This window comes from Clarias gariepinus, chromosome 7, assembly GCF_024256425.1.
Source record: "Clarias gariepinus isolate MV-2021 ecotype Netherlands chromosome 7, CGAR_prim_01v2, whole genome shotgun sequence".
Lineage (NCBI taxonomy): Eukaryota > Metazoa > Chordata > Actinopteri > Siluriformes > Clariidae > Clarias > Clarias gariepinus.
In genome coordinates this window covers 17,511,933-17,582,389 of record NC_071106.1, presented here as the reverse complement: position 1 = coordinate 17,582,389, position 70,457 = coordinate 17,511,933, and the positions used below count along the sequence as shown (strand labels likewise).

The following is a 70,457-nucleotide window of genomic DNA, read 5'->3' as shown; positions in this document are numbered from 1 at the left end:
GCCTAACAGACAGCCCACCATGACAAAAAACAGTATATTACCAATGATGGAAAATATCATAGCGGTGTCAGAGAGAGAGTAGATAAAGGTGATTACTGCCATTATAATGGTAAGAAACCAGATGATGGCAGAGCATGCAGCACGATACTCCCACTTCCCCAGCCTGATGTAGAGCACAGGGTGTGCCACAGCCACATAGCGCTCCAAGCACATACTGGTCAGCAGGAGTGGGCAGCCGAAGTAACTGAGGGTGTCAAAGGTGTGTGAGATGCGCAAGGGAAGTCCTGCGCGAACCGTTGTTGAAATGTATATATCATATGGAAGGCTGAGGCAAAATAGCACACTGAGAACGGCCATGTTAAGACCTAAAACCTCAGAAGGTGACAGAGTCTTTCTGTTCTTTAACAACATCCAGAGCAGTAACATATTTGCTGGAAAGGCAGGTACAAGGATTAGGACAAGGAAGACCACACGCACAGGAGGAGTCCCATCTTTGTTACAATCATCTATAATTTCGCCAAGAGAGGCTAGATGTCCTGAGCCCAAGGAAACATTGGTTTGAAAAAAATCTTTGGAAAGTGATATGGATGTTTCGTTGCTTTCATCAGGTGTCGTGTATTCCATTATGAGCAGTCTGGATGTAGAAACTGAATATAGTTATCATGAACCAATGTAGATCATATTTATAGGTATTAACAGGTACACAGGTATACATTATATGCATCAGAAAAAATCTTTCAATTACCTTTGTCCTGTTTAGGCTTTAACGGAATGGTAGGCAAAATAAGTTTTAAAACAATACTTACATGTTTTAAGGTACAAGTGATGAGTCTATGTTGCAGTGGCCAGTAATTTGTATCTCCTTCTGTTTTTATTTCATGTACAGAATTAAATATATCTTTGTCATAAACTCTCTCTGAAAGGTATTTGACTACTTGCATTGGATGAATGAAAAAACCTATTTATCAAATGTCATCCAGAGATTCTATGTAAAATTCCGGGCACCTACCAGATTAAATACAGATAAGCTCTGGATTTTCCCATAGTGTGAATATTGTTTGTGACTAATATTTTGCATTATAAATACATTAAACAACTATTATCTGTAAAGAAATTAATGCAGGAATAAATATGGCATAATCTGGGCAGTTTATGATGAAGGAAGGGCACCAGTAAATAAAACATAAACAAACCTATTAGTTGTATAAACAAAATAATTGTAGTAATTAGATTAGATTGTTAGAATTGTTTAGATGTCTTAAAAAAATGGCATAATTATTAAAAAGATGCCTTAATAAAAATATGGCATAATACACTGAGCACTAAATCTATAGCAGGGAATAAGTATAACAAAATACTGAACATAATGACAAGCTCCAGTTTATTAGACTATAGGAAACCCAACACCCGGATTTCAACTTTAAAATAATCAAATAATAATATGTGCTTCAAAAAGCACAATTAACTGACAGGTACTCAGTTTTTATACTAATATTTTTAGTACTCTTTAAAAGTAATGCATGACCAACTAGGATGAATCTGCACATTCTATGCTAATTATTGTTAGTCAGCTATAAAGTATGTTTGCATGCCAAATTTTAACCTCAGACATTAGGTGTCATAGTAAATATATTTTTGTCATGAGATTATTGACAGAGCACAAGAGATAATTGACAATTAAACTACCCTGATAATAAAATGTGTTCAGCTTGCCAAATAGTTAGACTATACTCAAGATTCAGATGTTAATAATAATAATTTCTGTAAAACTAAGAGCTTGTACAAATTTCGTCAAGCTCTTGATTAATCAGCTATAAGCCACAGAATCTGTTTTTATATTTTTTTCTTTAGGTTAATGTAAAGGAACAATTATATATATATATATATATATATATATATATATATATATATATATATATATATATATATATATATATTTCAGATGTTTCAACGCTAGTTGGAGGTCTTATAGGTGTGAGCAGCTGCACATGCAAAAGTCATCATGAATGTAATAGGGTTCAATGATGCACTGAGTGCATGAGAAACTCTCACACTCTATTCACGCATAACCAACGCCAACAGACATCTCATTCTTAACAATTTTCTTTAAGACACTATTTAGGGCCATAACACAAAAATACTTTTTACAAACTACATTAGCAGATAAGCATATTAGAATTTTCAACATGCAACATAAATCCAAGGCTAGAGTGTTCCCATATTCAAGTAAACTGGACAACTGAAAATTGGATAAAGGATATTTGTCCTACATACTAAGCTCTAGAGACTGCTGTGTGTGTGTAAAAACCCAATGAGATCCATAAATAATATATCCCAAGAGGTTTTTTTTCTCCAACTTCACTACTTCTGTAATCTATTAGGGCACAAATTTATATGCAATACCATTTTAGACTCAACTAACTCTTTGTCTTTATGGTAACTGTGCTGTTACTGGAAGTGTTTCTTATGATCAGCGAGGTCATTAATGTTGCAGGTAGTGGCCAGATACAGTAGTATAATCTCTTTAGCTCCCAGCACTTTAAAACAGCAAATGTTTTTTTATTCCTTTTGGTTTTACCTAAATATGTGCCTCTACAGTCAAATATTTTGCTGATGCTATGTAGATAACACACAACTTATTTTCCTTTTCTCCCTCAGAAACTCACATTTCCACCTGGATCTCAGTGTGTCCGGTTGAAATCTCATCCTGAATCAGCAGAAGCTCAATCTGAGTAAGATCAAACTGTTGTTCATAACTGGTGATTCATCCCTCTGGTCAGGACCTTGTGATCTTTCTTGACAACAATCAGGTCACTCCTTCAGTTACTAAATGACCGCTGCATTCTTTACCTTTATTATGTAGGGTTTTAGCTATGGGTTAGTGGTGAATCAAATGTTTAACGATTCAGGTTAATTTGATTAACTGCTTTACAATTGATAGCATAAACTTTATATACTGTCTGTCCACTGTATAGCACAGTTTAGTGTATCTTACCAATCCTGTTTATCCTGTGGCCAACAAGGATAATACTAAATCTGGTATTTATCAATTACCAGCAAGGTCAGCAAGGTGACACCTTTAGTGTCAGTCTGTCTCACGGGTGATTGGTCCAATCAGATGTGGTTGCGGCACAGTATCAGTAGATCTTGCACAGTATCATGATGTGGCATTCTTGTAGTTTGTTCAATACATATCGCTTACCCTACAGTAAAATGCCAAAACTTGGTATAATAGAAAGTATATCTACTTACTATCACCTAATGGTGTATTAGATCTTTTTATTAACTCCAGCTCCAGCTCAGAACTTGTATTTGCGGTGTATGTCCTGCAGGCCTCATTTACCTTTATTATACTGTACCACTCGTTCTTTTAGGGAAATTAACATGATTTAGATATAATTTTGACTATTACAAATAGCAAGATGAAACCTATTGTACTGTTTATTACAGAGTACGTCACTGATGTGTTTATCAAAGTCACTTTTTTGAAACAAGTTTTTTTTCAAATTGTGGCACAAAATAACAACTTTTGTGTTACCGGTCAAAACTGCCCAGTATGATCTATTGAAAACAAAAGCCCAAATGTACACAGGGAAAAAACCTGTAACAGGATGTGGAAGGTCAGCAAAGACACTGTAGGTGAAAAATTGCGTGACCATAGTTGCATCCGATAAACTGGACACAAATTTGTTGCAGGATCTGTAGACACCACACAAAAACCTCACACCCAAATAGACTTCAATTTTATCTAATCTACCTCTTTCCAGGTGTTTCCATAAACCCTGCTCTCCTCTAGGTTTGTCATGTTCATGACAATGGTTACAAGGAAGTCTCTAAGGAAAAGTTGAAAACAGGACTTGATATCATCCACTCGGGATACAGCATATCGGGATAGTGTAAGGAGACCACAACTTAAGCTCCAGAACTTCTTCCTCATCCGTGTCAGAATCTTCCTCCTTGGGTTATACTCTGAATCTTCCTCCTCTAAACCCTCCTCACAGTCAACCTGGCTTCTCTTCTTATCACTGTCATTGTCAAATATAATTCCACAGCTTCAGAGGCAGTATATCTCTTGGCCATCAGGCTGCTAATGGCTTAACTGTGAGTCAGGCCTCAAAAAGCTTTATATACCAGAGCTGCAAAAAAGTTGTATAAGTGAAACAATGTTTGCTTGCAGTTTGGTTTGTGGTAAAAATTATGTTGTCGATAGTTTCCCATGAAAGTTGCCATGAAAGCCAAAAAGAAGCATGAGAAGGGTGTGTGTGTGTGTGTGTGTATGTTTGCTTAAAGGCCCCTACATGTTTAAGTGTGGGAGAGGAGTGTAAAAATGTGCTTGAACTTTGTTTTTTTTACATTAATTATAGTCTTACTCATTCATTTCCAATGACCAATCATTTTTGACCGGGAACACCATAAGTGTATAAAGGTTCCATAAAACATGCAAATTTTGATAAAAGTATTTCTAATTTATTTTGTGTGTTCAAATGCCATGTGCAAACAAAGTCATTGAACCTCACGAGAAATAGATAAAATTTAATGCACTTTTTAAAGAGGAAACATGTAAATTAGTCAGATTTGACCGGAACAGAGCATAAGGGGTAAAATCAATATATACAATGAAAGGCAAAGAGCATGGTGAGCATGGGCGTCACTAGGCCATTTTTAGGAGGTCTTAACATTTTTACTTACCCCCAAAAATTCGCCATAAATTTAAACTTAAACACAAATTGATGATCGCCCACGTCCCCTTTAAATTTAATATGAAAACGGCGGCAGACCTTGTCTCCGCCCCGTTTTTCAGCGCGGTCTTCAACTGAAGCATTACAGACTGCGGCATCACAGAGTGAGGATTAAGCCAAGGTGTGTGTTTTTCGATAAATTTTTATATCTGCATTAGTGCAGACTTTTTTCATAAATACAGTTTGCAAAAATGTTTTTGCTGTGTTATGTCATCACACTAGCTGTTTTCTCTAGCGAAAATGAAGCCCTTAATACATACTCTATGAACCTATAGTCTACTTTATAAAACAACCATGCTGTTGCTGTTTTAATTGGAAAAACTAACTGTCTATATAAAACATTACACAGTGAATTGCATTAACTGCCACAGAGTTTGCACATAAATGATTTAAAATAGTGACAGACAGCATTCAGTGCACTCGTTTTAACTGCATAGCAGTGTTATTTACAGAGATAGAAAAAAGCTTTCTTTTTTGTAATAAATATTGTATTGTATTAAATAATGTCCCAAATTGTAAAAAACATTTATTAGCCTTAGAGTAGGGTTTTTTGTCACTTTGATTTGGAAAAGGTTACTTTTTTAATGAAAAGAAACAAAACAAGAATGATTTAAAGAAGATGCTTTGTTTAATTACATTAAAACAATGTTTGTCTATATTAATGAATTAGAATAAATAGCCTAGTCGCTATAAAGTTTTAAGGGGTTGATATTTTTTTGGTTCTACCGGTTAAGTGGGACGGCACGGATGGCAAATATAGTGTTTTTCTAACCGCGCTGGATCTTGTGTTTGAGTTTAATTCCACCAGATACTCCACAGAATGGCTGCGCATTGCCCTACTCGTCTTGTTGCTGTCAGGGCAGGCAGCTAAATGGGCCATGGCGGTTCTTCGTTTGGATTCAGACACTGCCCATTCCTACAACGAATTCACTCACCAGCTAAGGCTCACCTTTGAACATCCTGCCGGTGAGGTGGAGACCGACTCCAGGCTTTATCATCTGCGGCAGGGAGGGTTGTCCGTGAGCCACTACACTGCTGACTTTCAGACCCTTGACGTCCAGACAACCTGGGGAGATTCCGCCCTCCGGACGGCCTACTATGACGGACTAGCCTCGAGGACGAGCTCGCCGGACGAGAGCTTTCTGCTACACTGGAGGCCAGCTCCCCGGCCCCTGCCGTCAGCCACGCCATCACTATCTCATACCAAGCCCTGATCTTCAACTTTCTTCTCCCACACCCCGGTTCCTGAAGCTCGTCCTTTCTTTACCACTACTGCAACCGGACCTGTCGGATTTCCACCTCCCGCCCTGGTTGACACTGGAGCCAGGGAACCCATGCAACTAGGATGCGCCTCCTTGACCACTGCAGAGAGAGAACGTCACTTCAGAGAAGGGCGCAGCGCGTATTGTGGATCAGCCACTCACCATAGAGCCATCCGCCCATCTCATCCAATTATTCTCAGGCATCCTTGGTTGCTTCAGCACTACCCCCTCATTTCTACAGTGGGGCCTGACCTGCACCGAACTCTGCCTGCATGCTCCAGCTGGGACGTGTTCTAGGAAGTCCAAGGCTCCCGAACTCTACATCAATGCCATCCCTGCCGTTTATCGGAATCTGGCTGTAAAAAGCGTGCTACACACCTTCCTCCCTATCGCCCCAAGACCTGGCTATCAACCTCCAGCCATGCGCCATTCCTCCCCGCAGCCGTCTACGTCCGTGTGTCGACTCTCCGGGGCTCAACAACATCACCATTAAAAACCGTCATCCGTTACCTCTTACCAGCTTGGCCCTGGATGCCCTCTCTGGTGCCACCATTTTCACTAAGTTGGACCTCCGGAGTGCAACAACTTGGTGCGTATCATAAAGTGGAATGAGCGGAAGACAGCCTTAATCACCCAAACTGGACATTACAAAAGTTTGGACTCTGTAATGCCCCCGCGGCCTTTCACCAATTCATCAATGAGGTTCTCAGAGATATGTTAGGCCGCTGGGCATTCGTCTATCTCGACAACATCCCGATCTACTCACGTACAGTTGATGAGCACATCCAGCACGTCACTGGCTCCAGGGCATTAGGGAACCGTTCATTATCTGGACCGATCATCAAAATCTGATCACCATCCGCAACCTAAAACAGCCCAACCCGAGACAGGCGCGGTGGGCACTATTCCTTGAACATTATAATTTCCATCTCTCGTACCGCCCGGGGTCCATGAACACCAAGGCAGATGCCCTCTCCCGACAGCACGAGGAAGACGTTCCCCGGGCGGACCCCGCGCCTGACCTCCCACCAACCAAGATCATCGCACCCCTCCATTGGGACTTGGAAATGAGGGTACGCCAGGCACAAGACGCGGAGACCGGCACTCGTCACACCCTCCAGTACATTCAACGCACCTTCTGGTGGACGTCCATGGCGAAGGACATCGATGAGTTCATCCAGGCGTGCCTATCCAGGGCTAAGGATACCAATCAACCGATGCTGAGGGAACTTTAGCCACTTCCTGTCCCCCACTGGCCCTGGATGCACATTGCCATTGACTTCATCACGGGCCTGCCGGTCTCCGAGGGAAAGAACACCATCCTAACTATTGTTGATCGGTTCTCTAAAGCTGTGCACCTGGTGGCCCTCCCCGGGCTCCCATCAGCCAAGAACACAGCCAAATTGATATTAGAACACTTAGTCTGCCTGCATGGGTTCCCAAAGGACATCATCTCGGACAGGGGGCCCCAGTACACAGCCCGGTTCTGGTGTGCCTTCTGCTGTATGATCAACGCCACCTGTATTCTATTATCCAGATACCATCCTCAGACTAATGGTCAGATGGAACGGACCAATCAACAACTGTAGCGCTACCTGAGATGCTTCGTCGCTGATCGGCAGCGCTCCTGGGCCCGCTACCTCATTTGGGCTGAACTGTTACACAATCTTCACGTGTCATCTGCCACCAACTTAAGCCTATTTGAGGTATGCAACGGTTTACAACCTTCAGTGTTCGACCATCAAGAACCGGAGGTTGATGTACTATTGACAGTTGGTCCACAGGTGTCGGCAGCTGTGGGACCAAGCCAACGCAACTATCCATCACGCCAACACACGTGATGCTGCGCAGCATCTCCGTCGACACCCTCTGGCATGATTGTACAATGTAGGTGACAAGGTGTGGCTGTTAACAAGAAATCTGCACCTCCATACTAAATCCCGAAAGCTTTCACCCAGGTTCATTGGTCCCTACCGTATCACTCTCTAGATCAATCCTGTCACCTACCGGCTCCAGCTGCCTGCGGTGCTCTGGATCCATCCAGTATTCCACACTTCCCAGCTCAGCCCTTCACCACTTTCCATATGGTGCAATAAAATTACACTGCTGCTGGATTATGACTTAACTTATGGCAATAATGATATTCCTATGCATAATACTACTAATAATAAACCACAACACCACAGTTCTCATTCATATTTTACTACAATATGAAAAATTCCATTATAATATGACCTGCTCTAAGCCAGGCAAACATCTTAGTAATGTTCATGTATTCAGAATCTTTTTTGTCAATGTTTACCACCATCCACCCAGCATTCCTACCCCATCTAATGTAAATATACCAAATATGCTCAAAAAACGTTGACACATCAGAAAGCACTGAACCAATCTATAATTTGAAAAGCATAGCACAAATTCTATTATAGCAAACTAAAAGAAAGTATTCTAAAATCACACACAATAAGCAAGTGTTCAAAATAAAATATTATAAATAAAAGTACACAAGAAAAGGCACAATTAGAAGACTGACAATTGTGCTAGACAAATTTTAATGCAAATGTTTTACACTTCTTTGAAAGTATTCCACCAGGATGAATCTGCAAATTACATCGTTGTCAATCATTCTTAATGTTGTATTTTTGCATGTCAAATGTTAACCTCAGACATTAGGAGTCATAGTAAAATTTTTTGGATTATCAAATGAATTACTACTGCAAAGCAAAATAAATAAATGTCCATTATATAAATTAATAATACAATTAGTAAATATTATAAGCTAACTGGCCGCAATTTTTCTAGGCTATTTTCATTAAGATTGGGCTGCTACTAATATGAAAAATACCTAAGGTATTTTAAAGTTTGAATAATGGCTGAAAAGCATGTTTCGCAAATCTATTAATGCATCACTAATATAAAGATTTACAGATTTGGATGCCACACGAGTGGGCAACCAAAGGTTACACTTTAGCTCTAAAACATAAGCTGTAATTCAAAATTAGTCAGTTGATCTGGATGAAGTTAGCTGGAGTTTATTTCTGCAACAAAGCCCAATTGGGTCAACTCAATGCCAGTTCAAGAACAGGAAAAGAGCTGACTGAAAAGCAGTTCAATGCACACTCCATATATACTAGGGACTGTCTGCTTCCTAGGTTTTTCCATTTTTTCTTACTTTCTATTAACAAATTTGGTTTTACTTTATATATATATATATATATATATATATATATATATATATATATATATATAGTAATGTGTATGTATGTTATATAAAATATAGTAATGTATATATTATATAAAATATAGTAATGTATATATTATATAAAATATATATGTCTTCCAATATATATGTATATATTTTTATATGTATTACATTATTGATGGTATACATAATTTATATTACATTATTATATTTTCCCAGTATACAAATTTTTTATTTTTATGTTATATTTCTATTATCTTTTAACCATTTTCATTGAATTTTTATTTTAAAAAAATGTTGGGAGGTGTTAATTTCTTCCAACAGGTCCCAGTTTCTGGAGTCACAGTAGTCACTCAGAAACAGATCATGGGGGAGCATCTTCCTTTTTATTAAACTTTTATAATTTCAGGATTTTTAACTTGGTTAAATCTCTTATCTAATCTTGTTTCTTTCCTGCCTTTTTTTAGCTAAGCCCACCTGCAAGGTTGCATGGCTAGTGTGAATTCCCCTTCGCCCAACCAAAAATTGCTGAGTATTCTGAATTCTATTTAGAGGGCAGTGAACTGTACTTTGCACCAGCCAAGGGTTTTTGTTGTTGTTTAACTGAGTCTTCACCTGATAAAAGATAATGAGTGCTGCTCACGCAAAACATAGCCTACAAAAACCATTCATGCTTTGTGTCTTTCCCCCTCACCCCACTATGCTTCAGCATAGCTTCTCTCTTTAAAATCAAACCATAGTTTAGAAGTTTATATGATTGTATTTAGTATTTGATTAATGTGAATATACACTCAGCAAAAAAAGAAACTTTCAACTGTTTTTACTTTCAGTAAACTTAACGTGTAAATATTTGTATGAACACTAAAAGAGTCAACACCATAAGACATAAACTAAAAATGTTTCACAATGTGTCCCTGAATGAAGGGAGGCTCAAAATCAAAAGTACCAGTCAGTATCTGGTGTGGCCACCAGGTGCTTGAAGTACTGCAGTGCATCTCCTCCTCATGGACTGCCTATTGCGGACAGTCTGAGCACTGATGGAGGGATTGTGTGTTCCTGGTGTGACTCGGGCAGTTGTTGTGGCCATCCTGTACCCGTCACGCAGGTGTGATATTCGGATGTACCGATCCTGTGCAGGTGTTGTTACACGTGGTCTTCCACTGCGAGGATGTTTAGCTGTCCTTCCTGTCTTCCTGTAGCGCTGTCTTAGGTGTCTCACAGTGCGGACATGGCAATTTATTGCCCTAGCCACATCAGCAGTCTTCATGCCTCCCTGCAGCATGCCTAATGCACGTTCACACAGATGAGCAGGGACCCTGGGCATCTTTCTTTGGGTGTTTTTCACAGTCGGTAGACAAGTCTCTTTAGTGTCCTGCGTTTTTAGAACTGTGACCTTAAATGCCTACTTTCTGTAAGCTGTTAAGGTCTTAACGACCATTCCACAGGTGCATGTTAATTAATTGATTATGGTTAATTGAACATGCATGGAAAACATTGTTTAAACCCTTTACAATGAAGATCTGTAAAGTTATTTGGATTTTTACAACATTATTGTTGAAATGCAAAGTCCAAAAAAAGGGACGTTTCTTTTTTTGCTGAGTATATTTGATTAAATGTTAAAAAAATAAATGTTTTACCTAAAATTGCATTAAAACAAGCTTATATAGTTCCTCATCTGCATACCAACATACCTGATTCTCACTAGTGATATATGTTATACAGTCTGCGTTCTAAAATGTACTATAATGTAGCATAAATTAACAACATAATAGTAACATTAGTTTATATGTCACTATCATGTTGTTAATTTATGCTACTACTTTACCACACACACTTCTCTTCTAAACTACCTTACTAGTCCATTCAAAATAAACACACATGATGCCATCCCCAAACATTACCATAGTTGTATTCTAACATGCTCCCATCCAAACATTGTCAAATACAACTTTAATTAAATTTTATTTGTTTACCGCTATTAGCAGTAAAGCAGCTTTTTTCTTCTTCTCTGTCTTTCGGCTGTTCCCTTTCAGGGGTCGCCACAGCAAATAATTTGCCTCCATCTAACCCTATCCTCTACATCCTCTTCTCTCACACCAACTAACTTCATGTCCTCTCTCACTGCATCCATAAATCTCCTCTTTGGTTTTCCTCTAGACCTCCTGCCTGGCAGTTCAAACCCCAGCATCCTTCTACTGATATATTCACAATCTCTCCTCTGAACATTATCTGAACATTATAAGGCCTCTCTGACCTTATCTCCAAAACATCTAACGTGGGTTGTCCCTCTGATAAACTCATTCTTGATCCTATCCATCCTTGTCACTCCCAAAGAGAACCTCAACATCTTCAGCTCTGCTACCTCCAACTCTGCCTTCTGTCTTTTCTTCAGCGCGACTGTCTCTAAGCCGTAGAGCATTGCTGGTCTCACCACTGTCCTGTACACTTTTCCTTTCATTCTCGGTGATACTCTTTTAACGCACAACACACCTGACACTTTTCTCCACCCATTCCAACCTGCCTGTACCCGCCTCTTCACCTCCTTTGTACTTAAAATCCTGCAAATTCTTTACCTCTGCTCCCTGTAGCCTCGCCGATCCTCTTAGGTCCCTCTCATTTACACACATGTATTCTGTCTTGCTGCGGCTAACCTTCATTCCTCTGCTTTCCAGAGCATACCTCCACCTCTCCAAATTTTCCTCCACCTGTTCCCTGCTCTCGCTACAAAGCACAATGTCATCTGCAAACATCATAGTCCATGGAGACTCCTGTCTTACCTCATCTGTCATCCTGTCCATCACCAGAGCAAACAAAAAGGGGCTTATAGCCGATCCTTGATGCAGACCCACCTCCACCTTAAACTCTTCTGTCACACCTACAGCACATCTCACCACTGTCTTACAGCTCTCATACATGTCCTGCATCACTCTAACATACTTCTCTGCCACTCCAGACCTTCTCATACAATACCACAGGTCCTCTCTTGGCACTCTGTCATACTGTACGCTTTTTTAAAATCTACAAAGACACAATGCAACTCCCTGTTACCTTCTCTGTACTTCTCCGCCAGCATCCTCAAAGCAAATACTGCATCTGATGTACTCTTTCTAGGCATTGCGAGACTCTTTCTCGCAAAGCAGCTTTACACAATCAAATAATTATTTAAGTCTGTATGAAATGTAAATGTGTATGAATCAAAATGATAAGAATGTCCCTGATGAGCAAGCCAAGGACGACGGCGACAATACCAAGGAAAAACTCCCTAAGATGATAATAGGAAGAAACCTTGAGAGGAACCAGACTCAACAGGGAACCCATCCTCATTTGAGTGAAGACGGATAGCAGGGATTGTGCAGGGAAAATTATGTGAGAATGGAAGTTCAGTATAACAGGAGATGTGTTAAATTGTCCAGTTTGTTCCTGGAGGCTCAGGTAGACTGTAGGAAATTCCAGTCCCGAAATATTGAGCGACTGAAGTCACAGGTCCTCAGAGAACAGAGGACCTGTGACGAGGACCAGCAGAGGACCATGTCTGCATCAGTCGAGGACAGGACCGTCTTCGTGGAAAAGTGAAACCATCCGCAGTCACCACATGCATTCCAGGCAGACCACACGGGGCATCCATGCGACGAGATCTCCAACCAGAGGCAGGACTCCAGGACGAGTTAGACAGGTCCTGAGGGCAGAGTAGGTCTGAATCACTGGCAGCTCAGAAGCGACATGTATAGCTCGACAGAGAGATAGGTAGAGGAAAAAGGAGAAAGGGAGAGAGAGCAGAAAAGGAGAGTGCAAAAAAGATGGACAGATGGCAGTTAGGTATGGTCACAGTCGAACAATGTATAAGGTGAATGTACTGTATATTTAGTGCAGAGTGCAAGCAGGGACTCTGGCAGGACTAACTGTGACAGCATAACTAAAAGGAAGAGCCAGAAGAAAACACAGACATAAGGGCTCCCTGAGATGTAAAGCAACCAATCACCTTAACGTCAACACACCTGAGTGATCAATGAGAGTGAGGAAGACAGCATCTAAACATACCAGTTCACCGTAATACTCTACGTCCATGAGTCCCCCAGATCTGCTCCTTTACCTAAGGCAAATCAATTCACAAAAATGCTTGGCTAAATAAATAGGGTTTTAGCCTAGACTTAAACACTGAGACTGTGTCTAGGTCCCGAACACTATATGGAAGGCTATTCCATAACTTTGGGGCTTAGTAAGAAAAAGCTCTGCCACCGGTTTCATTTCCCCGCTCTCTGCCTCCCCACTAGCAGTACACCTGGTTGGTGTAAGAAAGTCTGGGGTTTGGGTGTGCGCACCGTTTAACCATGTACTAAGAGCCTCTCTTAGTTGCACTACAACAGTAGAGTGGGTCCCAACAAGTCCTTTGTGGGCTTGCAGATCTGCATTTGCCAGATAAAAAAAATTATAAATGTGCCAAATATTTAACTCAAATAAGTAACAGATTAATGAAATTAGAGAGTAAAAACTGTGGACAAGTAGTAGTCTGTATGATAAGTTTTTTGCTCTTTTTTGTGACATTGTCGTTCTCCTCGCCTGACTCCTGCAATTACAGTAAAACACCAACTCCATTGAAAGTGACCAGGTAGGTTATGTTAGTATTTGTTTCGTATAAAATCAAAAATTTTACATTGATCTGACATCAAATAAAATGTATTATACAATTTTTATTTTTAAATTGCTGCACTTTAGTGCATTGAAGAAATGCTGCACGATGATGATGAATGGTCTGCTAAACAGATTCAAAATGAGCTTCAGATCCGACTGCAATTGAAATGATCAATTCGCACCATTAGAAGATCAATAAAGAAGCTTGAATGACCTTTTGGCAAATCCTGGTAAGCATCTATAATAATTTTAGCGACTATACATAATATTTTAGATTTAACACATTTATCTATATATTTATTTGTTTGGGTTTTTTTTGTTTGTTTGTTTGTTTAGCACAGACCCTATGATTCGGGACACCAACAAAGTCTTGCATCTTAGCCAAGCGCAGCAGTGGATGGCTGTCAAAGAGACAAACTGTAAACAGCTTCAAAATAATTGTTTTATAGTACATGTTCCAAAAATATAGTATTGGAAAATATACTTCAAGTGAAAGGTTGGTCTAATTTCCAAAGCATACTTATTTAAACTTTTTTTTACAATGTATTTTTGGTATATATTTAAAAAATATGCTCGAAATAATCATAAAGTATACATTCGAATACAAATTTTTATATAGAGTAGTCTCAGTATATTTTCAGTTAAATTTAAATGTACTTATTTATGCTTATATATATATGTATATATATATGTACTTATTTAGTGCACTACTCTCTCGTGCGCTCTCTCTCAAACTTGTTTTTGCGTACTGAAAATCACTTTTGGTTGTTTGTAATCTCTTACTCTTCTGTGCGCTTACTATCATGAAGCTACACTTGCACAAACTGCAGCAGCGTTATAACCCTGCAACTATTCAAGCCAACCAGAAACTAGAATCGGCAAAACAACAGCCAATCAGAAACTGGAGGCGGGCAGATTTGGACTGTCTGTTTTCTGATTGGCTCCAGTTATTATTTTATTTTCATCGGCATAGGTTTTTTAAGGTAGTTTAAAATTAAGTACATAGTTTAACCAAAAGGATGCATTGTCTAAGGTGTTATTGTTAAATCTTATGTACTTTGCTTGTGATATAATGCTCTGTAGCTCTCTGCCTGTTTTTAGACTCTGTGTAACAGCTAGAATCAACCCACCAGGTTGGAACTAATACTGTACCTGTATATTCTAATATTAATGTCTGTCATTGTTCAGACAACTGTTTATATTTTAGTTTGTGTGTTTGTAAGAGGTGGCACAGTGGTGTAGTGGTTAGCGCTGTCGCTTTGCACCCCTTCAGGGTCCAGGTTCGATTCCTGGCCAGGCTCGATACCCGTCTTTGTGTGCATGAAGTTTGCATGTTGTCACCGTGCTTGGTGGGTTTCTTCCCACAGTCCAAAGACATGTAGATTAGGCCAATTGGTGTTTTTAAAATGCCCATAGTGTGTGAATGAGTGTGTGTATGTCTGTGTGCCCTGTGATGGATTGGCACCCTGTCCAGGGTGTACCCCGCCTCGTGCCCTAAGTCTCCTAGTATAGGCTCCAGGCCCCCTGTGACCCTGAATACAGGATTAAGCGGTACAGAAGAGTAGTGTTAGTGTACAAAATGCATTTAGCGTTCGTAAATTAACCAAAACACCTTAAGTGTACTGGTAACAAATTTGCAATACAGTATTACTGTATAGAAGACCATGTGTACTATATTATACAGTTTAATAAAGTATAATTGTATTAACTACAAAGTGTACTTTTTTAGTATTTGGAATTGGCCAGAAGTATAACAGCAAGCTACTGCTGCAACAAGAATATATTCATAGTATATTAATCATGTATTTGTAACACAGTAAGAATTGCTGTAATGTTCTTATAATACATTAAATATATACTTAAGTTTGATTAATTAATGTCAGGTATGTACGCTAGTACACACACAGTCATTTAATTTAAGTGCACTAAGTATGTAAAGTTGTTCCACTTTAGCACACAAAAATGAACCTAATACACTTAGAATTGTGCTTTTGAACAATTTAATTTCAACTAAAATACACTTAGTACAAAATTAGTTTTTCCAAAATAGCAAACTTTAAGTATACTAGTCATTAGACTGGAGCAAGTACACTTAAGTATGCTTTGGCATTCTAGGATTTAATATACTTATCAAACTTTTTTTTTAAGTCCGGAATAATGACAAATAAAGGTTGTCTTCTCCTTATCTGCCTCTGACATTTTTACCTGATAGTACCCACTTTTTATGGCTAAGACATAGAACCATTTGCTCCTTGTCAGGCAGTCGAGTGCGTCATCTATGGGTGGCATAGTATACTGGTCTGGAATGGTTCTGGAGTTAAGTACACAATAATCCATGCATATCCTCACCTTGCCATTCTTTGTCCTTATTACTACAACAGGGGAGGCATATGGACTTCTAGACTCTTTGATTTTTCCGGGCTGCCAGAAGTTCCTGGAGATGACTCCAGACATCTTCAGTGTCTGCTGGGGAGATTCTGTGAGATCTCTCCCTGAAGGGACGAGAATCCTATAGCCTTATGAGGTGGGTCATCTCTCTTGCCAGCCCCACATCGCACTTATCCAGTGCCTGTTCGTGAAGCTGTCTCCTTTCAGGACTCATTTCTATGCATGAGAGTAAACTTGTTAACATCTACGGCTGAAAATGTAAATATAACTAGTGGAACCAGTACAGAAACAAGAAGATCAGTAGTGTCATCAGCCTCTACCATCAGGATACTTTGGGAGAGATAACGTGAATACCAGCTCTCAAATATGATTGTGACTCTGAAGCCGGTCTGCACCATTGTCCTCAATTTTTATATCTGCCATCATGGAGGGGCCTATCAGTCCTTTTGGAAGAACACCTGGATGAGGCTTGTGGACTACACTTGATTGACGGAGCCCACCTTTTCAGATTGAGCTGCATTTTTTATTGCGATATTTATATTTTACTTTTGCGTGGAACACCAAGTAAATTTCCAAATACCTTTAACAGAATTCTTGCGGGCAGTACAGTTGGTGGCAATATGGCCACATCTGGAGCTCCACATCTGTAGCAGAAGTATCTTTCTGAGTGTTTTACAGCATGTGGTTTTTCTGCCTTGTCTTTATCTCTTCATTTTTTTTTCAAGGACATCACAGTTAACTGTTGTTACAACTTTTGTACCTGCTGCTTTAAAATCTGCACTTCACTCTCTCCTTCAATGTCAGTCTGCTTTGTGGTTAGTTTAAATAGCTGGGAGCACAAATTTTTTATATCTGCCTTTAATTCTTGAACATCTGTTTCTTTAGGCTTTAGTCTGTCATTAACTGTTTTTTTTTTTACTTCCTGATGTTCTCTCCAATTTCTTCTCGTCACTAGGGGGCTCCCACATTAAGGCTACTACTGCCACTCGGGCGGGAGGGCCGAAGGCTGTCATGTGTTTCCTCCGAAATCATCTTTTCGTACGCACACACCGTTGGCATAACACACTTACAGTAACACACCGGGTGATGCTGTAACACACTCAGAGAACAGCGCTATCCGCTCCAACCACTTGATTGAGCTCACAGACGCCCCTGATTCTCTGTAGAGCTGTAATTGCTATGTCCATGATTGTCCGGTCTACAGTGTGTAGGGGTGTGTGCACAGATGAATACACTCATGTCCATTTCTGTGCAATGTGGCAAAAACGCGGAGATGATTAGTCTTGTGTGTTAATCTGGTTGAGAGACCCTATCGCCTGCACGAAGAAGCTCCTCCTCAGTCTCTCTGTGTTGGCCTTCAGGAAGCAGAAGCGCTTTCCTGACTGCAACAGTCCATTGAGAACAGTCCATTGTTAGGATGGCTAAGGTCCTTCACGATCTTCCTGGCCTTGGTCCAGCACTGCTTGCTGTAGATCGAGTGCAGATCAGGGAGCTCGGTGTGGATGGTGCGCTCAGCTGAACGCATGACCCTCTGTAGAGCTTGTCGGTCCTGCATGGTGCTGTTCCCAAACCAGGTTAACATGTTTCCCGTCAGGATACTCTCTATGATGCAGGAGTAAAAGTTCCTGAGCACCTTGAAGGGGAGTCTAAAGTCTCTCAAGCACCTGAGGTTGTAGAGACGGCGCCTGGCCTTTTTCACCATGGTGTTGATGTGGCAGGACCATGTCAGGTCCTGCGTGATGTGAATACTGAGGTGTCGAAAGTTGTCCACTCTCTCCACTGGGCATCTGTTGATGACGGGGGTCTGGTAGTTTCTCTCCTGCTTTGTGCTAAAGTCCACGATCAACTCCTTTGTCTTGCTGACGTTCGGGAGGAAATTGTTATTCTGGTACCAGTTCTCCAGATTTCAGGTAGGCTGTCTCGTGGTTGTCAGAGATCAGGCCCACCATGACGGTGTCGTCAGCAAACTTAATGATGGTGGTGGAGTTCGTAGTGACTATGCAGTCATAGGTGTACAATGAATACAGCAGGGGCCTCAGAACACAACCCTGAGGGGCTCCAGTGCTGACAGTGAGGGAGGCTGAGACATGTCCGACCATCCTTACTGCCTGTTGTCTGCCAGTTAGGAAGTTGGAGATCCACTGACACAGTGATGGGCTGAGTCCCAGGTGCTCCAGCTTGGTGGTAAGTGTGGAGGGAATTATGGTATTAAATGCAGAGCTGTAGTCGATAAGGAGCATTTTAACATAATTCCCTTTTTGAGTGTCCAGGTGAATTAGTGATGTGTGAAGGAGATGAGAGATTGCATCATCTGTGGAACGGTTCGGGCGGTATGCAAACTGTAGAGGGTCGGGTAGTGAAGAGATGATGAAGTCTGTGACCAGGCGCTCAAAGCACTTCATCACTACTGAGGTGAGGGCTACAGGGCGATAATCGTTGAGGGAAGCAGGATGAGGTTTCTTCGGAACAGGAACAATGATGGACTCTTTGAAGCATGTAGAGATCACCGACTGAAATAAAGAGATGTTGGATATTTCAGTGAACACAGGTGCTAGCTGGTCTGCGCAGGCTCTGAGGATATGACCCGAGATGCTGTCTGGTCCTGTTGCTTTCCTAATGTTCACTCTCTTGAAGGCTCTCCTCACGTAACGCTCGGTGATGATGAATGCTGGCAGTGTTTTCTTGTCTGTAGTCGTTAGCATCGCTAGCGTCTTCTGCTGTAGCCTCAAAGCGAGTGTAGAAACATCAGTGTTACTGATGTTTATCATCAGTGTTGGGCAAGTTACTCAAAGAAGTAATCTACTACTTTAAAATTGTAATTTAATAAACCTCTTATAAAATAACCCCTTTTTCCGTAAGACCTCGCCTTATGTCTCTGTCTGTGGTGCCACTCATGCAAAACGTGATTTTTAAATGCATTTTGATTAATTTTTAAACACATTTGTAACACTAATAACTTTGATAACACTGGTAACTGTTATCAAATTACATGCATTTAAAATGTAATGTGTTACATTACTGTGTTATCAGGAAAAGTAGATTTATATTATAGTATGTTACACCCAATTCTGTAAATCTCCTCAAGAAGTCCAACAGCGTTTTGCTGGACTGTTGGTGTTAACTCAGAAAAGCGACGTACAAATCTTCACCAGACTCAGGAGTTCCAAAAGCACTGTCTAATGCATCTACGTAGTCATCTGGGCCAGCATCGATGAGCCTGTTCAAGCCACTGCTTAATGTTCTCCTTACCTGCAGGGGTCGGCTGGTTTCTAGAAAACATACGCAGGCGCTAAAAGGCATTGTTCTCATAGGTAGGTCTCATTGTCTTTCCAAGTACCACTGCATGGCTGATGGAGGTGAACTCGCCTGTGGGATATCTATAGACAGCAGAGCCTGTAAATCCCTTTACGAGATTTATGATATTTACATAAGTGCCTAAGATATTAGTCTAGGAGCTACATAAGAATAATTAATACAAAATGAAAAGTAAAAATAAAACAAATTAATCTATTAACCTGCACATTACCCTTGTAAAGAATCCAGACAGAGCAGTGTTTCCGTAAAATCCCAACAGAGCGGAGTGTGTGTATGTGTGTGCGAAGATAAAATGAGGAAGGTGTGGGCTACTGTGTAAGATGACTTACACAAACATAAACAGACACACATACGCTCTGTAGGGAAACTTCTTTAACAAAGACCCTCTTTAATGGCACGTGTGTGCACACTAATGGAATTACTGCTTTTTGAGAGAGACAGACTGGATCTTTAACAAGTAACCTCTCTAATGATGCTTGCTTTAACTTTACGTGCATGCACACATGGTCATAATGTCATAATAAACAGTACACATGCGCATGGATGTTAACTATATGAGTGGCGCATACACACCGAGACATAGGAGACAATTACCCATAGTCCCATAGCGCGAGACAGAAGAACCATTTATCGTATATATCAAGACCTCACTCGTTTATTAAGTTAAATCTTTTTGTCTTGCAAAATGTTTGAAGACCAAAGTACTAGCAATCCAAGGTTCCACTGTAATAGTATAACTAAATATCTGTCAGTTAATTGTTCCCAGTGCTTTAATATAATATTTTAAAGTGTAAATCCTGTTGCTGGGTTTCCGATATTCTAAGATACTGGAGCTTGCTATCATGTAAAGCTCTGGATAAGAGCGTCTGCCAAATGCCTAAATGTAAATGTAAATGTAAAGTATTTGGTGCTATTTATTCTCTGCTATAGATTCAGTGCTCAGTGTAAAAATGCCTTAAAAATTATGCCATGTTTTGATAACTGATAACTGATAAACCCCATGCTTTTCTTCTAACAATCTAAGTACTACATTGATTATTAAGTACAAAAACAAAGAGCTGTCTCCAATCTATTTTAACTTGCACACACACTCCATGCTGCCTTGCCTATATAATTCAAATGCATGCAAATTTTACTGCGTTTCCTGCTGTCACTCATTTTCACACGTTTTCCAGCAGCTAGTCTTTGTCACGCCTATTCTCTTGTGTCCCTCACTCTTGTTTCTCTGTCTCTCTGTGTGCTGTGTCTGTAACCCCGCCCCTACCCTCCACAGTGCAGACACATGGAGAAAACCAGAGTACCCAGGGGAAACCCACTAAGCACAAGGGTAACATTTAAACTTCATGCACAATCACCCCAGGCAGGAATCCAACCACTGACCCTGAAGGTGCAAGGCAAGATTTCCGGGTGCATGGCTTCCCTGACACAACCCTCCCATTTTATCTAGGCTTCTGACTGGCTAAGTAACACAATTACAAACCCAAAATAAGGAGTCATATATACCCATGGTGCAGGTCTAAAATATTTACTGTCTTATTTAAAGCTGGTCCACAAGTATTTATTTTTTTTTTTTATAATGCTAAAATGTATATAAATTGATGTCAGGAAAGCTCCAGAGACAACTACTATTTAAAAGGGGAGGTGCATTTTAATGTATGTAGAATCTGTGGATTGTATTTGCTAGGTAAGTTTGTTCAGTCATCCATTGCCAATATTCAAAACGCCTTGCAGTGAGAATATGTAACACAGAAAGAACTCTATACATAAAATAAAAACAGAAGGAGACACAAGAGAAGCAGAACAGACAGTTCTACACAGCAACAAAAGGTCAGTATAGATTACTTATATAAGTAAGTATTATTTTTTATTATATATTTATTATATATATATATATTTTTTTAAGCGTTATTTTTTTTGTCTATGATTCTTTCAAATGTGAAAATAGGAAAAAAATAATTAAAACACTACAGCTTTTAATACTAATGTAGATGATCTACATCGGTATATAATAACTAAAATCTGCTATCTCCATGCAGGACAATTGTAATGGCATACACCACAGCAAATGGAAGTAATACAACAACCATATTTCCTTCCCAATATTCCTTGCAAAACAATACTCAGTTGAACTTGAGGAATCTGACCACTCTGAATGATCTTGTAGCTAATTGTGGCGAAATTGGACTAATGCTTTTACTGGCACCTATCCAGATAGTTGTGCTTATACTTGCTCTCCCAGCAAACACATTACTGCTGTGGCTGTTGGTAAAGAACAGAAAGGCTCTGTCACCCTCTGAGGTTTTAGGTCTCAACTTTGCCCTGCTCGGTGTGCTATATTGCCTCAGTCTGCCACTGGGGATCGGTATTACGACTGCTAACGCCCGCTCAGGACTTCTCCTAAGCATTTCAAATGCCTTCGCCAACCTCAGTTACTTCGGCTGCCCACTCCTGTTGACCAGTATGTGCTTGGAACGTTATGTGGCTGTGGCACACCCTGTGCTCTTCATAAAGCTGGGGAAGTGGGAGTATCGTGCTGCATGTTCTGCCATCATCTGGTTTCTCACGTGTATTATGTCAGGATTCATATTTGTCTACACCCTGCCTAACATGGCTCTGCTGCTGTCCATCATTATTAATGTCATGTTTTTTATCATGGTGAGCTGTCTGTTTGGAATTATGTGCGTATTGTGTAAAAAGGGACCAGGTGAAGGGGACCAAAATAATTCAGTTGTAAAGAAGCGAGCTCTGAAGTATGTTGTAGCAATATTGGTGCCCTCAGCCATAATCTATTTGCCAATGCTGGCTCTGGCCCCATTTATTCTAATAATCAAAATACTCGCTGATAAAAGCACAAATTACCTTCTATGTATTTTTTTGGTAATGTTCACGGCTCTCCCGAATTTTGGAGTCTGCATTGGGCCCTTATTCTATATGGCCCGGCTGAAGCAAGTGTTCTGTCACAGAAGTAGGAAATCAGGAGACACAAGAGAGACAACTACAGCCCAGAGAACCTAAACTTTATTTTAGATGCAGTCAAGTATGATCTGAATGTTTTCATAGCCATTTACATAAGTCGTCATTGTTATAAGAGTAATGAAAAAAACACGTATATACCTCCTGTTATTCAATAAAGGTAAAGCATAAAATACAATCATATTACTATATACTGTACAGTAGACTACATGGCCAAAACTATGTAGCCATCTGATGATCACCTTTTTATGTGTTTAATGAATGTCCCATTCCAAAATTAGAGTGATGATTGTGTAGTCTGTTCTCCTTTGTTGTAGTAACAACCTCCACTGTTCTGGGAAAGCTTTCTACTAGATTCTGGAGTGTGACTGTGTAACCTTTAGTCCAATCAGCTCCAGGAGCATTAGGAGGGCCAGACACTGATGTTGAGCTAGAAGGTCTGGTATGCAATTGGGTTTTTATTGGGTTGTCCTCTCTAATGTTGTAATACTTGCAACTGTGTGGCAAAATATGTTGAAGGCCCACATATTGAAATTTTGAAACTTTAGAAGTTTCCACACTTTTGGATAAATAAGGTTATATCTTATCTTATAGGTAAGAAGGCCAGGCGTCTAGTATCTTTTTATACATATTAAGTAGAAAGCAATATTTACACCTTATGAACCATGAGTAAAATTATGTAAGCTATCAACTATTCAAACAGTAATTGGGAAAAATCTAAATATTAGCTGGATATGTATTATATACACTATATCTGTTTGCTTAAAAAAAATTAAATATCTGTAATCACCCTATTGTTCTTATTTGTAACTAACTTTAACATATAAATAAAACATTTACAACTGTTGGACAGCTACTTCTATTGCATAATATTAAAGCATACAGTACATATTACTTTGTGCATTTGTTAGTTATTGCTTATTTAACCACACAAATAAAACTTGTACAAGCTGTGGAAAAGAAAGATATTTATATATATATATTAACTATTATAAATAAACTGTCATCAGTGTGAATATTTCAGCAAACCATCAGGTAAGATTTGGCATTCCCTAAGGGAATATGACTGAATTGCATTTTACAATTGTACTGTAAACTGAGCAATGCCCCAGAACTTCAACCAACTTCACCATTACACAGCCACATGAATCAAATCTTTACCTCATGGAAGCAGAAGGTATGATAAGGTATTTTATATCTTATGATATATGTTTTTTTCCAGGTAATGCTGTACTGTAAATACATGAAGGTTTGCTGGTGGCAGGGTGTGAGTAAGAAGAGGACGGAATGAATTTTAAAAGATGTCACTGAATGTATTTTAACAAGCAGATTAATCCTCCTTTTTTTTAATTGTAACTCAGTTTATTTAAATTTTCTGCTTGTTACAGTATTGTTAGGTTTAAATGGTTTCTCCAATATACACATTCCGAATCCTGTCCATTCTTATCACTCTTAAAGCAAATTGCACCATCTTTAGCTCTGCCCCATAAGCTCTGTTTATCTTCTTTTTATAAGCAGCAATGTCTCCAAACCATACAACACTGCTGGTCTCATAACAATTCTATAAACTTTTCTTTTTTTACTTGCTTATACCTTGCTGGCACAGATAATTCCTGCTACTCTTCTCTGCTTGGACTCTCATCTTCACACAAAACTGCTCCCAATATTTGTTAAATTTAGGCATTTCAGATTGTAATACTCCAAACAAGTGACAACATTGCACAACATTAGCTAGGCCAAGTAACGATTGCAAGTAATGCGGTTTGCGAGTCTTTCGCAACATGAGCAAAGAATCACTTTCAAATCACTTTCAAATTAATAAACATCCTTAATAATCCTTAAAGACATGGTAACATCTGTAATTTATCTATACCGATCGTTGTAGGTACGGAATACAAATGCAGGCTATGCATTTTATCTATTTCTGTTAAATACGCTGGTAGATAATATTTTGCTGCAAAGTAAAGCTCAAAATGTAACTTCTGCTTGGGTTTGTTTTCGGCGCATAATATCTGGAACAAATATCTGCCCATACGGATAAGTATTTCTTTAGTTATTTAACCATGCATAACGTTCCTCCATCAAAGATCTGATAGGGCATTAATCACTTATCACAACTGTGAATAGATGCGGCAGCAGAGACAGATAAAACCCCCATAAACAGTCACACCTGAAAGCAATACCAAAAAAACTAAACCGTTCCAGAGGGTTAGTGCCTGTTATCGCAGGACAGGGATCACCTACAGGATACTACTGTGTTTTTCACAGCTTACCTTTTTTTGCCCATTTCATTTGGTTTTATGCAATTTCATGTGTTATTTGTGTGTGCGCAGTGGCGGTTCTACACTGAATTTCTCCCTGGTGCGAGACTCCCTCCTGGCGCCCCAAGCCACCCATTAAAATAAAAAAAACTGACAAAACTTTACATTTTGTACACACCACACATTTTATTGTAGTAATACTACGTCGTTCCGTAACAGACCAATTTTGGCAAAAAATAAATAAACTACTCATAACTTAAATAAATATATTCTATACAAACAAATATTATTTAAGAAAAAATATTTTAAATTATTAAGAATAATACAGTGGAACCTCGGATTACGAGTAACGTGGTTTACGAGTGTTTCGCAAGACGAGCAACAATTTTTAATAATTTTTGACTTGAAAACCGAGCATTGTCTTAGTTTACGAGCATCGAGTATCATGTTTCACGCATGCGCTTCTTTTTTTAACAACGAGCGTTACACCATCACAAGTAAGCCAACGGTTTATCTCTCTCTTGCAGCAGAATTGTAGGTAATCGTCTCTCCTGCTGGGTGAATACACACAGACACACACACACACACACACACACATTAACATAGAGACCATTTTTAAAACCGTTTAAAAACTAGCAAGGAACATTCCTAGTCACACTCACGTGAGCGCATACTAACAGGATCACTGTTGTAAGTAAAACAAACAAAAAAAAAAATAATTAAACAGCTCCTCACCTTTGAAAACAATCGCGACAGAGAGAAGTTTGTGTGTTTGTTTGGCAACCTGAGAGAAGGGGAGCTGTAAAGCCGAGACCTATTGTCTCCCCTGCTGGGTCTTAGTGCTTGCAGTGTTTTTGAGTGTGCTTGTGTGTTTGTGTCTGTGTAAGGCAGAGAGTTTGTGTGTTTGTTTGGCAACCTGAGAGAAGGGGGTGTAATTGCGAGCGAGCCCCTCTTCAGCCCCCCTCCTCTCAGGTTGCCAAATAAACACACAAACTCTTCTCTGTCGCGATTGTTTTCAAAGGTGAGGAGCTGTTTAATTATTTTTTTTTGTTTTGTTGTTGTTGTTTTACTTTACAGCAGTGATCCTGTTAGTATGCGCTCACGTGAGTGTGACTAGGAATGTTCCTTGCTAATTTTTAAACGGTTTTAAAAACGGTCTATCTGTTAATGTGTGTGTGTGTGTGTGTGTGTGTGTGTGTGCGCGCTCGCACATTTTACACCCTGCGTGCACAAATGAAAACCCTTATCTGTCGGGATTTACTTTTAAATTTTTTAAAGGTAAAGTACAGGTTAATTTGTTTTATTTTTACTTTATATTTTGTATTAATTATATTTATGTATTTATTTTTTGGGCTGTAGAACGAATAATTTAAGTTTCCATTATTTCCTATGGGTAAATTAAATTTGGTTTAAGAGTGTTTTGGAATACGAGCCCGCTTCCGGAACGAATTAAGCTCGTAATCAGAGGTTCCACTGTATACATATATAAAAATCTTTTAGAAGTCTCTGAAAGAGGACGCAGTTGAAATTGTCATCAAAAGACTGTTGTCTACGATATTACTCTTAAAAATTGCAAATTTAAATAAACATGCCCTAACATGCTTATTAATCTAATCTAATATAATGTAATCTAATCTAAGGGAGGAACAATCAGCTCCTTGGTTAATTTACTGCCTCAAATTATATGCTTTGCCACATAACAGAGTTATAGCAAATGGAAAATGTCTTTTAAACTATCCACACAGATGTAAATTACACTGGCTATGTACAGTATACTGTAAATATATTGTAAATACATTGGCTATAGCCAACATTAACATAATGGAATGGAAATAAATAACTGTACTTGCAACAGTTTTGTTGCAAAGCATAATTTTGTGGTTAAATTTAATTAGATCTCATGCTGTATACACGGCTGAAAAAACAATAGAACCCTGCCCAAAAATAATAGAAATTGTATTGGTCTTATAGGTTATAATGGGAATGTATTGGTTTTAATGGTAAGTATAACACTGTCTGCTGGTATATGATGGATTCTATTGGTGGGTGGAATAAGGAATTTTGTAATAGTTTAACTGGAAAAAGTTAATGGTTCATAATGGTATTTAATAAAAACCATTAGAATTTCTGTGATGGTTTGTATATTAGGCTTTTATTGTGTTATTTTTTTTAGCATGGTAAGCATAGCAAGCATCATAAGCAAGAAGGCGTTAGAGTTAACGTTATACCACTAATTAACACAATACCTTAATCATACAGAGAGAACATTGTTGCATACCTTTTCTCTTTTGTCCGTTTCTCCCCATCTTCTTTTCTTTTTTTCCCTAAATTGGGCACCTGACAGCTTTTGCCTTTTCCTCTCCATCGCTGTGTTTACTTTGTAACTGACAATTCAACAATCAACAGATTTCCCCCAACGCTGTCACTCACGACCAGAAGTCAAGACTAAACCAATTCACCTCCACATCATAATCGTTTTTATTATCTATTTTTATTAGCCATTTTACACAATTATATGAAAAATTGTAAATATAATTGTAATTATAAAAGAAATTTATGAAAAAAGTGCAAATTATTGGTCTGTGTTTATAATATTTTATATTTATTATATATCTCCAAGGTCCTTTCTAGCGGTGAAAAAACGCTACATTGGTGTCAGAAGTGGGATAGAGGATACAGAGTTAGAGCGCACTATAGAGGACCTACAGAAGATCCAAGTGGCCCGGCGAGTAGCAGAGCAGCTGAGGAAGATGAAAATAACCTTTCCTGACAGAATAAAAAAAAAAAGCAAAACGCGGCGAGATGAAGATCCCGGCACTGGACCTCGGGGCGGAGCCCTACGTTGATGCTGCGCAAGTGCCGGAGCAAGCTACAGCTCCATGCACCGTCAGCCGGTAGCAGACCAAGCGAGTATACTGGGTGAGCTTATGCAGCGTAGCAGTGCGTGGTTGAGTCAGACACAGACCGACACTTTGAAGTCCTTTCTACACGAATTCGCGGATTTTTTCATTGAGCCAGCATCCGGACAGTGGTCTTCACCAGTTGTGCTAGTGCGTAAAAAGGACGATTTTTGGCGGTTTTGTGTTGATTACCGGCGGTTAAACCAGGTAACGCACAAGGATTCTTATCTGTTGCCGCGGATAGATGATGCGCTGGAACATGTTGTGGGCTCAGCTTGGTTTAGCTCGTTGGATCTGCGTAGCGGGTACAAAACCGCGTTTTCGATCGGGCAAGGGCTATGGCAATATCGGCGCATGCCTTTTGGCCTATGTAACCCTCCAGCTACTTTTGAACGGTTGATGGAGAAAGTGCTGGCAGATATTTCTCGCAACCGTTGTGTGGTCTACCTGGATGATTTGTTGGTGCACGGGAAGGAGTTTAAGGGCGCACTGGCTAACCTACGCGAGGTGTTTCTGGCTATCCGGCGGGCGAACCTACGGCTTGATCCCAAGAAGAGCCAGCTGTTGCGGCAAGAGACCGTATTTCTGGATCACATAATTAGTGCCCAAGGGATTGCTACCGATCCTGAGCAGGAAAATTACACGCTAACGCTGATGCTTTATCCCGCCGGCCGTGCAGCAAAGAGCATTGTGGTACTGCGAGCGGGTTAAAGAGCGCATGGGTAATTGCGACGTAGAACACTCTCCGAAAACCTTATCTCAGAACATCCCCCCGTGCAGTTTTCCGGACTCTCCAGTGGTAATCAGCCATCCGAGCCGGCGTGCAGCCGAGTTACTGCGTCGTCTAAGGCATCACCCTTAGAGTAGTAGTAGCTTCGCCTCTGCCACAAATGGACCGGGATCAGTTTGTTGCCGAGCAGGAAAAGGATCCGGTCCTGCATAAGCTACTGGGTTGGGTTAAAGTGGGCCTGAGACCGGATTACACCGCAATTGCTCATCTAGGACTAGAAGTAAAAGCTCTCCACTCCCAGTTTACGCACCTGGCGTTGCACGAAGGTTTACTCTACCGCCGGTGGGGACGGCCATGCGGCCCCTGGGTGGGCCCCTGTACGGTAATTGCCCAGCTCTCCGGGTGCGGTTGGCGGGGCGAGCGCGAGTGGTCATGCTCCACCGAGTCCCTATCAGCCGCACGCCAGCGAAATATCGAACTCAGTGGAGGCCGGCCTGCCTCAGGGAAATGGTTGCGCTCCTCCCTCCCCCGCGAAAGGACTCACAACACCAGCGCCGACCACCATCACGCCTCAGAGACTGAGTTCGTCATGGTGACCGGGGACGGTCACAGCTCGGGTGGGGTCAGTGTGGCATAGGCGGGGTTTCGGCTGGCGACCATCATGCCTTGCGGGAGGGGTTGCTGTGTGTTCACCCTGTTGGGGAAATGTGTTTGGGTTAGTGGCGTCGGCCATATTGTGTGTGTATGTGTGTGTCCTGTTGAATGTGCTCCGGTTCATGTTTAGGCTGAATTGGTGGTTCTATCGTGTTAATGTGCTGTTCATGCTGTACATGCTGTGTGCTGAATAAAGTACTCCCAGCCATTTGCATTGGGCAGCAAACAAGCTCACTCGTATCTCCAAGTTCCCTTCTAGCGGTGAAAAACGCTACAATATATACAAAAAACATAAATATAAAAACAATCAACTATTATTGTTAAAGCCAGCCCGTGGCTGTTCAGGATAAAGTTTACGGGGGCTTCTCAGTCTTTTGTTAATTAATAATAAATAAACACTCTGTCTATGGTTCAAATATACTGTGAACATCTCAAACTCATGATGTAACAGAGACAAGTCTCTTCAGATCCTTCTGCACTAATGTTATCATGGTATACACCGTAGTGTTATATTTTCATAGTAGCAGCGATGAGTATCCATGGTGCTGGGTGTTCTAAATGGTGGAATCTCTTTTCAGAAGAGAGTTTCAGAAGCTTCCATGTAGGCCTCTGCATGGTTTCTTCAACCACTACCTATGCCTTTTGGGAATTTCTATCAGCTATTCTTCAGGTGTAAATTATTAACATATTGATGTATTTCACTTTGCGGACAAAATAGACCATGCATCTGTTTAGTATTTCTTTTGAACAGCTGTGTTCATAGGTTTAATCACCTATTTACAAGACAATGTTGATGCACTAACGGTTAAAGTGCCACAGGTGTGTGCTCCTGCATTTGTCAGGTTTGTCTAAGCTGGCTTTAACATAAACACAAGAACCCGTCTTAGCACCGTCTAACAGTCAGTAGTGGGGGGAGTCAGTACATTCTCCATTGAGATTTCTCACCTTACCTTTCTTACATTCAACTCTTCCTAAGTTTGTCTTTTAATGAAGTTTTTAAAACCCAAAGCATTTTTTAAACTAAGAGAACAAATAAATATGGGTCACTTAAGCACAAAATAGTGCAGACGAAATTAATGATCAAGTGTTTAATTGTTGTTTAGTTACCTCAAACATGATTTTCCCAACTTAAAGATTCAGACAGACAGAATTTAAAAATGCACCTATAGGAACCTAAAACAGAAACACGCGCACACCGAAGAGCAAAGCGGAGATGCGCATTCACACCTCTGACCGTCTTTTGTCTTGTAAATGAGGTATCCTCATTCATCTTCCAATCCCCCCAGCTCACATACTCTTTGCTTGTACTGTACACTGTAACTGTTGTTTTTATTTGTTTCTATGACCAATAATAATATTATTATTATTAATAATAATAATAATTATTATTATTATTATTATTATTTTTATTAACATTATTAGCCCAACTCTTTGACTGTTTAAAACAAAGTTGTCTCCCATTTTATGTCCATTGAAGTAGTTGGTTCAAGTAAATGTTTTTTTAATACCACAAACAATTCCCCAACAATTAAAACACACAAACATGAATTTTTTATTCTTCCAAAACTAGTCAAAGTTAAAACAGTAATTTGTATAAAACAGGTGATACCCAGATAAAACCAGCTGCTTATCAGTCTTTATCTGGTTTATTTATATTAAAATATCCATTTTTAAAAACTATCAAATATGGAACAGTTTTAGTCTTTGTTTTCCCCAAAGTGTCAGACGTTTTGCAATTCTATCTTCGGAATATAGACCTGACCAAACATCATTCTAAAGCTGTTGCACTGTGATGTCATTCCTACTACAGCTCCATCAACAGCTTGTTCAGGCTCCTCCAGTAGCTCCAAAAGGCCAGGAGTCACCCGTCTGTCCCAATCCTCCACAGCAGAGCTCTGCTAAAAGAGAAAATGAGAATTTAGTACCTCTCTGACTTTGGATTATCTGCTAGCAAACTGAGAGCGGTGGAAACTACTCCTCCTGGCTTCTTTGGGATTTTTGGTGAGTTTGGATCCAACTTATGTTTGTATATCTGAGCACCCAAACTGCTTTGGTAACCTAACCTATCTTTTTTGGCTTGTTGATTTTTACCGCTGATTGGACGAGACATCTGTCACTCAAAATAAAATATGTATAGATGAATTACTGCAGCCAGATGGACGTTTAGATGTATTTTCATTTAAGAATTAATTTCAGTATTTTAGGATTATACAGCACTTTTGTCAAAAATAAGTTTTGTTAAATGTGCTTTAAAAATTATTCTGACTTCACTTGATAGTACTGCTTGTATGTCTTGAGTAATAGATGTCTCATCCAATCAGCGATAAGAATTTCATTCGCAAACTATACCTACCTTTTCTGGTTTAAGTGAATTGTCATTGTGTTTTCTCATTGGGTATTTTGTATCTGGATATGTTGTTGTGTTTTCTGACTTGTTTTCAGTTTTGTTGTTTTGTTTTCATTTTGTTATTTTGTTTTTGGTTTTGTTATTTTGTTTTTGGTTTTGTTATTTTGATTTTGAATTTGTTATTTTGTTTTCAGTTTTGTTGTTTTGTTTTTAAATGTGTTGTTTTGTTTTCATTTTGTTATTTTGTTTTCCGTTTTGTTATTTTGTTTTTGGTTTTGTTATTTTGATTTTGAATTTGTTATTTTGTTTTCAGTTTTGTTGTTTTGTTTTTAAATGTGTTGTTTTGTTTTCGGTTTTGTTATTTTGGTTTGCACTTCCTATCCCACTGACACAAGCCAAGACTGGACCCTCCTAGCTCTTTTTGGGCACGCGCACAGACAGGAGTCTCTACTGGATTTCTGTTGGCTGGCCCTAGCCCAGTCTTCTTTTCTTCTTCGGCAGCGGAGATGCGATGGCGGGCTCTGCGCAGGAGTGAAGGTGCCACAGGGACTTGAGCTGCTTTTTCCCCCGCTATCCTCATCACAGAGATCAAAGGGGCGGCATTCTGGTCCCACCTTTAAGGTCTCTAGGCCACATAACATGCCCCGCTCTTGTGCCACTCACTATAACTCGCATGACGCAAATATAAAGGCTACTTGCTAAATAAACACTGGCTTTTACAACTTTCCAATGTGAGCCACTTTATTTAAATCATAATATAACATATTTGCTGGATAGTAAATTTTTTTTGCATTTCAATTATGTTTCAGAAACCAAGCTTTAGTTTTTATTTTCTTCTCTAGCAGTTGGCACTATCGACTACTAAACGTTGTAAATAAAGGTTTATATTTAAAGCGAGTTGTCCGATTTAAATTTTAGTCGTCATAGTCTAACGATGAGTTATATGGAAAATCAGATAAGTAAATAAAAAAACACAATGAACTATAGAAATTGATATATAATAATACTAATTCAATGAACATTTTTATTTTATGTTTGGCTTTAATTTTAGCCAGAGACGTCTCCTCGGTCTTGTTAATTAATCTTAAAACCCCCTATTTGCCACCAGTGAAACTGGTTTGATCATTTCAAACCTATCATGAATGAAATGTAAGAAGAGATTCCTGTATGAAAGAATGACATGAATAACATTAAGATGGTGTAGCATGCTCTGAGAGGCCATGTTTAAAAAGAAGTAAATACAACTACAAAGTGAGATTTAATTGCTGCCATTAATAAATTCTGGTTTGAGATACTTATAGAAGAGGCATGTAATAAAAAAAAAAATAGGTTGTTTAAAGTTCCTTTAGTTAAAATCACTGTGGACATAATGGAAATCTTTAAGATTATATATTTGTCATATTTTTTGCTTATTTGAATAAACAAAGTATGGACACATTGAAATAGCTAAAAATTACAGTCTAATGCCACAAAAGAAAATAAATCACTAAAAATAAAGCTTTAAGATAACCATGTATGGGACTCTACATGTGGAGATGAAAACCCTATGTGTATATTTTTCTGGTTTGCTACAATATCACTTTATTTACAAAAACACTTGTAACCCTTGGCTTAAAGTGATGCGACCCAATTACGCCACCTAGGTTGTTTCTCTACCCAGGAAAAGTAAAAATTAATAAACCAAGTGAAATTACAAAAACATGAAGGACCCTCCTGCCTCGATTGGATCAAAGACAGAGACATGACTTAAAATGATTAAATACAACTTATTTCACACAAATATGCTAAAAATGATCTATGAAATAATTCTTACAGTTTGCCAAGTCCCACAGGAACCACAATACTTTAATATCAATAGGAAGAACAAAAATAACACAGCAAAGCCAACACAAAATCCCTTAGAGCAAATAAACCAAAGAAAGAAAAATAATTTTAAAAAATACATTCATTTCCATTGAGCTTCAGTATTACAGCTAATCAAACATTGACATGTGGACATACTCTGGCAAAAATGCATACCAATTAACAAGAAAATAAATCACATTTAGATTGCAGTAAATTTTTGATTATTAATGCTGCCTTAATGAACCTGGTCACAGACAAGTTAAATTGGGTGTAAGAGCAAAAATAAAACGGCCAATACTCTATCACACATCTACAACACAACAGGTTAAAATATTCTAAAAATACACTATAATTTAATGGTGCAAAACAGCGTTGAGAACAGTCCACTATGAAAACAGCAATATAAACGCTTGGTAAAAAATAGCAGCTAGTGCTCTTAGGCCGCACCTCCCAAGTGAGACTTCTTGGGCTATAATAAACTTTCTGCTACCAGCACTCTATACACATGCACACACTTCCCAGACACAAAAAGCAAAGGAAGAGACAGAAAACAATATTGCTGCCCATAGAACAGAAACGCCAGCAAGAGGAGTGTCGCTATATGCTACTGAAAACACTTATCATATTGTGGCGTGGGCGGGGTTTTGGGACTAGTAACCATCATGCTTTGCGGGAGGGGTTGTTAGGTGTTCACCCTGTCGAGGAAAGGTGTTTGGGTTAGTGGCTTCGGCCAGGGTGTGTGTGTGAGTTAGAAGTGTGTCTTGTGGATCTGTGTTGAATGTGTGGTTGTGTGACTTATTGTGAGATGTTAAATAAATTACTCCCAGCCATTTGCATTGGGCAGCAAGGAAGCTCACTCGTCTCTCCACCATCCTTCCCGGCGATAAAACGCCACAATATGTATTATATAATAACCTGCTCTAAGCCAAGCAAACACCATGTACTTCATAAAATGTTCATGTATTCAGAACCTCTTATTAATAATTACCATTATTACCCATCCAGCATTCTTACCCAATCTAATCTAAATACAGGGTTCTGTTGAAAAGGGGCATCAGCATTTTGTTACTTTCCCCAAACCAATAAATACAGAAATCAAAAGCAGCAAGCTGGGCAACTCAATGCTGTTCTGTGGCCCCAAGCTTTGCAATAAGCAAGTGACTAAGAGAATTGATATCTGTGAACGCCACACATTAACTTCCCAAAAGGTACTCTCCAAGTTCATGGAGCTGTAATTAGACATGCTTAGTAGGCCTCAGACCACGGCTGGCATAAGCAATAGGTCTCACCTTACCTTCATGCTCCTGGAAAATGACTGCTCCCAGTCCACCATGACTACCATCTACCTCCAGAATGAACAGGATAGAAAAGTCTGCATATGCCAGTACTGCAGCTGTAGTAAGCCTTACTCCTCAAAGCTCATCTGACACTGCTCACTCCACGCTTCCACAAATTTTAACCCAACATGTTTCTTTGGCATTAACTTAGTGTCAGAGAACTCTGCTACCAGCCTATGCAGAGGGGCTGCAATTTACCAAATCCCTCGACAAAGCATCAATAGTAGATTGCAAATCCCAGGAGAAAAGACAGCTATGTAACATTAATAGAATGACGCCATTGCGACACAACTTGGGCTTTACTCTGGTCGGTTGTTACATCCTTAGCGGAGATTACATAGCCCAGATACTATTCCTGAGACTGCAAAAAAAAAAAAAAAAACACTTCCCCAAATTGGCCTTAAGAATCTACCTCTCTAATTGGCTTAAAACCACCTCCAGCCACTCCAAGTGCTGTTTAACAAATGAAGAAAACACAATTATATCATCCAAATACGACAGGAGTGATTGGCACTTCTGAACTCCAAACAGCCATTCCATTAGCCTCTGGAATGTACTAGAAGCACTGCAAAGCCCAAATGGCATCCAATTCCACTCAAACAACCAGAATGGGGTGCAAAATGCAGTCTTATGTTAGTCCTCCTTGGTAACAGGAACTTGATATTGATACTAAAATCTTTCCAAAAGCTCGGTTTTTATTGACCAAAACTGCATGTGGAAGAAAGGCCAAAAATACCCAGCTACATGTGGACATGGCCTTAGTCTGTGTAACTCAATAGGTAGCTCCAGTAATGGAAAGACAAAAAAAAGGCAAAAACAGGGAAGGTCAGGGATTTAAAGATGAGAAAGCAAGCCAGGAGAACATAAACTGCGTTTCATTCCAAAGTGTCCAGAGACGCTGCTTTTTTCCGAGCTCCGCTAGACTGACCAATTCTTCAACTTTTTCGTCCCCTTACGAAGAGTGAACATATAACAGATAAGTATTTTATACTATCTTATAATATATTCACTCGAAACGCCTGTTATATCGTTAAGTTTTATTTGTTTTGCAGCACACTGCTTTTAACCGGCATTAGCATCGCTAGCCCGTTAGCCCGGCTACCACAAGTTTGTTTACGCTCTTTCACACCGGTTATCTCCGTTTCTATACACCATGTCGGTTGTGTCTCTGCCCCTGTGTGCAGGTGAGGAGACATTGGAGCTGCACTAGGTGGACTTGGAGCTGGAGGCCGTGGAGAAGCTGATCCGCGACCTACAGGTGAAGCTGGCCCGGCTACACGTCGGTCCGCCACGCTGGAATCGTCGCGGACCGACGCTCACCTGTCCCAGGTAAATTCTCGGCATGAGAATTCTCCTACAACCTCTACCCCGCGTGTTTCTTTGCCGAGGTCCCAAGGACTGAGGACGCAGCCTGCCCAGGTTTCCTTCACCCCGGCGCCGGGATACCATGAGGCCTGGATACTGCAACAGCGGAAGACGCGCGCCAAGCCCCGGGTGAGGATCTCTCCTCCTCCGCCACCACCCGTCTTCGAGATCTCAACCAGAAAACGCTTCGTTCCTCTCCGCGAGACGGCACATGACGCGCTGGTCATTGGAGACTCCATCGTCCGGCACATGCGTGCTACCACGGCTAGGTAAGGCGTACACTCGCTGTTTACCTGGTGCACATTTTCTTGATGTTGCTGCACAGGCGTCTGCGGCCCTGAGGAAGAACATTCAAGCTGTGGTTCTTCATGCTGGTACAAAGCCTGGAGCCTGGTCGAGAAGGTCTGCAGCACATCACCCACGACAAAGATCGTCGTATCTAGACCACTTCCCACATTTCAGCTAGGAATCGAGAGGTTCAGTAGATTATTTGCCTTTAATGAATGGTTACAATCTTGGTGTCAACAACAGAGATAACCCTTGTTGATAACTGGAATGTTTTCTGGGAGCGTCCTAGGCTCTACCACACAGATGGCCTGCACCCTAGCAGAGCTGGACCAGCAGTCCTTTCAGACAATATCTCCAGGACATTACGAACCATCTGACTGGCGGTAAGTCATACCTTAGATTCTTTAGATATCAGCCACAATACAACTCGCCATACTAATAGACGCACACACATAGCTTGTCCTATAGAAACTGTGTCTGTTCCCCGAATAGTGAGAAAAAAGAATAAATTCGTTAAATCCAGCCAAAACAATCTGGTAACCATTAAACCAGAAAAAGGCCAAATAAGTAATCGAAATCTACCTCTAAAGTTTGGACTTCTCAACATTAGATCCCTTGCGCCTAAAGCACTTATTGTTAATGAAATGATATCAGATTACTGCCTTGACGCACTCTGCCACACCGAAACCTGGCTTAAACCAAATGAATATATTGGTCTGAATCAGTCTACTCGGTCAGGATTTTTTTTATAAGCACAAGCCCCGTCTAACTAGTCGCGGAGGTGGTGTCGCCACTATCTACAATGATGAACTCACTGTTACTCAGAAAAATAAGGCCCAGGTTTAACTCATTTGAAGTGCTCATCATTAATGTTGCACTTAATGAAATACATAATAAACCCGCGCTATATTTTACAATGGGCACCGTGTACAGACCCCCAGGGCCATATGTCGATTTTCTTAAAGAATTTGGACATCTGCTATCAGACCTATTGGTTAACTCTGACAAAGTGTTGATAGTAGGAGAATTTAACATTCATGTAGATGATGACACTTTAGCCTTTGCATTTATGGACTTACTAAATTCCTTTGGGGTTAAACAAAATATAAATGGATCAACTCACCGCTGTAATCATATGCTAGATTTAATTATATCCCATGGTATAGATGTCTCTAATATAGAGATTTTACCTTAAAGTGATGATATAACAAATCATCACCTCCTGATATATACTCTACCCATAGAACAGATTAGCTATGTCTCCCCACGTTATCGATTTGTTAGAAATATGAATCCGACTACTAAAGACAAATTCACGAGTAATCTGCCGGATCTATCCTAATTACTTATTAGACCCCTAAATGCAGATGATCTAGATGAAGTGACTAGCAGTATGGGTACTATTTTTACCAGTACATGAGATAAAACACTTGCTCCTTGGTACAATAGTCATACTCGCGCCCTAAAGAGAGCAACCCGTAACCTCGAGCGAAGTTTTTCGAATTACGTTTAAAGACAGTATGTGCAGCTATAGACAGGCTCTAAAAACTGCTAGGACCGAGCATCTTAGCCAACTGATAGCAAGAAACCAAAACAATCCCAAGTTCTTATTTAGTACAGTGGCTTGCCTAGCAAAACCTAAGATGCCTGCAGACAACATTTTAGTAGTAAAGATTTTATGGACTTCTTTAATAAAAAAAAACAATAGCATAAGGAAGAAAATAACAGAAGGTTAACCTCTAAAAGCATCTCATGATCTAGTTCAGCCTAAAGTTTCACATTTAGTTTTTCAGTGCTTTACAGGCAGGGCTGGACTGGGACAAAAAAACGGCCCGGGCATTTCGACTAGAGGCCGGCCCACTAGGTATTATTGGCAAAGCCATAAAGCCTTTGAATGAAAACAAACGCTGTTCTGACAGCGATGACATACACTGTACTGTTGGTATATATGTATCAATCTAATAATCTTAAACCTACACCATCCTCCCTATTCTGGTATTCTAAACAGTACTTAGCGGAAAACACAAGACTGCTTGGTCGAGTTAACCTCCTGAACTATCTACAACACATGGTGGAAACCTAAAATTAAGACAGAGAAGACTAGAGGTGAGACATGATCATTAATGAGTATTAAAATTAATAAATTACAGATTTAGTGATATTTTCATAAATGATTTATTTACCACATCAACAAACAGCATGGCAGCACAAATTTTTTTTTAAACATGGCAACCTTTAAAAAGTGAAAGGAGACAGAGGAAGAAAGTTGAGAAAGAATAAAACTTTATTGAATTTTTGATGCCATTTTACACACAGTACATGGCACAAGAACTGACAACACAACAAAACACAGAGGTCACGATCGCTGGAGTGTCATCCAGAGACCTGGGCTGCCACAACCAGCTGGATCGTAACACAAATGCACAGAAATCAATTATTTTTCTACAATAATTAAATAGATTCAACATTTTTCTTAGACATAATTTCAGACTGCACAGATGGTAAGCTTACTGGGCTTACAGAGACTTATTTTTAGACTTAATATTTACTATAAACGATAATGGATTTCTATACATTTAACATCAAATGACCACTTTGGTTGTAAGATTTAGATAATTATTTAAAAGCTAGACATTTAAAATGAGAATAAGAAAGAAAAGTATTTCTTTGTGCCCCCCTTTCCTTGTTAATGCCCCACCTGGCCCCCTGGCAAAACTTTGCTAGACCCGCCCCTGCACAGTTACCAGCTGTCAGCTATGTAGAAAAGGATCCTGGTGTTATTTGTCTCTCAAAAACAGTTCATAACTTCCCTTCAACTCATTCATGTCACCTAAAAGATAAACCTGTTTCTCCATCACCTGTTCAACTCTGATGATTCAATAAGGACATCTCCTGGTTTCACCTTTATGTTTCTCTCTCACATATCCAAACTGATCATGACTAGCAGCTTTTATGGCTGTGGCTCCAGCAAACAGCTGATAAACCGATTAGCTGATCAACAGGAGAAGGAGGGGGAGAGAATAAGAGAAGCCAAGCCTAAAGAGGTAAAGACACAGGATAACTCCAGCTTTGTGTTTTTTTTTTGTTTGTTTGTTTTTTCATTCTAGCTGAAATACAGGACAAATTGCGTTCTTTTTCACCTCAATACGTAACGCGTAATATTTTCTCTGAATACGGGACGATTACGTCTTTTACGTTTGGCAACCCATACTAACTAACCTTATCAATAATTCACTCTCAGTAACATCATAGCACCAGCATAGTAACTCTGTCATCATGCTAACTAGTACACAGTAGGAGTTATTGTAACTGACTGTAAAAAGTTAGCAAGCACAACGAAAATAAGCTACACCTACTTGGTTTATAAGTTTTTTTATGGTTTTACTTGGTTGTACTTAGGCTACCTCAAGTTCAGTTCTGCCACTTGGACCGGCGGCCGCCTCGGGTCTCTCCTCCTCCTGCCTCCCCTTTCCGTCTTCAACCTGCGGCTGCTGGCCTTCATCACTTGCTAATTTTACTGAAGTGAAAGCTCCACTATAGCCACCAAACAACTGTGATATTTTAGCACATTTGGCAGCATCTGCCTAAAGGGCTAGTTTCTTTTTGGCCCTAATTTTTTCGGCTCCTCCTGCTTCTTTGCGTTTTTTGTTCTCCATTTTTGTTCAGCAATGATATGTGATTGCTGAGCCGTTGCAAGGGGTAGGGTGCATCTGACCTCCTCGGCTGTAATTGGTCCAGCCCAGAGTCGATCATGACCAATTGGCCAATCCGCCACCTTTAATAGTTTATAACGTTACAAAAAAAAAAAAAACATCGGCGGCCGGCCCACAAAAGACGAAATGCCCGGTATGCCCTATGGCCAGTCCAGCCATGTTTACAGGTGTAGGACACATCTTATCACCTCAGCTAATTCAACAATGTGCCTGTTAGACCCAATCCCAACCAGATTTTTGAAAGAAGTGATGCATACGGTTGGAGAGCACTTTTAAACATTATTAATTCTTCATTATATCTAGGTCACGTCCCTAAACCTTTCAAGTTGGCAGTTATTAAGCCACTTCTGAAAAAATCTAATTTGGACGCAAATGAAATAACAAATTATAGACCGATTTCAAACCTCCCCTTTATATAAAAAAATATTAGAAAAAGTAGTATCAGCTTAAATATGCACATTCTTGCAGGAAAACAACATCCTTGAAGAATTTCAGTCAGGTTTTAGGCCCCATCATAGTACAGAAACTGCACTAGTTAAGACTGCAAACGACTTGTTTTTAGCTTCGGACCAAGGCTGCATCTCAATACTAGTCTTGCTTGATCTTAGTGCTGCATTCGACACTATAGATCATAATATTCTCATAGATCGCTTACAAAATCACATAGGTATTCAGGGACAGACATTAAAATGGTTTAGATCATACCTGTCTCATTGATACCATTTTTTAGATCTAAATGGAGAACTGTCTGGTGTAATGCCAGTGAAATATGGGGTCCCACAAGGGTCAGTTTTAGGACCTCTTCTGTTATTAATATACATGCTTCTCTTGGGTAACATCATTAGAAGACATGGGATTAGTTTCCATTGTTATGCTAATGATACCCAATTATATATCTCAACAAAACCAGACGAAATACCTAAATTGTCTAGATTAACCGAGTGTGTCCAGGACATAAAAGATTGGATGACTAATAACTTTCTTTTACTAAACTCAGACAAGACAGAGATATTACTCATCGGCCCAAAAACCAGCACACAACAGCTTTCACAATTCAGCCTGCGTTTAGAAGGATGTACTGTTACTACTAGCTCAACAGTAAAAGACCTGGGTGTAATATTAGACAGTAACTTGTCCTTTGAAAATCATATTTCCAATATCACAAAAACAGCTTTTTTCCATCTTAGAAATATCGCCAAACTTAGGAGCATCTTATCCGTATCTGATGCAGAAAAGCTAGTTCATGCATTCATGACCTCCAGACTGGACTATTGTAATGCATTACTAGGTGGTTGTCCTGCATCCTGAATAAACAAGCTTCAGTTAGTCCAAAATGTAGCCACCAGGGTTCTCACTAGATCCAGAAAATATGATCATATAACCCCAATATTATTATCCCTGCACTGGCTACCTGTTCAGTTTCGAATTAATTACAAAATAGTATTACTTACATACAAGGCTTTAAATGGTTTAGCTCCCACATACCTAACCAGTCGTCTGATACGCTATAATCCACCATGCTCCTTAAGATCACAAAACTCTGGACTTCTTGTAATTCCCAGAATTTCAAAATCTACAAAAAGGGGTAGGGCTTTTTTATATTTAGCTCCAAAACTTTGGAATAGCCTTCCAGACGGTGTTCGGGGCTCAGACACAGTTTCCCAGTGTAAAAGTAGACTCAAGACGCATCTCTTTAATCTGGCATACGCGTAACTCATCCCATAACTTCATACTTCAGTACATCTATCCTGAATGGCAACTACGCTAATTCTCTCTATCTGTTCTGTACTTTTCTACCCATCCCGAGGCATCTGGAGATTGTACGAGCTTCAGTAGACAAAGGCCAACCCTGCGAGGATCCTGAGGCATCCAGAGAAGGACCAGCTCCAGCTGGATTCTGCCTTATTATGGTTGGAGCTACACATCCTGCTCCTGTGCTCCCAGTGATCCAGATCCCATCTGCCCTCTGCACCTACTGACTCATCCCTATGTTGAACTGGACTTCATGTTAATTTAAAGCATTTCTGTTATATTGTACTTTCAGCTGCATAACACACCTGGTGTTATATCATCTCTATCTGTTATCACCCAAATGAGGATGAGTTCCCTGTTGTGTCTGGTTCCTCTCAAGGTTTCTTCCTACTGCCATCTCAGGGAGTTTTTCCTTGCCACTGTCGCCGTCACCCTTGACTTGCTTATCAGAGAAATTTCATTCATTCATCTCATTATTATCCAGACACATTTTTCTCACACATACACAATTTATTATTATTATTATTTTATTATATATATATATATATATATTATATATTATATATATATTATTTTTATTTAAAAAAAATTAATGAATTTCTTTCATTTTTGTGAAGCTGCTTTGAGACAATGACCATTGTTAAAAGCGCTTTATAAATAAAATTGAATTGAATTGAAACTCGATACTCCACACCCGATACACTTTGGAATGGACCGTAGCCATGCTCCACAGCTCCCTTTTTATAATGGCTGACACAGGAAGTGCCCCAAACAAAGTGGCTGTCAACCCAGAAGTGCAAATCATGACACTATCTTGGAATGAATTATTTAATCTTTCTGACAATTGAATGTAAGTTGCCTTGGCTTAAGCATCTGATTGCAGTCAAACAGTGGAATTTTTTTTCACTAGGCTTGATTGTATTTCGTCTGTTTTAAGGCATTCTTAAATGGTAATGTACAAATGGTAGACAAGCGGTATTCTACTGTGCCTCACGGCGACAGCATTTTGGTTTGTGTGTTTGCTGGCTTTTACCACTGAGTGGCGCTATATAACTATAGACTAACGCTTCAGGCCTCAGTAAATTCTCTCAAGGATTAATGAGTTGCAGCTGATCTAGAGCCGCACGTAGTTGCAGATAAAATCAAGTGAAACATTGTAATTAAACAAATTCATGTCAAGCAGGCTTTTATTGTCATTCTAACCATATACAGTTCCGTACACAGTAAAACGAAACAGCATTCCTCCAGGACCAAGGTGCTACATACATACAACAAAATAAATTAACAACACAACATAAACACACTTTACCGGAACCAGTTAGCTAACTAAGAGATCTAATTAGTTGACTAGCTTAGATATGACAGATTTACAATTTTAAGGTAACCTAAAACTATCTATTACTATACAAAGAAGAGACAATGATGAGGTATGAGTTGAGGTAGTGGGAAGAAACAGTAACAGTAAACATTGACATTTCTGAAGTAGCAGCAATGATTTAAGAAAATATTATGTGCAAATAGCAAGTAAAATAAATTATTGTGCAAATATTGCAAAGAGCAGTTCAGGTAAGTGTGTATGAATTCATAATCACAGTACTAAAATTACAGTACAAATTTAGAATTTTAATTAAATTAAATCATATTAGGATCAAATTTAAGCAACGTAAATGTTAACACAGTGAGCCTTTAGATTTTATCACGTGTGATTAGAAAAGCTACAGTATGCGTGTAGGGTTTTGAGTCATATTATACTTTGTGTTTTTTAAATGTATAGCAGATTTTTTAACTGAAATAAGTGAAACTAAATAACCATAAAATTCAAACATCGTAAGGACGTGCTACTGCGTCAGCAGGCGTCGTTGTCATTCCGCAGCACCTGTCTTTTGTGTTATTATAAGAATGACATGCAGTAGGCTATTATTATCATCATCATTTTATTTAATAAGTAATTTAAAAAAACATTTTAACAAATTAAATTTTTACATCCCAATAGCACCCACCCCCGTTGCACTGTAATACCGCCGTCAAAACCTTAAGAAGATGATCAATGTATTTAGTGCACGTAATTTTGGTCAAGCAATCTCTCCATAAAGTTGCAGTGACCTGAAGAAACTAATTTTTGTTTCGTGGCTTAGCCTTATGTCTGACAAACTCCTTCAGTGCGTGCCAAACCATCTCTATAGGGTTGAGATCAGGAGACCCTCATGTAAGGAATACAAGTTAGAGGAAATTCTAATGTGAATATTTTATAAACAACTTAATCTAAAGTAACAAAACACAGGGCATAAGAAACATACACGGCTGGTGTTTTCACCCAGTTGATCTGGGCCTCAGCAATACACTGTCATTCAGTCATATTAATCAACTATTCAGCTACTTACTGTATCTCGTTAAGTAAAATGTGCTGTACATTATATTGAACTAAGCACATCAACGCAAAGTGCTCCAAAGCCACAGTTGTTTCGTCAGCAAAGATTACATTCTCTAAGGTCTCTTTGACAGCCATTCATGGCTGCGCTTGGCTAAGACGCAGGGCTTTGTTGGTGTCCCGAATCATAGCCCCAGTGAAAAAAAAATACACTTTAGTGTATTACAAATATATTGAAATCCTCGATAGTACATTGCAAATATACTAACAAAAAATTGTACCATCAGTTAATATATAAAAAGTATACTCACATCATGCTTTTACCAAATTTTGGAATTACATTTTTAATATACTTAAAAATAATTGTATTATAGTACACTTTTCAAAAATATATTATTGGAAAATATACTTTAAGTGAAAGGTTGGTCTAGTTTCCAAAGTATACTTATTTAAACTTGTTTTTCAATGTATTTTTGGTATATTTTTTAAAAATATGCTCGAAATAATCATTGTACAAATGTACAGAAAGTATACATTAGAAAACAAATTTTAATATTCGGTAGTCTCAGTATATTATCAGTTAAATTTAAATGTATTTATATTTAGTGCACTACTCTCGTGCTTTTAGACTCGTTTCTGCACGCTAAATCTTTATCTCGCGCGCGATGTTAAACTCGTTTTTGTGCGCTGAAAATCATTTTTCCTCTTCAAGATAATTTATGTTTGCACTCTCTCACTCTTCTGTGCGCTCACCAGTGTTGCCAACTATTTTCAACGGAAAGTAGCTAAAGTCTGTTTGAAAAGTCGCCAAATGTCGCTAGATGACGTCATGCGTATATTTGCATATTGATGACGTAATTACGTCGTATTTGCATTTTGCGTGTTTTCCCTAATCCTTCCTTATGTGTCCAATATAATTATGAACTTAAGCTTTGTAACAGTGAGTAATATAAGTGCAGCGGAAGAAAAAAATAAATAAAGAAAGAAAAAAAAAGAAAATGGTCAAATTAAATAGTTTTATTTCAAGCAAAAGAGAAGCAGGTAAGTGATAGGTCCGTTGCAACACCGATCAGGGCAGACACAGGGAGATGAGTAACTGTACCGGGAAAGCAAGACCTCGTGCTTACAGGACAGTATTGGCGACATTTGGAAACTTGCTAAGGTTTGTCCAAAAGTTGCTAGATTTGTCACTAGGCGCTTAAAAAAAAAAAAAAAAAAAGTCGTCAAGGCGGGATCACTTAACGGCGGATTTGCGCATGGGCAGTCAAGACTCGTAGAAGTGAGCATCTCCTGCAGTAACTGCAGCTGGGGGCAAGGGTCTGTGAGTGCTTTGGGACGGGGGAGAGGCCGGCGGCGGCAGCTGCTGTGGCAAGTTGAGAAGAGTCAGTACAGACACATCAGAGTCTCCAAAAGTCTCCAGTAACACAAGAAAAAGTCGCCAGATTTGTCGCTAGTCGCTTTTTAAAAAAAATTGTCGCTAGAGGGATTTGAAAAGTCGCTAAATATAGCGACAAAGTCGCTAAGTTGGCAACACTGGCGCTCACAGAATAAAGTGACACTGCAGCAGTGTGATATCTTTGTATCTATTCCAGCAACGAGGCTGAAGTTAGCTCCTTATTCGCAGCTTCCGATTCGTTTGGCTTCTTATTGCGCAGCGTCTCACTCTGTGGCTGATGTTAGCTCCTTATTCGCCTCGTTACTAACGGGAGTGTTCACGTTGACGAAAGCTGCGCAGTTTATCAATAAAACGTTTTTTTTGGTGGCTTAAACCATTCTGGCCAAGCGAATATGAACTATACAATACACAGCAGGTACCCAACTATATATAAAAAGTGAAATTGTCCTGGCCCAGATTGATTTTACACATTAAAAATTAAATGAAAATATGTCATTCTATTATGCACAATGGTGTGAATAAGAAGCCAGATTTCTTGATTTTATTTGATTATTTAATTTAATTTTATTTGATTTTACTTATAAAATTACTATAAGAAAGCAAAATAATTAAACACTGAAGTAGATTACTTGCAATTGAATTACTACTAAAATACAACCCCTGGCAACAAATATGGAATTGCCACTCTTGTCGGATGTACATTCAGTTAATTTACTTTAAAACAAAAATCCAAAATCACCAATGTGACACAAAGCTATTTTACTTTGTTGGCCCTCCAATTTTTTTTTTTTTTATATTTCTTATGTTATTTATATGTTATTGACAGACAAAGTTATGTTTCCACTTTTTGATGGCTGATGCTGAGTGTCCAACACCTCAGTGTACAAGTGTGCATTTACAGTAGAGGTAATGACTGCCATCTGCCCTGCTTCTTTATCTGACATGCGACCCCATATCACCAACAACTGTGGAAATGTTTTCTTCAGGCAGTTATCTTCATATGTTTCACTGATGTGGCAACCAAACAAAAGTTCCAGTATCATCTTCTTGCCAATCTGCCAATGCAGATTCAGGATTCATTACGGCAAACCTCATTTATCCAGTTATCAACGGTCCATGTCTGCTTCTTTTAAATCCATTGTAACTTTGTTTACTTCTGCTCACATGTAAATTATGCTTTACGTTCGGCTTTTCTCTACGTCAATCCCATTTCCTTCAGCCGAATTCTTACAGTTTAGTCACAAACATTGACTCCTGTTTCTGCCCCTTTGTTTTTATTTATTTTGTAGGGCATTTTCTATTTTAATGGAATATTGCTTTAAGGTTTCTGTCCTGACGCTTTGACATCATCTTTGGTCTACCAGTATGTTAGCTTTTTACAACCTTACTATTATGCTCCATATTTTACACACAGCTAACTGAAAACAACCAACATCTTTTGCCACCCTCCATGTTGAATTATCTTCTTTATAAGTTTTATAATCCTTTACATTGTTTCAACTGACATCCTCTTTTGTTGATGCCATGTTTCCAGTCAATCAAACAGGTAAAACAGTAAGGTCTGCAACCATTTTTTTAAATGCTGCCTAATTTGCAGAATTAGACTTGTGCTGTTGTTTGTTTAAGATTTTGTTAGGTTTTAATATAATGATGAAGTGTGTCCGAGCTAAGCTTTAAGCTAAGAGAAGAAGAGTTTTAGCTTGTTGTGTCCGCTGCACCTTGATACACTTACAGGTCCGGACCCGATCGACCGGGAGAGACAAACCCACACACACACACACACACACACACACCACACGCAGGCATGATGTCTGAAGATCTCTGTTTATTCTCAGCAAAGAGAGCACATTTAAACGGTGCTACGTCCCTAACATCAAAAGAACCAGTTATTAACATGTCAGTCATAGAGGGACCCGAAGACAGACAGGTGAGAGGAGATACATTTGCACTCTCCTGATTAAACAAAAGGATTCTAGCAGACAAGAGCCATTTGGATGTATCCTCGTCTGGATACAGGATATAGAAGGTGTTACCACAGAAGGCATGAGGAAGCAGTGTGAGGGGTCTGATCTCAGAGCACAGGAATATTCTTATTAGATTACAGTTTCTTAAAATATTATAAAACCTTACCGAATTGCAAATTGTGATTAGTTTGTGATTGTGATAGTGAATCCATATTCTTTTCCTTTTCTTAATTTGAAAAAATTCTTCTCTTAGCTTAAAGCTTAGCTCGAACACACTTCATTATAAAACTTATAAAGAAGATAATTCAACATGGAGGGTGGCAAAAGATGTTGGTTGTTTTCAGTTAGCTGTGTGTAAAATATGGAGCATAATAGTAAGGTTGTAAAAAGCTAACATACTGGTAGACCAAAGATGATGTCAAAGCGTCAGGACAGAAACCTTAAAGCAATATTCCATTAAAATAGAAAATGCCCTACAAAATAAATAAAAACAAAGGGGCAGAAACAGGAGTCAATGTTTGTGACTAAACTGTAAGAATTCGGCTGAAGGAAATGGGATTGACGTAGAGAAAAGCCGAACGTAAAGCATAATTTACATGTGAGCAGAAGTAAACAAAGTTACAATGGATTTAAAAGAAGCAGACATGGACCGTTGATAACTGGATAAATGAGGTTTGCCGTAATGAATCCTGAATCTGCATTGGCAGATTGGCAAGAAGATGATACTGGAACTTTTGTTTGGTTGCCACATCAGTGAAACATATGAAGATAACTGCCTGAAGAAAACATTTCCACAGTTGTTGGTGATATGGGGTCGCATGTCAGATAAAGAAGCAGGGCAGATGGCAGTCATTACCTCTACTGTAAATGCACACTTGTACACTGAGGTGTTGGACACTCAGCATCAGCCATCAAAAAGTGGAAACATAACTTTGTCTGTCAATAACATATAAATAACATAAGAAATATAAAAAAAAAAAAATTGGAGGGCCAACAAAGTAAAATAGCTTTGTGTCACATTGGTGATTTTGGATTTTTGTTTTAAAGTAAATTAACTGAATGTACATCCGACAAGAGTGGCAATTCCATATTTGTTGCCAGGGGTTGTATTTTAGTAGTAATTCAATTGCAAGTAATCTACTTCAGTGTTTAATTATTTTGCTTTCTTATAGTAATTTTATAAGTAAAATCAAATAAAATTAAATTAAATAATCAAATAAAATCAAGAAATCTGGCTTCTTATTCACACCATTGTGCATAATAGAATGACATATTTCCATTTGATATTTAAAGTGTAAAATCATTTTGGGCCAGGACAATTTCACCTTTACTATACAGTTGGGTACCTGCTAGATGTTGTATAGTTCATATTTGCCTGGCCCAAAGAGATTTAAGGTACTAAAATGGACTCGGAAATCTGGCTTCTTATTCACACCATTGTGCATAATAGAATGACATATTTCCATTTGATATTTAAAGTGTAAAATCAATCTGGGCCAGGACAATTTCACTTTTTATATATAGTTGGGTACCTGCTGTGTATTGTATAGTTCATATTTGCCTGGCCCAAAGAGATTTAAGGTACTAAAATGGACTTGGAAATCTGGCTTCTTATTCACATTATTGTGCATAATAAAATGACATATTTCCATTTGATATTTAAAGTGTAAAATCAATCTGGGCCAGGACAATTTCACATTTTATATATAGTTGGGTACCTGCTGTGTATTGTATAGTTCATATCTGCCTGGCCCAAAGAGATTTAAGGTACTAAAATGGACTTGGAAATCTGGCTTCTTATTCACATTATTGTGCATAATAGAATTACATATTTCCATTTGATATTTAAAGTGTAAAATCAATCTGGGCCAGGACAATTTCACATTTTATATATAGTTGGGTACCTGCTGTGTATTGTATAGTTCATATCTGCCTGGCCCAAAGAGATTTAAGGTACTAAAATGGACTTGGAAATCTGGCTTCTTATTCACATTATTGTGCATAATAGAATGACATATTTCCATTTGATATTTAAAGTGTAAAATCAATCTGGGCCAGGACAATTTCACTTTTTATATATAGTTGGGTACCTGCTGTGTATAGTATAGTTCATATCTGCCTGGCCCAAAGAGATTTAAGGTACTAAAATGGACTTGGAAATCTGGCTTCTTATTCACATTATTGTGCATAATAGAATGACATATTTCCATTTGATATTTAAAGTGTAAAATCAATCTGGGCCAGGACAATTTCACTTTTTATATATAGTTGGGTACCTGCTGTGTATTGTATAGTTCATATCTGCCTGGCCCAAAGAGATTTAAGGTACTAAAATGGACTTGGAAATCTGGCTTCTTATTCACACCATTGTGCATAATAGAATGACATATTTCCATTTGATATTTAAAGTGTAAAATCATTTTGGGCCAGGACAATTTCACTTTTACTATACAGTTGGGTACCTGCTAGATGTTGTATAGTTCATATTTGCCTGGCCCAAAGAGATTTAAGGTACTAAAATGGACTCGGAAATCTGGCTTCTTATTCACACCATTGTGCATAATAGAATGACATATTTCCATTTGATATTTAAAGTGTAAAATCATTTTGGGCCAGGACAATTTCACTTTTACTATACAGTTGGGTACCTGCTAGATGTTGTATAGTTCATATTTGCCTGGCCCAAAGAGATTTAAGGTACTAAAATGGACTCGGAAATCTGGCTTCTTATTCACACCATTGTGCATAATAGAATGACATATTTTCATTTAATTTTTAATGTGTAAAATCAATCTGGGCCAGGACAATTTCACTTTTTATATATAGTTGGGTACCTGCTGTGTATTGTATAGTTCATATTCGCTTGGCCAGAATGGTTTAAGCCACCAAAAAAAACGTTTTATTGATAAACTGCGCAGCTTTCGTCAACGTGAACACTCCCGTTAGTAACGAGGCGAATAAGGAGCTAACATCAGCCACAGAGTGAGACGCTGCGCAATAAGAAGCCAAACGAATCGGAAGCTGCGAATAAGGAGCTAACTTCAGCCTCGTATTCCAGCAACCCATAGACTAGTATTCGGCGCCCCACCAGCCAATTGTTTGTAGGCGGGCAGATTCGAAAAGTCCGTTCTCTGATTGGCTCCCCAGTCCTTCACTTCTAGTTTGAATTAACGGCTGGAAGCTGCATCATCGCGTGCGTTAGTTCGTATCGTTATTATTTTATTTTTATCGGCATAAGGTAAATTTAACGGTTTTTGTTAGGTAATTTGTAATTAAGTACATACTTTGAACTATAGAATGTATTGTCTAATGTGTTGTTGCTAAATCTCATGTACTTTGCTTGTGGTATAATGCTCCGTAGCTCTCGGCCTGTTTTCAGTCTCTGTGTAACAGCTAGAATCAACTCACCAGGTTTAAACTAATACTGTACCTGTATACTCTAATACTAATGTCTGTCTGTGTCCACACACCAGGTTTAAACTAATACTGTACCTGTATACTCTAATACTAATGTCTGTCTGTGTCCACACACCAGGTTTAAACTAATACTGTACCTGTATACTCTAATACTGATGTCTGTCTGTGTCCACACACCAGGTTTAAACTAATACTGTACCTGTATACTCTAATACTGATGTCTGTCTGTGTCCACACACCAGGTTTAAACTAATACTGTACCTGTATACTCTAATACTGATGTCTGTCTGTGTCCACACACCAGGTTTAAACTAATACTGTACCTGCATACTCTAATACTGATGTCTGTCTGTGTTCACACACCAGGTTTAAACTAATACTGTACCTGTATACTCTAATACTGATGTCTGTCTGTGTTCACACACCAGGTTTAAACTAATACTGTACCTGTATACTCTAATACTGATGTCTGTCTGTGTCCACACACCAGGTTTAAACTAATACTGTACCTGTATACTCTAATACTAATGTCTGTCTGTGTCCACACACCAGGTTTAAACTAATACTGTACCTGTATACTCTAATACTGATGTCTGTCTGTGTTCACACACCAGGTTTAAACTAATACTGTACCTGTATACTCTAATACTAATGTCTGTCTGTGTCCACACACCAGGTTTAAACTAATACTGTATCTGTATACTCTAATACTAATGTCTGTCTGTGTCCACATACCAGGTTTAAACTAATACTGTACCTGTATACTCTAATACTGATGTCTGTCTGTGTTCACACACCTGTACCTGTATACTCTAATACTGATGTCTGTCTGTGTTCAGACTACAGTTTAAATTTTAGTTTGTGTGTTTGTTAAATACAAATAAACTATAGGACAGTTTTTTGTAACCTTGTGCAAATTAAATCTGTTGAACTCATGAATAAAATCTCCCTCATAATTACTGTACTAATGTAATGTGTTTCAAAAACATGTTATAGTGTAGAAAATACATTTAGCATTTGTAAATTATCCTAAACACATTTAGTGTACTGATAATACATTTGCAATACTGTAATCTAGAAGGTTTTATGTACTGTATGATACAATAAAGTATATTTGTATTAACCTCACAGTGTACTTTTTTAGTATTTGTAATTGACAAGAAGTATAACAGCTACTGCTGTAATAAAAATATATACTCATAGTATATTAATTGTGTATTTGTAACACAGTAAAAATAGCTGTAATGTACTTATAATATATTAAATATATACTTAAATTGTATTAATTACTGTCAGGTATGTACGTTAGTACACACACAGGCACATACTTTAAGTGTACTAAGTATACTTAAAGTTGTTCCACTTTAGCACACAAAAGTATACTTAATACACTTAAAATTGTACTTTTGTACAATTTAATTACAACTTAAATACACTTAGTACAAAATTAGTTGTTCCAAAATAGCAAACTTCAAGTATACTAGTCATTAGTCTGGCTGCAAGTACATTTAAGTATGCTTTGGCATGCTAGGATTTAATATACTTAGTATACTTTTTTTTTTACTAGGGAGGGTCTGTTCTAAACAAACAAATAAAAAAACATAATCAAATAAATATATAGATAAATGTGTTAAATCTAAAATATAATGTATAGTCGCTAAAATTGTTATAGATGCTTACCGGCCTTTGACATAAGCTACTGTAAAGTTTGGGGTCACTTGCAAATGTCTTTGTTTTTGTTTAGTGATTTATTTTCTACATTCTACAACAATACTGGGGATTTTAAAACTATAAAATAACACATCTCACTATTAACTGTTCAAAGGAGATTAAAGAGGTCCTCTTATGCTTTTTCAATTTTTTTTATTTCATACAGTGTGTCATGCAGCTGTATGTGAACATAAACTATCTGCACTATCTGTGATGCTGACAGTGCATAATAAATGGAGTTTTTGTCAAATAAAAAAAAAAAAATCGGCTTACATTCGCCTAAACGAGTCGTTAGCAAATCTATTTTTACTCTGTTACTGATCCACGTCACTCCGTAACATATTTGAATAATGTCCACCCATGTTCTACATCGCGAAAACGTGCCCGCTTACGTTCTAAGTCACAAACAATTAACATTTTACAATTAACGTTACCACACTTTTGTTAATGTGACTGAGCATTCATGCCAGGTTCGCTTAAACACTTTGTAATATATAAAAACAATAAAAACGTGAGCAAACGAAATTCTTTTTACCTGATAATTCTCCAGCATTCACCAAAACTGAACTTAAAACTCTTAAGGGGGGGTGGCTTGTTGAGGGGGTTCATGGGAGTAGTAGTAATGGTGGAACAGCGCTGCAGTTATTTGTTTGGACGAGAGAAGGAGAGATTGTTGTGGATCATTTTCTTTCGAAGATTTTTTTAACCGGATTATCTTTGACTGGACATATTCTATGAATTTCCCACCCTCCGTCATCGGCCTCTCGGACTTCATTAACCCCGGTGAGACCGAACCATACTCGGTACACTCGGTGTAAGGGCCATATTTCATTCTTGTAATTTGTTGTTGTGTTTATTTTATTTCAATTTATTAGTCAAGCAATTAGTCACCGGCCTTTTAATGTAACACCGACACAAAGATAAAAGCCCTCTAGATTTTTGTAGCCACAGTTAATATAAAATTAGCTAGTTGTTACACGGTAAAACCGACGCCATCTTTTCTATGTATTGACATAATGGCATAATTGGACCTCTTTTCTATGTATTGACATAATGGCATAATTGGACCTCTTTAATGCATTTTTGGACGCCTTCAGCATTCCTTTACATTTTAGAAAGAAATAAAAATCAGGAACGATAATGGAGTTAGAAAGTGACTCCAGACTTTTGAACAGTAGTGTAAGTCCATCCAAGTTTCTTTTTTGACCTTCTAATGGTGCGAATTGATCATTTCAGTTGCAGTTGGATCTAAAGCTTGTTTTGAATCTGTTTAGCAGACCATTCATCATCCTCGTGCAGGATTTCTTCAATGCATCAAAGTACAGCATTATACAAATAAAAATGACATTTTATTCAATGTCAGATTAATGTAAAATTTTAGATTTTATATGAAACAAATACTAACATAACCTACCTGGTCACTTTCAATGGAGTTGTTGTTTTAATTGCAGGAGTCAGGCGACAAGAACACCTGACTATATCAAGAATGTCCTGATATCAGAGAAAAGGTGATCTGCTATCCCCAGAGACTTAATCTTAATGCTCATCTCAGAGGACACCTTCGTCATGGTCGATAGTGTGGCAGAACGCCCGAGCTCAAAAAAAGGCTAGCATTTAAAAAGAGAGCACGCAGCATTTAAACTAATGCATGTGGGTGGGACAGGACTCACCCACATTTTTAAGACCAGTGATTTTGAACCCAATCACCGTGGGTTTTACTGTCTCTAATTTAGCGCATACTATACAGTAGGTCTGTCTGTCAAATCCATTCCACTAATGCCCTAATAAATAGTATACAAACATCTAAATAAAAGGTTTAAATTTAAGCAGTGTAGTTTTTTTTTATATGTTTGGTTCACAATGTGTTATTTTTGATTTTTTAAGTTTTCATTTCAATAAACGTGTTTGTGGTAGAGCAAAAACTCATCATACAGACTACTACTTGTCAACAGTTTTTACTCTCTAATTTCGTTAATCTGTTACTCATTTGAGCTAAATATTTGGCACATTTATTATTTTTAAACACTGTAGGTTATGTGATTTTATTCACCATTGTGCGTTCCATTCTGAAAATGCTGGGTTGTTTTAACCCATTATTTCTTAAGATATCCCACTGTATATGCAATCTCTTGATTATTACATTTTTATTTTATATATTAGCTTACCTATCTTATTATCTGCTTTTTTCCCTTCTCCTTCTTCTTCTTTTTTTTTTCTTTTTCTTAATGTCCTGATTTTAGTTGTGTGAATTAATGAGGATGGGTGTTAATATTAGGGCTATTAAACCCCGGTAGAATGTATGAGGATAAAAACGAAGAATAGATTCTCAGGTACGGGCTAATGCTTAACACTTTAACGCGCAATTAACGTTCATCTTAAATAAAGCTTGCATCGCCACACTTGGAAGCTCAGTTATGAGTGGGGCAGTGCAAAAAAACAAATATAGCCTTCCTTGTCCCAGGAGCTGACTTGAGTTAGCTTAAAGTGGGGTATGGCTTCTTATTTGCATTTAGGTGTTGGCTGACATTGGAAAGCACAAAGAAACAATAAAACAACAACCAACCAAAGTGCAAACGAATAATGAATTACTGTAAGAGGCCCTGATGATTCAGCACGATTATTATAATTTAGTAAAAAAAATTAACCTTTAAGTAAAATAGAACCTGTGTTTCTTGTTTTATGCTGATCACTGATTTAACTTTGACTAGTTTGACTTAGGCTAAAATGGATTTTTTTTTTTTTAATTAATGAATTACAAGTTTAGTCAATTTAGTCAAAAATCTAGAGTTAACGAGTTAAGATAATTATATACCGCAAAAATAATGGTTAGTACAACGAAATCTTTGAATCCTTGATGATACTGCATAAATATTTAATACAACAAATCTCTCAAAAAATTACAGATTTAAATCACAGATGTAAGACTATATATTTTGGTTTATATTGCGAACGAATTACAAATCATTGGCCTTCAATTATATTGCATAAATATTATTTTGCACAAATAAATCTCTAAAAAAAATCCTATAATTTTTTATTCACAAGTGTAAGACAATATATTTTGTTTTAGTGCCAGATGAACTGCATACATATTATTTGTATAAGTATGATTTTCTCGCTTTTGCTTTACACCTTGGAAAAAAAATTACTAGCCCTTGTGCTGTTTTCTTTATCTGGAGAAGAGGGAAGATTGCCCAGCCATGGAGGTATGCTGAGGGAGTGTATATTCCTAAAGAGGAGAAGTCTGAGAACATCGACCAGTTTCGGGTCATCTCTTTGCTTAGCGTGGAGAGCAAAATATTCTTTAGTATTGTGGCCAAGAGACTCTCCTACTGTACTTCCTGCTGAGCAATAGATACATCGACACGTCTGTGCAGAAGGAAGGTATACCAGGGGTCCCAGGTTGCCTGGAACACACAGGCGTGGTAACTCAGCTCATTAGGAAGGCAAGAGAAGGCAGGGGGGACCTGGCTGTGTTGTGGCTAGATCTCACTAATGCCTATGGCTCAATACCCCACAAGCTGGTGGAGGTCGCATTGGAGAAGCATCATGTACCCCAGAAGGTGAAAGGCCTCATCCTGGACTATTACAGCAAGTTCAGCTTGAGAGTCTCCTCTGGCCAGTTAACATTAGATTGGCACCAGCTTGAGGTAGGGATAATCACTGGTTGCACCATCTCAGTGACCCTCTTTGCCCTGGCAATGAATATGATGGTCAAGGCAGCCGAGACAAAGTGTAGAGGCCCCCTCAGCAAGTCCGGAGTAAGACAACCTCCCATCAGAGCCTTCATGGACGATCTTACAGTGACAACAACCACGGTACCAGGAGCAAGATGGATCCTCCAAGGGTTGGAGAGGCTCATGGCATGGGCACGCATGAGCTTCAAACCTGCAAAATCCAGATCCTTGGTGCTAAAGAAGGGGAAAGTCACAAATGAATTCCGCTTTAGGCTGGGTAAACATCAAATCCCATCAGTCACTGAGAAACCAGTAAAGAGCCTCAAGGAAGGTCTTTAACTGTAGCCTCAATGACAGAGACTCCATCAGGGAAACCAGCACTGACATGGAGGGCTGGTTGAGAGCAGTGGATAGATCAGGGCTCCCAGGAAGATTCAAGGCTTGGGTTTACCAACATGGAATCCTTCCAAGACTCCTCTGGCCCCTGCTCATCTATGAGGTCCCCATGACAGTGGTTGAAGGTTTTGAGCAGAAGGTGAGCAGCTATCTACGTAGATGGCTGGGATTGCCAGGTAGCTTGAGTAACATCGCCCTGTATGGGAATACCAACAAGCTTAGACTCCCTTTTGGCTCAGTTAGGGAGGAGTTCATTGTGGCACGGGCACAGGAACACCTGCAGTATTCTGGATCCAGAGATGCGAAAGTGTCCGGGGCAGGAATTGTCGTTGGAACAGGTAGGAAGTGGAGGGCAGCAGAAGCAGTCCAGCAAGCTGAAACTCGGCTGAAGCACAAGGCTATCCTTGGGACAGTAGCGCAAGGCAGAGCCAGACTTGAGAGTTTAACAGCAACCCGGTACGACTTGGCCAGCGGGAGGGAGAGGCAGAGGTTGGTGCAGGAGGAGGTGCGTGCTTTAGTTGAGGAGGAGAGAACCAGCAGAGCAGTGGCCATGCAGCAGCAAGGTGCCTGGATGAATTGGGAGCAGGCGATGGAGCGGAATGTCACCTGGAAGGACATCTGGACATGGAACCCCCAGAGAATCAGGTTTTTGATCCAAGGGGTCTATGACATTCTTCCCAGCCCATTTAACCTGTACACATGGGGCAGAGTAGAGACACCGGCATGCCCGCTGTGTTCCAAGCCAGGGACGTTAGAACACATCTTGATTAGCTGCTCCAAGGCATTAGGCGAGAGCCGGTATCGGTGGAGACACGATCAGGTCCTTAAATCAATTGCTGACGTAATCAGCAAGGGGATCAAGGACAGCCGATACCGCCAAGCCACAGCCAAGGCCATTCACTTCATTAAGGAAGGACAAAGGCCAGAGAAAACATCAAAGAGCTGCTCTGCTGGGTTGCTTTCCACGGCCCGAGACTGGGTGATGTCAGTTGACCTAGAGAGGCAACTGAAGATTCCACAACACATCACCCAGTCTACATTGAGACCTGACATCATTTTGGTCTCTGAGGCCACAAGACAGTTAATCTTGCTGGAGCTAACAGTGCCCTGGGAGGAGAGGATGGAGGAGGCTCAGGAGAGGAAGAGGGAAAAATATCAGGAGCTAGTGGAGCAGTGTCGGATGAATGGGTGGAGGACCAGGTGTATGCCAGTGGAAATAGGCAGTCGGGGATTTGCCAGCCAGACCCTGAGCAAGGCCTATGGTACACTGGGCATAACAGGCGTCAACCGAAGAAGAGCCATAAGTAGCAACGTGGAGGCAGTGGAGAAAGCATCCAGATGGCTCTGGTTGAAGAGGGGAGAACGGTGGGGGCGGTAGCATGCCACTTGGACACAGGCCGGGGTCTGATCAGCCTCGGTCGGTTCGCCTGGAGGAGGTTGTCTGTTGTAAGACCGAAACACCCCGGGAGTCCAGGAAACAACACTGATGTGTCCAAGGTTGTGCATCAGAAGATGTTTTCTGTAACTAAATCTTTAATAATAACACTAAACAGGTACAAACAGAGAGTCGGTCTAGACAAAATTAAACCAATGTTTTCTAACTCTTAATTTCGTGGTTATGATTTTTCATGTTTGTTGGACACAGTAATCAGATGTGGAAATTACCATCATTGTAGTATTTCTTCAATACAACATATTGTTATGACTTTATTATAACTTAAGCTTTAATTATATTTTAAAACTGAGATGACGGAAAATGAGCGTGAGCGTGGTGGTAATAGCCATTCCCCTTGTCTACCTACTGTATGTTGTTTCTAAGTTATAAGCAAGTTTAATTTGCTTATCACGGACCATTGACCTTAAATAGAAATCAGATTCGGACCTTTAAATATAATGTTTAAGAACCCCTGCCTTGTATTCTGTCAAAGTGGCTGGCTACCACTCCTCTCAGACACCTTTTTGCGATTTGACTGTAGAGGTAAATTGTTGCAGTGTATAATTTACAGTTTTTCTCAATACTGAAGACATTTTCAATACTCAGTTTCCTTTTTCAAAGCTTTTCATACAGTTAGCCCTGTTAACAACATTCCAGGTCAACTAAACTATAGAACATTTTCAACTGTTTTGACAAAAGATACATTCAGTGACAACATCTTTTAAAATTCATCAGTCCTTTTTTTAATCACACACTATCACCAGCAAAACTTATGTATTTATAGTAAAGTACTACTTGAAAAATTGAGGATGTGTACTGTTCTGCAGTCATACTAAGAAAATTGAGTAGTAAAGTTTGCTAAGATGTTAAACTCTGCCTGGACTCCATTTATTACATTTTTGATGATGAGAATGCATTCAGCTAACGAATAGTAGGGTGTAGTTAAAGTGAAACAAACTCACTACAGACGGGTAAAGTAACGAAATGGTCATGTTTGGAACTGTTGAGGAATTGTGTGAAGAAAATGGTGACTTAACGGGATATACGGAGTGCCTCGAGCATTTCTTTACCATGCCGTGAATAAGATCACATAGGAAACCAAGAAACGCTCTGTCTCGTTAAGTGTATTTGGAGCAAGGACTTATAAAGGAGGAAGGAACTCATGAGAACCTTAGTGACGCCACGGAAGCCGGGAGAGTTGGCTTACAGGGATTTACTCTATCTGGTCCAGAACCACCATAGGCCAAAACCATCAGAGATTGTGCAGCATTTCAAATTCCACAGCCATTTCGTAAGTCAGGTGACTATTGCGAAATTTGTGGCCAAATTACACCAGTTGTCGGAGCATTGCGAGTTTGGGACTGTTCTGGAGGACATGCATGATCACCTAGTTTGCGACAATAATGATAATGTAATTCAGCGTAGGCTGCTGGAGAAATCATTACATGCCAGATACATTCAGAAGGCAAATAGCACTGCACAGAGTAATGTGTTTTATGCAACTAAGGCTATTAAAGGGAAAACAGTAGAATGTTACAGATGTGGGGGAGCTCATTTAGCAAATTCCTGTAAATTTAAAGATACAGAGTGTCATAAGTGTGGCAAGAAACGACATTTGGGAAGAAATGCAGGAGTAACAAACCAAAAGTGAAAAGCCATAAGGATGGGGGAAACCCTCATTCAAAGACATATCACATAAGGGAACTGAACAGGAGGAGACCTGTTTCTATTTAATGTTTAACTCTTTATGCAACAATTCAAGTTAGGAGAAAGTCTTAAGATGGAGATAGACACGGGAGCTTCAGCGCCAGTCATCAGTGAGGAGAATTATGGAAAGTTATGAGTAATAATAAGACACTAGCATTATGCAAATCTTCTGTTAAGCTGAGAACCTATACTAGTTAGGTTATTCCAGGAACAGGGTCTGTGAGAGTGAACATTGCATATTATAGTCAGACAGCAGAAGCTCACTTGCTTGTTGTCAAAGAAAGAGGCCTGAGTCTGCTGGAGAGGAATTGGGCAAGTAATATTCAGTTAAACGGTGGTGAAATTAGGCGCATAGAAGGGTTTTGTGCAGAGGATGGGTACCCAGATGTCTTTAAGGATGAACTGGGCACCCTGAGGGGCACCACAGTGAAACTTTATGTGAAGCCCAATGCAACACCTTGTTTCTTTAAACCCCGATCTGTCCCATACAAAGTGAAGCATAAAGTGGAACAAGACCTTGCAAGGGTTCAGCAGCTTGGGGTTTATGAGTTCATTCAGTTTTCTAATTGGGCTGCCCCAATTGTGCCCGTGCCCTGACTACAAGCTAACAATCAGACTGCAAAGGTAGAGACATTCCCTATCCCACGAGTGGAGATGCTTATCAACAATTGCTGCTAAACGAGGAGTCAAAGCAGTATGTCACGATCAACACTCACAAAGAGCTGTTTAAATACAACTGGCTATTGTTTGGGGTCTAGCCTCGCTATTTTACAAAGGACAATGAAAAAAACCTGTTTCAAGGAATTTCACATGTGGCAGTTTATCTTGATGATATTCTGGTCACTGTAATAACCTGGACCAGGTGCTCAAAAGGATGTCGGAGTCAGGATTACAGCTAAAAAAAAAGCAAATCTTGGACATCAAGTATCAGCCCAAGGACTCTGTCCTGTTCCAGAAAAGGTCAGGGCCATTAACGAGGCCCCAAGCCAGGAAACGTGTCAGAACACGTCCTTCTTAGGCATGGTAACTTATTATGGGAAATTCCTGCCTGATCTAATGAGGTGTTAGCCCCCTTGTTCCAGCTGTTGCATTATGACTGACAGTGGAAGTGGGGAGTAAAAAAATCTGCTGCAGTCAGCCAAGGTGTTGGCTCATTTTGACCGTGAAAAGGAGCTTACAGTGTCCTGTGATGCCTCTCCGTATGACATTGGGGCTATATTGTCACATGTGATGGAGGAGGGCTTGGAGAAACTCATTGCATTTGCATCAAGGACCCTTACTAATGCAGAGAAGGGGTACTAGCAGCTAGACAAAGAAGGCTCGAGACCAATATTTTTATGACAATCCTTTTACAATTTTCACAGACCATAAGCTATTGATGAGCCTGTTCAGTTAACATAAGAGCATTCCTTCCATGGCATCACCCAATATCCAAAGGTGGGTACTGACATTGTCTGCCTGCCAATACAGGCCAGAAAAGGAAATAGTATACAGGACAAAGAAGAAAAATGCCAATGCTGACGCATTAAGCAAGTTAGCACTTCTAGACACATCTGCATCCACTCCTCTGCCTCCCAAAAGTTTTTCTCGTTAGAAAAGTTGAGCGATTCACCACTAAGTGCAAAACAGGTCAAAACCTGGACAGAAAGAGAAAGTCAAAAGATTTGTCCTCCAGGACCCAAGGTGGTGGTACCACCAGGATGAGCCAGAGTGCTACAGGAGGCCCGCGTAGCCCATCCAAATTCTAATTAAAATTTTATTTGTCACATACACAGTCATACACAGTACGAAATGTAGTGAAATGCCAGTGACCCTAAAAGAGAATTAAAGTTTACAATAAGAAATAAATATGAATAAAAGAAATACGACAGAAAAATTTAATAGAAAAATTAAATTAAACTAGGAAAAATAGAACTAAAAATAGAAATATGATGTACATAAAAATAGAAATATACACGCGTAAAAAGCCTAGCAAGGGCATTTGTTTGATGGCCAAATATGGATTAAGATCTCAAAAACAAGATCAAACAGTGCAAGGAGTGCAAGAAAAAACAGAAAATGCCCCTATAAGTTTTGCTTGCAGCCCTGGAAGTGACCTAGTAGCCCTTTGTCTGGGTTGCATTTGGATTTTGCAGGTCCATTTATGGGGCGAATGTTTTTAGTCATGGTGTCTGCCCGCAACAAGTGGCTAAAAGCCGACATCTTGAAAAACACCAGCGCTCCGGTGACAACTGAGGCACTGCGGCAAGTGTTTTCTACACATTGCTTGCCGGATGTAGTTGTCACAGATAATGAAAGAGTTGTGCTGTTGGAGAAGGGAAAATTGGGGCTGAATTCTGTTCTCCAGTCAAGAAAATTTAGTAAAGTTTGCTAAGTTTTGCCTTTATTACAGAAATATTCACACAACAGATGCCAGTATCTCATGAAGAGATTTAAGAAATATAGTGTGATCAATTAGAGTATCCCTAGCCACTTGTGTTTTTGGTCATTGTCTCTGCAATATGCCAATGAGTCAAAAGTCTTATAGTTTTGCTGCCAGGTGTGTGAGTAAGAAAATAAAAAATACATTTTGTGTCAAAGCAATGATAAATCAGTTTAGTCCACATAAAATGCTGTTGTTTTAATTAAATTCAATATTTAAATGCCTGTTGGTAATTATAAATAATGAAAACCATGTAAAGGTTACTACATCATTGGTGGACATATAAATGGGAACCATTTTAATGAATTTTATTTTTTACGTAAAATATAAAAGCTTGTCACGGAAAAGGAAGAAGAGAAGTTATAAACCACACCAATTTAGTGTGATATCACCATTTGATACATAAGAAAGGGAAAGCTAAATTATCAGAAATATGTTTGTATTATTATCATGTCCATAATAATCATAAATATTTTGTGTGTACTTAAAAAAAATTACCAGAAGACAAATAACACAAATAGAATACAGGAAATGTATAAAGATTAAGTTGAGCTTTATTTATTTATTAATTCATGTTTCATGTTTTGTTTACATGTTAAAGCTAGTTACAAATAGGAATAACAGGGTTTTTACAAATATTATAGGTTATATACGTTTAAGCATACAGATATAGTGCATATAATATCCAGCAAGGTTTTGCTTTACCAAATTACTGTCCACCTAATTTGAATAGTTAGTAACTTGCATAATTTTACTCATAATTCATAAAGAGTAAATATTGCTTCCTACTCAATATGTATAAAAAGATACCAGACACCTAGCCATCTCACCAGTATGTGGGCCTTCAACATATTTTGCCACAAAATTGTTACTATACAATTTTTAGAAAGAGTTTTTATGCTATAGCAAGAGGACAACCCAAATATCTTTTTTTTTTTGTGATGAATTGGAAACACAACTGCATGCCAGACCTTCTAAGTCAACATGGCCTTACTAATGCTCCTGTAGCTGAACGGGCAAAAGGTCATACAGCCACACTCCAGAATCTAGTAAAAAGCTTTCCTAGAACAGTGGAGGCTGTTACAACAAAGGGGAACCGAATACAAAATCACTCTTTGGAATGAAACATTCATCAAAAACACAAATAGGTGATGGTCATATGGCTACATAGTTTTGTCTATGTAGTGTATATAGTACTATATTTGTAGCTTATATTTTACTTTTATAGAAAAACAGGAGTTATATATGTATTCCTTTCATTACTTTTATAACAATGATAAGTAAATGGCTATGAAACAACATTCATATCATACTTGACTGCATCTGAAGTGGAGTTTAGGTTCTCTGGCCTGTAGTTGTCTCTCTTGTGTCTCCTGATTTACTATTTCTGTGACAGAATACTTGCCTCAGCCGGGCCATGTAGAATAAGGGCCCAATGCAGACTCCAAAATTGGGAAGAACACAGAACATCACCATGAAAATACACAGAAGGTAATTTGTGCTTTTATCAGCAAGTATTTTTATTATCAGAATAAATGGAGCCAGAGCCAGCATTGGCAAATAGATTATAGTTGAGGGCACCAATATTGCTACAACATACTTCAGAGCTCGCTTTTTTACAACTGAATTATTTTGGTCCCCTTCACCTGGCCCCTTTTTACACAAAACACACACAATCCCGAACAGGCAACTCACCATGATAAAAAACATGACATTAATAATAATGGATATGACCAGAGCCATATTTGAGAGGGTGTAGACAAAGATGACTCCTGACATAATACACGTGAGAAACCAGATGATGGCAGAACATGCAGCACGATACTCCCACTTCCCCAGCTTTATGAAGAGCACAGGGTGTGCCACAGCCACATAACGTTCCAAGCACATACTGGTCAGCAGGAGTGGGCAGCCAAAGTAACTGAGGTTGGCGAAGGCATTTGAAATGCTTAAGAGAAGACCAGAGCGGGTATTAGCAGTTGTAATACCGATCCCCAGTGGCAGACTGAGGCAATATAGCACACCGAGTAGGGCAAAGTTGAGACCTAAAACCTCAGAGGGTGACAGAGCCTTTCTGTTCTTTACCAACAGCCACAGCAGTAATGCGTTTGCTGGGAGGGCAAGTATAAGCACAACTGTCTGGATAGGTGCCAGCAAACGGGTCAGTCCAATTTCACCACAATTAGCTAGAAGATCAGCCAGAGTTGTCAAATTCCTCAAGTTCAACTGAGTATTGTTTTGCAAGGAATATTGGTAAAGAAATATGGTTGTTGCATTGCTTCCATTTGCTGCCGTATATTCCATGATGAGTGTTCTGAATGAAGGGAGCAGATTTTAATTATAATTTATTAATACAGAGCATCTTCACTGGTTTTACCAGCTGTTGTGTTAAAAAAAAATCCTGTTTACTCACTTAAAAGAATGTGTAAACAGGTAAAAAAAAAAAAAAAAGGACCAATACTTACTCATAGAAGTAATCTATACTGACCTTTTGTTGCAGTGTAAAAACTGTCTGCTCCCCTTGTGTCTCCTTCTGTTTTTATTTCATGCATAGAGTTTAATCTCTCTGTGTTACATAGTCTCACTATAAGGTATTTTGAATATTGGCAATGGATGACTGAACAAACTTACCTAGCAAATCTAATCCACAAATTCTACATACATTAAAATGCACCTCCCATTTTTTTATATTAGTTAGCTCTGGAGCATTCCATGACATATATTTAAGCATTATAAAAAACCTAATACTTTTGGATTAGCTTTAACTAATACAGAAAATATGGTATGTACCAAAATAAACAGCCTTAAAACTTGTGCATCATGAACGTGCAGTTGTGTGCCGTTTGGATGGTCCACCATGGCAACCCCTTGATGGGAACAGCCAAAAGACCAATAGCAACAATTGTGACTCTCAAAAACTGGTGGCATGGTGGCATAGTGGTTTGCACTGTGGCCATGAACCGGCAGTGTTGAGGGATGGATTACCACCTCAGATCTGTGTGCGTGGAGTTTTCATGTTCTCCCTGTGCTTGGTGGGTTTCCTCTGTGTACTCTGGTCCAGTCGTCTGGTAGTTCCTCTTCTGTTTTGCACCAAAGTCCACTATCAGCTCCTTTGTCGTGCTGACGTTCTGAAGAGGGTGTTTTTTTTGGCACCAGTTCTCCAGATTCCTTGTCTCCTGCAGGTAGGCCGTCTCATCGTTGTCAGAGATTAGGCCCACCACGACAGTGTTGCCAGCAAACTTGATGATGGTGGTGAAGTTGGTAGCGGCCACGCAGTCATATGTGTACAATGAGTACAGCAGAGACCTAGGAACCCTTGGGGGGGCTCCAGTCCTGAGGGTGAGGGAGGCTGAGACATGTTTGCCCATTTTTACTGCCTGTCATCTGCCAGTTAGGAAATTGTAGATTCACTTGCACAGAGATGGGCTTAGTTGCAGGTGCTCCATCTTAGTGGTAAGTGAGGAATAAATTATAGTGTTAATTGCTGAAATGTAGTTGACAAAGTAGTTATTTTACCATAACCCTCCTTTCTAGTATCCAGGTGAGTAAGTGATGTGTAAAGGAGGTGTGAGATGGCATCATCTGTTGAACAGTTTGAACAGTATGCGAAATGTAGTAAATCTACTGTAAGTGTTTTGGAGAGTGAAGAGTTGATAAAGTCTTAGACCAGCTGCTCAAAGCACTTCACCACTCCTGAAGTCTATGCTACAGGGTGGTAGTCATTGAGGAAAGCAGGATGGGGTTTCTTCTAAACTAGATTATGGACTCTTAGAAGCATGTGGTGATTATTGATAATCACAAGTGCTAGCTGGTCTGCTTAGGCTATGAGAACTCGACCTGGAATGCCATCTGGACCTCCTGCTTTCCTGGAGTTCACTCTCCTGTAGGTCCTTGTCACATCATGATCGGAGACGCAGTGTTGCCATTGTCTTCTGGTCTGCAGCTGTTAGCACTGCTACGATTGTTAGCTGCAGCCTTGAAGCGAGTGTAGAAGGTGTTTCATAAATAAATAATAGCTACTTCATTAAATGTACACATAGCCAAGGTCTTCTTCATCAGTATTCACTGCAAGTCATCCAGTATTTATGTTTTGTCTAGGCTTTTTTTAAGGTTCTCCATCTTATTATTTTTGAAGTAATAAGATGAAGACTAGGTTAATTTCTGTTCCCAAACTGCCTGTAGTGTGTGCGTGTGTGCGTGCGTGCGTGTGTGTAGCTCAGGGGTAGCTCAGTGAATAAGGCATTGGACTACGGTTTGGAAGATCCCAGGTTCAAACCCCACAACCACCAAGTTGCCACTGTTGGGCCCTTGAGCAAGGCCCTTAACCCTGACCTGCTTAGATGTATAATGAGATAAAAAATGTAATTCGCTCTGGATGAGAGCATCTGCCAAATGCCTAAATGTGTGTGTGTGTGTGTGTGTGTGTGTATTTTCATTGCCAGGTGTACCCTGCCCGATGCCCAAAGATACCTGGGATAGGCTCCAGGCCCCTGTCATATGCAGTATAGAATATTGATTCATTCATTTATTCATTAAAAGTATCTGGTATCCTATTTTATCGTACCAAATAATTACACTGCTGAAGGATGATGGGTTTGGCTTGACTGCTGACAGTAAAGCTATATTTATACTTTAAAGTAATATGAGTAAATTTAAGCTACTGTACTTTATTAAATGTACATATAGCCATGGTCTTCTTCATCAGCATTTACTGCAAGTCATCCAATATTTATGTTTTGTCTAGGCTTTTTGAGTGTGGATAAACATTCTTTAAAAATTGTTAACACTGAACTTATAGAATCAATCAATGATTCAACAATTGATTAGTATAATGTTACAAAATTCCACATTAAACCAATCCCTAACTTCAAAATAAAAAGAGTTTGTCACATAGTAGCCTCAGAAATTGTAACTATAATTTTACCTTAATGCATCACTCTCACTCATCATCTATAGTGCTTAATACTGTATTTAGGGTCGTGGGAGTCCTGGAGACTTAGGGCACGAGATGGAGTACACCCTGGACAGGGCACACATATGCACACACACTCACTATGGGGAATTTTTAGGAATGCTAATTAGCCTAATCTGCATGTCTTTGGACTATGGGAAGAAACCGGTGTACCTGGAGGAAACCCACTAAACACAAGGAAAAAATACAAACTCCATGCACACATGAGGTGGGAAGCAAACTTGGCTGGGACTCAATAGGATAGCCCATCACTGTTTGGAATATGGTGCATTTTTAGAGACTTTTCTACTCACCAAATTATAAACTGTGTCAGAGTTGCCTTGTCAGCACAAAAACAAGACATTATTTAAGTGTTAAGTATTTGGATTATCATTTAATGCAGTATTTGCTTGAATTTTATGTTGAAAATGAAAGGTCTAAATTATTGGGAAAAAATACACTTACTTTGGCCTCCACTACATTCTTAAGGTAACTATTAAAAATCGGTACACATACCAAAGCGACACGGACACTAAAGCCTAAACACAAATGCCAACAACAGTAGTTCTTTTATTATTCTAATATGGGAACAATGAAAGTTCATATCTATACATTTTACACTTAATTTATGTATATTTTTTTTCATTACAATGGACTGACATACTATTGGATCTATATTCACACCTCATGTCTGTAATATCCGGCTATGGATCAACTGTAAGTATAAAGCAGTTACTGAAGATAAATATATAATATGTGGACATTAACCAATTTGCTAAAATAATTAAAAGGTAGCATTAATGTGGTGTCCTCTTCAAATTCTACTAAAATAACAAGATGCAACTGATTTTAAATCAATATAAAATTAAACTTAACTGAATTAAACTGTAGTCTATCACATCATGGAGTGTAGAGTTTAGTTTCTCTGGTCTGTAGTGGTCACTCTTGTGTCTCTTGATCTGTCCTCCATGCCACAGAGCATTTGCCTTAGCCGAGCCTTGTAGAACATGGGCCCAATGCAGACTCCAAAACTGGGGATTACACTAAACAATTCCAGAAAGTTACAGAGAAGGACATTTGTGCCATTTTTAGCAAGTATTTGGATTACTGTCAGAAAAGGGGCCAGACCTAGCAGTGGCAAATAAGTTATAGTTGAGGGAACCAGCACTGCTTGAACATTTTTTAGAGCTCGCTTCTTTACAACTGAATTATTTTGGTCCCCATCGCCTGGGCACTTTTTACGCAGAACCCAGACAATGCCCAACAGACAGGCCACCATGACACAAAACAGCACATTAATATTGATGGAAAAAATCATAGCGGTGTCAGAGAGTGTGTAGAAAAAGGTTACCACAGCCATGATAAAGGTGAGAAACCAAATGATTGCGCAACATGCCGCACGATACTCCCACTTCCCCAGCCTGATAAAGATCACAGGGTGTGCCACAGCCACATAGCGCTCCAAGCACATGCTGGTCAGCAGGAGTGGGCACCCGAAGTAACTGAGGGTATCAAAAGTGTGTGAGATGCGCAAGAGAAGTCCTGAGCGAACTGTTGTTGAAATGAATATATCCAATGGAAGGCTGAGACAAAACAGCACACTGAGCACGGCCATGTTGAGACCTAAAACCTCAGAAGGTGACAGAGTCTTTCTGTTCTTTAACAACATCCAGAGCAGTAACATGTTTGCTGGAAGGGCAGGTACAAGGATTAGGATAAGGAAGACCACACGCACAGGAGGAGTCCCATTTTTGTTACAATCATCTATAATTTCGCCAAGAGAGGCTAGATGTCCTGAGGTCAAGGAAAGATTGTTTTGAAAAAACTCGCTGGACAGAGATATAGTTGTTTCGTTGCTTTCATTAGGTATGAGATATTCCATGATGAACACACTGGATGTAGAAAGGGGATTTAATTATCATAAACAATGCACATCATATATGTATTAACAGCAACACAAGTAACAGTATATAACAGTAATAAATGCAACAGAAAATGTGGTATTTTAATAATTTTTGTCCTGTTTAGGTTTTTTAAGAAATGGTAGGTAAAAGAAGAATTAAAACAAGACTTACATGTGTTAAGGTGTGACTGCTGACCTTATGTTCAAGTGTCCAGCAATTTAACTTCTTGTATCTTCTTCTGTTTTTATTTTATGTACAGAGTTAACTCTATCTTTATTATAGAATCTCTCTGAAAAGTATTTGACTATTGGCAATGGATGAATGAAAAAACTTACATATCAAATGCCATCTAGAGATTCTATGTGCATTGCCAGCACCTCCCTTTCTTAAATACAAATGAGCTGTATGTAAATATCATTTGTAACTATAATTTAGCATTATGAAGACAGTAAACAACTGTTGCAAAGGGAATGCAATTAAAATATTTGCTTAATTTGGGTTATTTAAGAGCACAAATGCACCAATACAAAGAAATTAGTTAGAAACTTGCCTGAGTAATGGTAGTAATTTGATTGATATGATAAAATTAAGGATTTTACCTGTTAAAGATGTAAACAAAAATCTTCCGGAAAAATATGGCTTAAGACATTAATACAATAAGCAGCAGCACAAATTAGTGGCACCAAATACTTTACATGAAAGCAAGTTTTTGTATCTTAGATTATGCCAAACCCAGCATCAAGCATTAATTTCAAAATAATATGATATTAAAGCATTAAGCAAAATTACCTAACCATTATTCAGTTTTTATAGGATTCTGTTTTTCATTTCTTCTTCAAAGACATTAACCCGCATGACCCCCCAGGATGTAATATATGCTTATCATTGTTAGTCAGCTATAAAATATTTTTGCATGTCAAATTTTAACCTCAGACATTAAGAGGCATAGTAAAAATCTTTTGATCTTCAGATTATTAACTATTTCAATGCACAAAAGATAATTGACAATTAATTTATCTTGATAATACATAAATATATTTTAAATACTTAAAATATATTTAAGATTCAATGCTAGTAAAAATAATAAAACCTAAAAAAGGAAAAACCTAATTTTCTTAAAAGGGGCTGAAAGTTTGTTGGAAATTTCATCAAGGTCTTGGTTAATTAGCGAAAAGCCAAATACTCACTTACTCTCACTCACTATATACAGTACAGGCCAAGAGTTTGGACACACCCTCTCATTCAATGTGTTTTCTTTATTTTCATGACCATTTACATTGGTAGATTCTCACTGAAGGCATCAAAACTATGAATGAACACATGTGGAGTTATGTACTTAACAAAAAAAGGTGAAATAACGAAAACATGTTTTATATTCTAGTTTCTTCAAAATAGCCATCCTTTGCTCTG

At 38.9% G+C, this 70,457-nt stretch overlaps 4 protein-coding genes and 1 pseudogene across 4 annotated transcripts in view; 2 read left to right on the top strand and 3 right to left on the bottom strand.

Annotated features, from left to right (window-relative positions):
• The window catches only part of LOC128527647 (uncharacterized), a 6,269-nt gene extending 339 nt beyond the window's left edge, over positions 1-5,930 (bottom strand). The window contains exons 1-4 of the mRNA XM_053500111.1: positions 5,689-5,930; positions 3,758-4,025; positions 2,667-2,728; positions 1-634 (exon numbers count right to left, since the gene is read on the bottom strand). The exon at positions 1-634 is cut by the window's left edge and continues 339 nt beyond it. Coding sequence (XP_053356086.1) covers positions 1-634; positions 2,667-2,728; positions 3,758-4,025; positions 5,689-5,930 — 1,206 coding nt within the window. The remainder of the gene's footprint in view (positions 635-2,666; positions 2,729-3,757; positions 4,026-5,688) is intronic.
• A 15,792-nt stretch (positions 5,931-21,722) lies between these two features.
• On the top strand, positions 21,723-22,550 carry LOC128527646 (C-C chemokine receptor type 5-like). The gene has a single exon (XM_053500110.1). It carries the CDS (start codon positions 21,723-21,725, stop codon positions 22,548-22,550), a length of 828 nt encoding a protein of 275 aa, XP_053356085.1.
• Positions 22,551-36,158: 13,608 nt separating this feature from the next.
• On the top strand, positions 36,159-58,036 carry LOC128527645 (uncharacterized; annotated as a pseudogene).
• Positions 58,037-63,527: 5,491 nt separating this feature from the next.
• On the bottom strand, positions 63,528-64,496 carry LOC128527644 (C-C chemokine receptor type 5-like). Its single transcript, XM_053500109.1, has one exon. The coding sequence runs from the start codon at positions 64,494-64,496 to the stop codon at positions 63,528-63,530; it is 969 nt and encodes a 322-aa protein (XP_053356084.1).
• A 3,563-nt stretch (positions 64,497-68,059) lies between these two features.
• LOC128527643 (C-C chemokine receptor type 8-like) lies at positions 68,060-69,396 on the bottom strand. The gene is made up of 2 exons (XM_053500107.1): positions 69,383-69,396; positions 68,060-69,035 (listed from the first exon to the last, which is right to left on the bottom strand). Exons 1-2 carry the CDS (start codon positions 69,394-69,396, stop codon positions 68,060-68,062), a joined length of 990 nt encoding a protein of 329 aa, XP_053356082.1.
• Positions 69,397-70,457: the final 1,061 nt, after the last annotated feature.

Coding starts and splice junctions, on each gene's coding strand:
- LOC128527646 (XM_053500110.1), top strand. CDS start 21,723: ATGCTTTTACTGGCACCTATCCAGATAGTTGTGCTTATACTTGCTCTC.
- LOC128527644 (XM_053500109.1), bottom strand. CDS start 64,496: ATGGAATATACGGCAGCAAATGGAAGCAATGCAACAACCATATTTCTT.